General features: G+C 41.7%; 2 protein-coding genes and 1 long non-coding RNA gene across 4 annotated transcripts in view; 2 read left to right on the top strand and 1 right to left on the bottom strand.

Moving 5' to 3' along the window:
• Positions 1 to 2,251, top strand: part of LOC139386054 (mRNA decay activator protein ZFP36-like) — a 5,025-nt gene extending 2,774 nt beyond the window's left edge. Inside the window, exon 2 of one of the 2 annotated variants that reach the window (XM_071131466.1) lies at positions 1 to 2,251. This exon is cut by the window's left edge and continues 1,491 nt beyond it. The gene's annotated coding sequence lies outside the window, so the exon portion shown is untranslated. The other variant, XM_071131467.1, reaches the window with a different exon arrangement.
• Positions 2,252 to 37,197: 34,946 nt separating this feature from the next.
• LOC139386283 (mRNA decay activator protein ZFP36-like) lies at positions 37,198 to 39,765 on the bottom strand. The gene is made up of 2 exons (XM_071131778.1): positions 39,651 to 39,765; positions 37,198 to 39,387 (listed from the first exon to the last, which is right to left on the bottom strand). The coding sequence occupies exons 1-2, from the start codon at positions 39,681 to 39,683 to the stop codon at positions 38,326 to 38,328; spliced, it is 1,095 nt and encodes a 364-aa protein (XP_070987879.1). The 5' UTR covers positions 39,684 to 39,765; the 3' UTR covers positions 37,198 to 38,325.
• Positions 39,766 to 46,434: 6,669 nt separating this feature from the next.
• On the top strand, positions 46,435 to 61,152 carry LOC139386280 (uncharacterized). Its single transcript, XR_011629028.1, has 4 exons — positions 46,435 to 46,570; positions 59,018 to 59,099; positions 59,270 to 59,322; positions 60,058 to 61,152. It is a non-coding gene; the product is annotated as an uncharacterized lncRNA (long non-coding RNA).
• The last annotated feature ends 10,937 nt before the right edge of the window (positions 61,153 to 72,089 follow it).

Raw genomic sequence — 72,089 nt, 5'->3', positions numbered from 1 at the left:
CTAGAAGATTTCCCCCTATGAATGTTGGGTGACTAATGTTGTGATATTTTGTATACTGGCAATGGTCTTTATTATACACTGTTCTTCTGACTGGGCTTAAATGTACCTTTTCCAAAAACCCAGTTTAGTTTTTTTAAATGACTTCAGTGCCTATAAACTTTTTATTTTGTTTGGAAACTGCAATTTTCATTGTTTGTTGCAGGGGGACCTTTTTTCTGTTTTTAGATGAAAGCTTATATCGGTTTCCTAACTTTACTTGGCAAGGTGGCTTGTGAGAATTAATAATTGTTTTCTCACTTGCTTCTGCGATCTCTGTAAATATGTTTTGAAGTTGTATGTAGATGTTCTGAAGACTCACCCAAGGGTACAGTGTGTATCCCCTGTGTGGTGGACTCTGCATGTAATCCCTGACTTTTAGCAGAAAAATAAATGGAAACGTGCTATGATTAAACTGGGTTGCTGTTGAAATCTGATTCTATTGAGTTGGACCTAAACTGCACCTGGTTCAGTAGATTCAATTGTAGTGTTGTTCTGAAAGTGCTTTGGAGATCAAATGGTAGCTGTTTTGGTAGTTGGTTCTGAGTGGATGTTCTTTTTGCATTCCGTTGTATTTAAATGCCCTTTTGACAAATGTTTCAAGCTTGTTTTAGTGTTTAATGGGTCTTTTAGTAAATTAAGTTTTAATTTATTTTTATGTATTTATAGAACTTTTGGGGTTTTGTGTTTTTTTTTTTTTTTACCTTTTTTTAAATTAAACATGTTTAGTCCCTTACAATGATTGTATTGTCACTGTCTTCAAGGTGTTTGGAGGAACTCTGTACGTAATGTTTGCGTCCGAAATGCAGTGCTGAATTTGTCATGCCATCGGGGGTTTGAGAATATTATCGACTGTATTCACAAAATGAACATGCCTCTTCAAATTGTGAAGTGGCACGTTTGAGTAACTCTTGGTTTGGTCGTGTGTCCTGTCGCGTTAACCTGGTTATAGCCCAAAAACTTTCTTTGGAACGGTTGTTTCAATATAAAGCTGCTCCACAAAACACTACCCACAGCTAAATCTGTAGGCTACTGTAACAGGGGACTACTCTTTTAGGTTGAATACGTTCTGTTATTCAGAAGTGTTTGTGTGCGCATAGGGTGGGGGATAGTCAAGCGGCTCAGATTTCATATGGAGATAAGATGACTTTTGTTTCGTCCCTGATCTTTACACCCCTCTGCTTACGCCCTGAAAAGCAATGAGGCTGAATTCCTTCAGATGACAGCTGACGCCTGGCTCAGACAACTGCTGTATCGTTTGCGTGGCTGCTATTTTAAAGATGACAAAAAGCTAATAGTAGAAAATAGTGACACCATCTCTATAGTGGAGTTGCTGTAGGAACAGTTTTGCTTCTGCTCCCATTTTCACAAAGAAGAGACTTTTAAATTATGTCAAATGAATTTCCAATATGTTTTCTCCCCCTTCATTTCCAAAGAGTCAACGCAACCAAAATAATCGGAGCATAATAAAAGGAACCCTGAACCCACATCAGTTAGCAGTTCAGTAATGAGAAACTTCTAGTTCATTTCCTTGTCAGTGCGACAATGGGATGACTGCCATTGGGGAAGGGGTGGCCGGGAATGGGTTTAAAAAAAATGTCTGACTGTTCTCTTGTGGGGATGAGGGGGATTCTCCCACATCGCGCCCAGTGAGTTCGTACAATGGCAGGGCCGTTCTCACACAGCCACGGATCATCTGGAGGACGGAGCAGATGGCTGCATTCATGGGGACCATGGGTCAAACATATGCTCCTGGATAGAAAGGAATATATTTTGGAGGGAGGGGAGTGTGTCCATGCCTCAGCACTATATCCCATAGAGGTGAGGGGAAGAGGTCTAAACACATGAACGACTACAGAACGTTTCCCATGAACTCCTTGTGGATGCTGCTGGTGTTTTTGTTGGGGAAAGTTATTTTCAGTTTATGCCTACTTTGTACCTTTTTTTGTGTTTTCATTGAGAAAAAGTGTCCTTTCGGAGCATGTTGACATGCTCCGAAAGTGCGCTAAAAACAAACGCTGTTATTTACTGATGTTTGATCAGAACAACGATTTCCACAAAGTTTATCTAAGGCTGTTCCCTCAGTTGTAACCCAACTCGTGTTTCTGTTCAAACTCATTTTTTGAGCTACATTCAAATACTGCATTGTTGGTTCTGGAGCTTGAAAGAAAGGCATTTCACTGTACTTGTGCAAGTGACATTAAAACTTGAAACAGATCCAATTCTTTTCAATTAAATTATTTTTTTGCACATAAAATAGCAGTAATGTTGTTTGCCACCAGAGGTCAGTAAATGCATGTTTAATCTAATCTGCACTGCTACAGATTCTGCTGTGCCTTAGGCCTTCAGGAGAAAATCAACTGCATCCAAGGGTCAGCATTTACCTGTCACCAATGCTAAGCATACACTTACTGTTGTGTATATAATTGAGATATGATAATTTGCATACTGCCGGTCATGGTTCAGTGAACTTTACATGTCCACAATAGTATGTTTCTGATTTCTGGGGGATATTTTGCATAATGGATAGTATTCCTGCTTGCTCTGTTTATGGCACATTACAAAATTATTTAAATATCTAAAAGGGAACTATTTTAGTAAAGCATGTTTAAAGAATATATAATTTTGAAATTACTCACAACCCAACAAACTTTTTTAGAACACTTTTGTAGGTGCTCTCGAGTCTCACACTTCCTCTTTATAACTGTACATACGTTCCACCAATGGAATTCACGAAAGGGTAAAACAGCGTTGTCATGACTGGTATTAAAGCAACACCCGGCCTCTGACCTTTAGCCATATATGTCTTTTTGCTACTTCCTGTCCTGTCACTTCCCATCACATGATTGGTCAGTATGGCGGTGGTCGACGGTCCTCTGAGCCCTGTCCAGTTGGCGTTCACAGGACCCCATCGCTTTGGTTTCACTTCCTCTTCCTGCTCCCACTGCAGGCTCACAAAACAGGAAGTGGCCTAGGTCATCGCCATAGCTCAGCCAAAGATGGTGGATAAATGAAGATTGTTTACTCAGGCTGTTTACCATTGCAAAAAAATGGTCCATTCCTGTCTACCAAAGGGATTGGCTTTCCCATAGACATGATAGCAGCTGGGTCTGGTCTACTTAGTTCATTGACTTCCAATGAAACAGAAAAAATGTGGGAGAGGGATGTCTCGCTTCCGTCTCTGGCTCAGCCAATCGCAATGGCCTGATTTTATAGACCATTAGGATAAACAGGCTTCGCAGCGAAATGCTGTTTTTGACCATCAGTCAACACACTGTAGTCATGGCTTGAGGTTAGAGTAATCTTTTTCTGAGTCGACTTTTGTGTTATTTCTTTATTTCCTTAATGCCTTGGCAGAGGATGGTGCTGCCCAACAAAATACCAGAGGCAGCTTCCAGGTTCATTTGTGTGCTGAATGTCAATAAGTTTGGCCCTTTTTCTGCACCTTGAAAATAATATAACATGGTAGGTACCAAAGTTTGGTCAGTGTTTCTCCTGGGACCCTAATTAGTGCTGAACCGGTAAACAAACTACACCTTAGACCACTGAAGGTGAGAGCTTTGACCTGAATGACCAGTGTAGATTATGTGTTGTGTTGTTGAAGTCCACTATATGTGTGAGAGCGACCATTTCAGAGAGGAAATGTTTGGGTTTTGGTCAATTGTACTGAGAAGGTATGCGTTGAATTTGGTAATCAGTGTTTGTTTATTTAAGTTTGACAAATTCACAGATGTTCATTTAAAAACCTATGCCAGTGCAGTAATGCAATTTATTACACGTCTTTGGAGAGAGTCAGATGGGGGTCCCCGCAGGGTTTTGAATTCAGACTCAATATCAAATAATTTCTGGGTATCAATTAAGTACCTTACTGTGATTGTTTTCAATGAAAGTGTTAGAAAATAACTTCTTAGCAAAGAGCAGTTTCTCAAGCAAGAATTTTGATAGGAATGTCTGGGAGAGGTCTGCATGGAGAGGGAAAACTGAAAACTAGCTGTTATTGACATAGCGGTTTGGAACTCTCTTTGTTATTGGTCTAATAATTAAGGTTAGGTATGTAACCACGGTTATGTGAGCTATATGGATCACTCTGATATATTGGTATCACTCTGCGACATCCGAGGTGAGGATTTAAAGATCTACTCCCGTTTACATGTCACGGCTGGGGTCCGCCCCTGTATACAGTGGGGCAAAAAAGTATTTAGTGAGCCACCAATTGTGCAAGTTCTCCCACTTAAAAAGATGAGAGAGGCCTGTAAATTTTCATCATAGGTACACTTCAACTATGACAGACAAAATGAAAAAAAAAAAATCCATAAAATCACATTGTAGGATTTTAATGAATTTATTTGCAAATGATGGTGGAAAATAAGTATTTGGTCAATAATAAAAGTTTATCTCAATACTTTGTTGGCAATGACAGAGGTCAAATGTTTTCTGTAAGTCTTCACAAGCTTTTCACACACTGTTGCTGATATTTTGGCCCATTCCTCCATGCAGATCTCCTCTAGAGCAGTGATGTTTTGGGGCTGTTGCTGGGCAACACGGACTTTCAACTCCCTCCAAAGATTTTCTATGGGGTTGAGATCTGGAGAGTGGCTAGGCCACTCCAGGTCCTTGAAATGCTTCTTACGAAGCCACTCCTTCGTTGCCCGGGCGGTGTGTTTGGGGTCATTGTCATGCTGAAAGACCCAGCCACGTTTCATCTTCAATGCCCTTGCTGATGGAAGGAGGTTTTCACTCAAAATCTTACGATACATGGCCCCATTCATTCTTTCCTTTACACGGATCAGTCATCCTGGTCTCTGCAGAAAAACAGCCCCAAAGCATGATGTTTCCACCCCCATGCTTCACAGTAGGTATGGTGTTCTTTGGATGCAACTCAGCATTCTTTGTCCTCCAAACACGACGAGTTGAGTTTTTACCACAAAGTTCTAGTTTGGTTTCATCTGACCATATGACATTCTCCCAATCTTCTTCTGGATCATCCAAATGCTCTCTAGCAAACTTCAGACGGGCCTGGACATGTACTGGCTTGTGCAGGGGGACACGTCTGGCACTGCAGGATTTGAGTCCCTGGCGGCGTAGTGTGTTACTGATGGTAGGCTTTGTTACTTTGGTCCCAGCTCTCTGCAGGTCATTCACTAGGTCCCCCCGTGTGGTTCTGGGATATTTGCTCACTGTTCTTGTGATCATTTTGACCCCACGGGGTGAGATCTTGCGTGGAGCCCCAGATCGAGGGAGATTATCAGTGGTCTTGTATGTCTCCCATTTCCTATTAATTGCTCCCACAGTTGATTTCTTCAAACCAAGCTGCTTACCTATTGCAGATTCAGTCTTCCCAGCCTGGTGCAGGTCTACAATTTTGTTTCTGGTGTCCTTTGACAGCTCTTTGGTCTACATACAATGTGATTTTCTGGATTTTTGTTTTAGATTCCGTCTCTCACAGTTGAAGTGTACCTATGATAAAAATGACAGACTTCTACATGCTTTGTAAGTAGGAAAACCTGCAAAATCCGCAGTGTATCAAATACTTGTTCTCCCCATTGTATATACTGTACTCGATATCATCTACTGCATCTGCATATTCTTCATCCCTTTACACTTGTGTGTATAAGGTAGCTGTTGTGAAATTGTTAGGCTAGATTACTCGTTGGTTATTACTGCATTGTCGGAACTAGAAGCATTTCGCTACGCTTGCATTAACATCTGCTAACCATGTGTATGTGACAAATAAAATTTGATTTGATTTGAGTGGGAACCCGGTGAGGGATAAATTACCCAGTACCTCTGCGAAGACCTGGACGATGCCCTGGGAGAGCTTATGTCGTGACCGGCTTGGAAGAATAGGAACCTGGTAAGGGATAAATTACCCAGTACCTCTGCAAAAAAACAGGGAAGCACCGTGTGGGAACAACAGGCGTTTCTTTTTTTCACCAACTGCAATATTACCTAGCAGTAAGAACAGCACCATATGATGGAGTAACTCCAATTTTATGTCTCAATGTAGTGGAAGACCCACACGATACTCTTCCACTCTGCAGGGGAAAGTGTAAGAAAAAACCTGCAGAGAACCAGCAATTCAAAACACACTTATAAAACAAGCCAGTTGGCAAGTTGTGTAAGGTAGTTTACGGTTTGTGTAAATTACAGTTTGTGGCAGCAAGAGCCACCATACTAATGGATGCCCACGGAGTCGTAGTGTAATGCTAACAAACCACAAGTACTACAAACCACGGGCAGAAGACACATATCAACCGACACCTATAGCACGGGGAGCAGCATGTTAAAACAATTCACAACACACACATAGAACAAGCCAGACGGCAAGTTGTGTAAGGTAAATTACAGTTTGTGGCAGCAAGAGCCACCATACTAATGGACGCACACGGAGTCGTAGCGTAATGTTAACAAAACACAAGTACGACAAACCACGGGCAGAAGATACAGATCAACCACGCATTGAGTGGCCATGTGGCCAGCTGCTCCAGGCTGCAAACAGCCAGTGAGTATATTTCCACGCAAGATATTACACTTACATGTGACTTACCAAGTTAACTTTAGAAGTTTGTACCTCAAACCATACGGACGTCCGGCGAGAAAATTAAAGAGAACGTGTGTCGCGGCCATGGGGTCTGTATATAGGGGCGAACCGCAGCCATGACACAGGTGTACATGGGAGTAAATCTGTAAATCTACACCTCGCCGCGGAGTTATACCAATATTGGAGTGATCGAATATAGTGAAACATAACTAATTTACTCTGGTGATTTCCCCCTGCATGCAAAAACTCCATCCCTTGATTTGACTATGCTGGGCCTTTAAAAACCTCTTTTGGCTGAGACGGGCTAAGATCCCTTTAATGGGATCGATTTGACAACAAGCCAGTGAAAGTGCAGGGCGCCAAATTCAAACAACAGAAATCTCATAGTTAAAATTCCTCAAACATAGAAGTGTTTTACACCATTTTAAAGATAAACTTGTTGTTAATCCCACCACAGTGTCTGACTTCAAAAATGCTTTTTGACGAAAGAACACCAAACGATTATGTTAGGTCTGCACCTAGTCACAGAAAAACACAGCCATTTTTCCAGCCAGAGAGGAGTCACAAAAAGCAGAAATAGAGATCAACTTAATCACTAACCTTTGATGATCTTCATCAGATGACACTCATAGGACATCATGTTACACAATACATGTATGTTTTGTTCGATAAAGTTCATATTTATATCCAAAAATCTCAGTTTACATTGGCTCGTTGATATGTTTTACCTCCAAAACATCCGGTAATTTTGCAGAGAGCCACATCAATTTACAGAAATACTCGTAATAAACATTGATAAAAGATACAACTATTATACATGGAACTTTAGATAAACCTCGCCTTAATGCAACCGCTGTGTCAAATTTCTAAAAAACTTTATGGAAAAAGCACACCATGCTATAATCTGAGTACAGTGCTCAGAGACCAAAACAACCATATAGATATCCGCCATGTTGTGCAGTCAACAGAAGTCAGAATAGCATTATAAAGATTCACTTACCTTCGATGATCTTCATCAGGATGCACTCCCAGGAACCCAGTTCCACAATACATGTTTGTTTTGTTCCATAAAGTCCATAATTTATATTCAAATACCTCCTTTTTGTTCACGCGTTTAGTACACAATCCAAATTCACGACGCGCGGGCAAGTCCATGCGAAAGTTTCGACAAAAAGTCATATTACAGTTCGTAGAAACATGTCAAACGAAGTATAGAATCAATCTTTAGGATGTTTTTAACATAAATCTTCAATAATGTTCCAACTGGAGAATTTCTTTGTCTAACTCTCACGTGAGCGCGCGTGACCATCTTGCGCCACTCTGCCAGACCCCTTACTCATTTAGCTCCCATTCCCCCCACCTTCACAGTAGAAACATCAAACAAGGTTCTAAAGACTGCTGACATCTAGTGGAAGCCTTAGGAAGTGTATATTCAATCGGCGATGAGTTGAAAAACTACAAACCTCAGATTTCCCACTTCCTGGTTGAATTCTTTCTCAGGTTTTTTCCCTGCCATATGAGTTCTGTTATACTCACAGATATCATTCAAACAGTTTTAGAAACTTCAGAGTGTTTTCTATCTTCTTTCTAAATTGCACAATTATATGCATATATTAGCAACTGGGCCTGAGTAGTAGGCAGTTTACTCTGGGAAACTTATTCATCCAAGCTACTCAATACTGCCCCCAGCCATAAGAAGTGAAAGACAAACTTCACTCTATATATATATATATATATATATATATTTCATTAGTCCCACTCTTGATGCAGTCCTAAAATGTTTTGCTGTCAAGTTTTCACGATATTGGACTTTCAAGAAGCAAAGTGTCAACAGCTACATCATCATGTTGTGTATTTATATTGTTATTACTATATTATTTACGGTTTATGTTTAAAATGGAGTGACTAACTCTCTTCTTTCATCAGAACTTTTGTTTCTCACTGTTTTTGGCAACCCAAAGGAAACCTGGTGAAGAACCGTGGACAAGGAGATGAAGTGGCCTGTTATGGAAAATCATTTTTAAAAAAGTCAAAAGATGGGCAGCAGTGGCGCTTTCTCGTGAAAGCCTTATGTTCTATGTAGGAACAAAGAGGATTAAGTAAGTACGCTTTCGGTCAATTGTTTTGTAACTCGTTCATCAACCATTTCTAGTCGTGTGAAAGCCCTCTACCACTTTAGGTGTCAGTTCTATGCAGTGAAAGTACAATAATGTGAATATTTTCTCAATGAAGGTGTGCATAAAAGTTTTGCAATATCCAGAGGCCTGACAAAATGTTATGTTGAATCTTTCATAGCAAATCCATACAGCTAAATGATTGCCAAGACTAATATTATTACAACGAGTGCTTTCACTTTAACCAAGTAGAAAGAAAACAACTACTTAATTTCCATGGAATATAATTTCCAAGAAAAATCTTGTCAGTATTCACAGTTATCCGGTTGACCTGTTCACTTATAAATATCAGCTAAATGATCTGGTGGGTATTGCTAGGGAAACGGGCCTGTTGAGAGAAAATGGAAAGCTTATTTTCCACAGAACTCTACGATATTCCGCTTGAATAGATAAGTGAGTGACGTTTCCTGGATGACTCAAACCTTTTTTTGCAAACATTTGCAGTTTGAGAACTTCATGGGAAGAAGGGGGGGGGTCATAGTGAATTGAGATGAACCATAGAATGTTTGTTTGAGTTAACTTGTCCATGTGGTGTTAGTCACTCATGTCACTCCCCAAATATTCTATACAGCCACTTTAGCCAGTGTTTGCAAGCGCATGGTAGAAAATGGGAGCAAACTCACAGCGAGTGAATAATATTGACTTATTTTGCAACCCAACTGAAGTTCATTCACACATTCATAGTACAGTGTACCCACTTTATACTTTGGAAACCACACATATTTAGCTATTCATGGTTTCCTCACATCAGAGGTACACGTACAGTAGCCTACATACAGGATATACACTGTGTACAAAACATTAGAAAAACCTTCCTAATATTGAGTTGCATCCACTTTTGTCCTCATAACAGATTCAATTCGGCGGGGCATGGACTGTACAAGGTGTCAAGTGTTCCACGGGGATACGCGTTGACTCCAATGCATCCCACAGTTGTGTCAAGTTGGCTGGATGTCCTTTGGGTGGTGGACCGTTCTTGATACACACGGGAAACTGTTGAACATGAAAACACAAACCGGTGTGCATGGCACCTGCTACCATACCCCGTTCAAAGTTGCTTATATCTTTGGTCTTGTACATTCACCCTCTGAATGGCATACGTCTCAATTGTGTCAAGGTTTAAAAATCCTTCTATAACTTGTCTCCTCCACTTCATCTACACTGATTGAAGTGGATTTAACAAGCGACATCAATAACGGATTATAGCTTTCACCTCGATTCACCTGGTCAGTCTATGTCAAGGAAAGAGTTGGTGTTCCTAATGTTTTGTACACTCAGTGTAGTGTTCTATTTTTTAATTATGTGTTTCGCCTAAGGGGGTAGAGGAGGGTATTTACTGTAAGATGCAGATTAGGTGAACCAGAACTCTCAGATCCATCCAACAGAACTGGACATGGTGTGTGAACCATTCATCTTGGCTAGCAAATTCATGATTTGAAATATCCTCATATTATGGGTAACTTTCCATCCATGACCTGTACCGTACTTTAAAACATTTCCTGAATTTACAGGAGTGACCTTGCCCACATAGTTTGCACAAAGAGATGCAGCTAGGCCTAGGGTAAGGTGTGTGTGTGTGTGTGTGCATGTGTGCGTGCGTGTGTGTGTGTGTGAGGAGATTACGAGAGCGCGGGCTCACAGGGCAGCTCTGTTCTGAATGGCCACCTTTGTGGTTCTCTCATGCCAGCTCCGTTTCCCACAGGCCTCTTAGAGTTTACATCTCTCTGGTGACAGTGGGGTTGGAGCGGGAGGAGTGGGGAAAGCTCAGCTTTTCTTTCTGTTTTTGTGGCTCTGACTCCTCTTACTGCATGTGCGGATTTGTCCCATTGCTGCAGGCACTCTGACAAGAGAATAAATTGCACAATTTTGTTCCCTAAATGCTTAGAAAAACATTGTGGGTTTTGCAACGCACCTTGTTGTCAGTTAGATTTACCCCGAGTCAGTTAGAACGCTCCCACACTGCTTTTTCCCAGTTGTGCAAGATATGTCTGTACACGATAACCTGGGTAAATGCAAGCTTTTTGTCAACATGCCCTTGTTTTAAGGGGTGAATTTCAGATTTGGGAGGATGGTACATTTTATGCCACACTGTAAAAATTAACAGAGGATAAACAGTTTTCTGAACCTTACCCTCTAGTGTAATTTGTTAGAGTTTACTATAGAGGTGGCCAATGTATTTTGTAAAGCAAGTGGATGATAGCACAAAGAATGAAGTTTGGGCACAGACGTCAGTTCAACATCTAGTTCTGATTTATATTTGGTTGAGTTGTCAACTAATGCAAAATCAACCAACCATTTCACACTGTCATTGGATTTAGGTTAAAGGTTAAAGGTTAAAAAAAAAATAATTCTCTTATGTTGATGACTTTAGCAAATCTAATCAGTTTTCTACGTTGATTCAGCGTCATCACAATGATTTGTTTTGGTTAAAATGACGTGGAAACAACGTTGATTCAACCAGGTTTTGCCCAGTTGTTTTTTTGGTTAAAATGTGGGTGTTTAAAAAACAAAACAAGGCCCACTCCATTGATAACAAAAGGTAGGGTGTGTCAAGCCTGAGAACGTTCGTGAAACCTTGAAGACATTGCCCTGCTATTAGATGTTTGCTTCAACTCTTTTTGTATTTTTCAGCCTAGTTTACGCACTGTAGCAAATCTTTTTATGAATCGACCAAACTCCTTTATGGGGTAATGTTTGTTACCTTGGAGAAATAAAGTGTCAGGGGTTGGATGTGTGGAATGGGGAGTGTGTTTTCAGATGTGTGTGTGTTGAAAAACACACTAAAAGACCCTACGTGGCTTTAATATTTCTGAATTAAGCCCTTATTTAGAGATGTCAGACTCTCCCAGGCCTTTAACTTTCTTGGGCTCCTGGACTTACAGTCCTTACATGGCAATCTAAATGACTTGGACGATCAGACATTTATGAACTAATAGATACCAAATGTATCTCCGTTTGGCAGCAACTCTTCATAGTCATGACAGTACGTGATGATGTATTGTGTCAAAACAATGGTATCTTAGAGACGTCTCCAGTACAGGGAAACCACCTAGTTCATTGCGAAGCTGGCCTGGGTTGTGTAAGCTAGTGATGTAAGTCTAGCTCTGCCTAGCAAAGGCAATAATGCTTGGCTGGGCAGATGTGTTGTTTGGACAGGAGTGTGTCACTGTGTAAACTGAAACATGTCAACTAGTCGTTTAGCACTGAGAGCTACTGCTGATCCAACTCCTTAGTAGCGAACTTGGTCATTATGTTTTGTGGGAATTGCAGGGGCACTATGAGTCAAGCCCGTGTCTGCTGCTGCCGGGGCAAACCTGACAGCAAATCATGATTTTAGCTAATTCACCTTTACAATCATAGACATACATCACAGGTTGTGACAGGACTTGTGCGGGCGCAATTGCATTGCAATGTGTTTATTTTTAATTTTTAATGGTTGTATGCAATGCTTGGTATCCAGACAACTGTACAAAATATTGAGCGTGATCATGGATATTGACGATATTCTTTCATTTTAGTTGACATCTTTCTCTTGGTTTATCCTCTTTGGAAAGAAATTAAGTATTGCCATGTATTATTGAACCAGAATGGAAAATTACAATGGATAATCTACATATTTATTTTAAGTATTGCCATTCACCATGTATTATTGAACCAGAATGGAAAATTACAATGGATAATCTACATATTTATTTTACCTTTATTTAACTAGGCAAGTCAGTTAAGAACAAATTCGATGACAGCCAGATGACAGACAGTGGGTTAACTGCCTGTTCAGGGGCAGAACGAAAGATTTGTACCTTGTCAGCTCGGGGGTTTGAACTTGCAACCTTCCGGTTACTAGTCCAATGCTCTAACCACTAGGCTACCCTGCCGCCCCATAGAGAAAACCGCCTTCAGACATGTGTTCATTGGCTCCCCATACCTTATATAGGACTGTCTGCCCCATGGGACAAACATCTTAACAAGATCTGTAGCGACTCTTGAGAAAGGGAACCATTAGTTCATTCAATTATTGCTGAGTGATATCTTTGTGTTATTGCAAATTTGCCGTGTGACCCAAAGTAGGCCAAGACTGTGAGTAATTATGTGTTCACTAAAGATAGATACATTTTATAAATATCACATAATCACAGTGTAAGAGGTACAAAACAGGAGGCTTGAATAACGAACTGGAAGCTTTACTTGATTGTTACACATTTTGAACCATAACCTACAATGCACAAAACAACCAATGATTATCTTTAATAGTTTACGATGTGTACAGTCTACGCTAACATTGGTTTTGTCCTGGTTATTTCTGTATTGAGAACCGAGATACCCAATTCAAAACAAATGTCTATTAAATCCCCCTAGCTCTCCAACCCGTGTGTGTGTGTGTGTGTGTGTCGGGAACATTATGTTTTTGGGCTACACTGTTTCCTGTAATCACTTCCTTGAAATGGTTCTCCTCATTTGTGAAAAGTGCGTGGCACAGATTTTTCTTTCACTTCTACAGAGTTACAAACCCTATTACGAGATAGGTAAACCATCCATTGAGGCAAGCCCATCCTCCACCCTCTCTTCCACTCCTTCCTCTGATTGTTTTCCTTATTCCTGCTGGTTCACAGGAACCTTGTCTCCACAGCAGACCAAAGCATGTCCGTTCCCCTGCTCCACCTTACAACTATCCTTCTGTCACCCACGGGGTGTGGAACACGTCATTCAGCTTCACACCCAACAAAACTACCATCCTGTCCCTCTGCCAGCTCTGCTAGACTGCACTTGATTCCCAGAATAGGTCTGAGACTGAGTATAAGGAAATACAAAAAAAACATGTATTGCCTTGTCACAGTGTTATCACTGAGTGTACAAAACATTAGGAACACATGCTCTTTCCATATTATAGACTGACCAGGTGAATCGAGTGAAAGCAATGATCCCTTATTGATGTCACTTGTTAATAAATCCACCTCAATCAGTGAATATGAAGGGGAGGAGACAGGTTAAATAAGGATGTTTAAGCCTTGAGACAATTGAGACATGGATTGTGTATGTGTGCCATTCAGAGGGTTAATGGGCAAGACAAAAGACAGAAGTGCCTTTGAATAGGGTATGGTAGCAGGTGCCAGGTGCACCGGTTTGTGTCAAGAACTGCAACCCAGCTGGTTTTTTTCACACTCAACAGTTTCACGTGTGTATCAAGAATGATCCATCACCCATATCCAGCCAACTTGACACAACTGTGGGAAGCACTGAAGTCAACATGGGCCAGCATCCCTGTGGAACGCTTTTGACACCTTGATGAGTCCATGCACTGACAAATTGAGGCTGTTCCGAGGGCAAAAGGGGGTGCAACTTAATATTAGGAAGGTAGTACACTCTGTGTATGTATATACAGTGGGGAGAACAAGTATTTGATAACCTGCAAAATCGAATTCCCCCGGGCAGATATCTAGGCCCCATACATTTTTCAATCTTTACTAAAGACATGGTTTTGAGTAAAGCCAGTATGTCTACGTATATGGATGACTCAACACTATACACATCAGCTACTACAGCTACTGAAATGACTCCAACACTTAACAAAGAGTTGCAGTTAGTTTCAGAATGGGTGGAAAGAAATAAGTTAGTCCTAAATATTTCAAAAACTAAAATCATTCACTAAACCTTAAACCTAAACTACATCTTGTAATGAATAATGTGGAAATTGAGCAAGTTGAGGTGACTAAACTGCTTGGAGTAACCCTGGATTGTAAATAGTCATGCTCCAAATATATTGATACAACAGTAGCAAAGATTGGGAGAAGTCTGTCCATAATAAATTGTTGCTCTGCCTTCTTAACGACACTATCAACAAGGCAGGTCCTACAGGCCATAGTTTTGTCACACCTGGACTACTGTTCAGTCATGTGGTCAGGTGCCACAAAGAGGGACTTAGGAATAATGCAATTGGCTCACAACAGGGCAGCATAGCTGGTTCTTGGATGTACACATAAAGCTAATATTAATTATATGCATGTCAATCTCTCCTGCCTCAAAGTGGAAGAAAGATTGACTTCATCACTACTTCTATGTGTGACATGTTGTCTGTTTGAACTACTGGCACACAGCTCAGACCCATGCATACCCCACAAGACATGCCACCAGAGGTCTCTTCACAGTCCCGAAGTCCAGAACAGACTATGGGAGGGGCACAGTACTACATAGAGCCATGGTGACTACATGGAACTCTATTCCAAATCAAGCAACTCATGCAAGAAGTAAAATTAAGTTAAAAAAGTTAAAAATCAATAAAAATACACCTTATGGAACAGCAAGCACAGGGACAGACACATGCATGCACACACACGATGCCATGTTTGTTGAGGATACTGTATGTGGTAGTAGAGTAGTGCCTGAGAAAACACTTAATGTCTTGTGAAATCTGTTGTGAATGTCTTGTAATGTTTTTAAAATTGTATCACTGCCTTAATTTTGCTGGACCCCAGGAAGAGTAGCTGCTGCCTTGGCAGCAGCTAATGGGAATCCATAATATATACAAATACAAGATGGCAAAAATATTTTCATCAATTCTCTTCACAAACTAGCATTTTTGGCCATGTCAGTCTTCTCCCTTGTAATACCAGATGTTTCTAATATCTGTTGTCTTATGTGTTGCCCTGTCATGGCCTCCAGTATTGCCATAGAAAATGAAACTATTTCACAAAAACAGCTCAATCGTTTTCTCAGGTGCTCAGTTTGGTTGTAGCTAGAACAGTTCAGCCTGCATTAGCAGAGTAACCAAATGTCTAAATAAAGAAATTAGTAGACGAGTAGATCATTACCGTGGAGCACACAACGGGTAGTGGCATTTCAACTTGTCATGTCTGGGAGAGGTTGGCTTACTGCCAGAACCAATGTTAACCCTAAAAGTGTATCTTGAATGTATCAAGACTGTTAAGGGAAATAAAACATTTGGCAACCCTCACTGTCTCCATTTTAAACTTGTTTCACTTTCCTACTGCTAATGTGGAAGATTTGATCTGTCTGCGTGAATGGCTGCAGGGCAATGAGCATTCCAAAATGTGTTACAGTTGTCTTTCTGTTATTTTTATGCACCAGGTTGAATCATTGAAATTGTTTCTTTGCACCACACAGCTTTTGTCTGGATGACAGGCAATAAAAACAATTATTGCATGAAACCCAAGATTTAATGCCTTGAACCGAGAAGCTCAGGACCAAAAAGAGCTTACTCAAAAAAAAAAAAAAAGTTTAATAACATTATAAAAATAAATATTTTCTAGAACATATCATAGCTATCATAATTGCAGACAAATAAAGCTTTATGGCGTAGCTGAAACAATTATATTATATTACAAGTTAAAAAGACAGCTCAGTTCCTGCTGTCGGCTTCATGTGAAGTATTTGGTAAGGAATGAACATTTTTCTCCTTACACTGCCCTTGAGTAAAACTGTAAAACTATCATCCCAAAAAATAATCAGTATCATTCACCTATAATCTGAGACTCTCTTCACATGTTTTTCCTTCAAATCAACATTCCAGTAACTTCTTACGATTCTCTATAAGGATTAGCCATCTTTTCACATAGGCCAGCACCACTTGTATGTGGTAAGTAAAAGAGCCCATACCTGATTACTACACTATGATGAGAATAAGCTATACCCCCACAGATATCCTAGTTCAACATTTACGACAAAAGACACTGCTACTTCAGAAACAGGACGTCAGCACAAGTATCAGTTCCCCTTTTATGGTCGTCACTAATTCCCAGCCGTCTGCCTCTGTCGTCATCAATGTTTGTTGATAATTCACCAGAGTAGGTTAATCATGTCTGAGATTGTCAACAAACACTCACTAGCTCTGAGTGCTGCATTTCTTGGACCCTAGACCAGTCTGATCAGCAGTTCTACCAATGGGGTAATCAGTAGACCTTAAGAGTAGAAAGTATTTCAGAGACTGTGAATGGTCCTAATAGGCCTTTCAGTGGACTCTATCATAAAGCCCAATTGAGACAGAAAAGTGGGGGGTTGCATTGTGAGGGCACAGGTGTCCCATTCCCCAGAAGGATAAGAGTTGGTGGGGGTTTGGACTCACCTTTTGAAGTGGCCTCTGCTTTTCTGAGACTAGGCTAGCCAAATAATGAGGCCTCGAAAATAGCAATTTAGTCTCAGCCACTTTCAAAACACACAAGGGCAGTTATTCTTCAACAGAACAGTAATACTGTTTCACCGGGTCCTTGACAAGCTGTTTGATCAACCAGAGAAATGTCACTTGATACAGTCTTCAAGTCCAGAGAGATGATAAGAAATGGTGGATGGAGAGAATGTTTACTGGAAACAGATGTCTTCCGTTAAGTTTTGAATCGTTGTGGCGTTCCCGGGTTTGTTTCCATTGTTCTTCCACCATTTCATGCTAGCTTCCTTTTTCCATGATGGATTGTTTTCACTGAGAGAGGGAGTCATTTTGCTGTCCTCGGCAGTCGAGTTACCACAGTATGCCTGGGGAGGTCTGCTAGTAATATACCATTCAAACCACGCTATACATACCTCCTTACAGAATTCACACACCTGTTCAAATACCCAGCGTGGACAGCCTGTCCACAAAGGGGAATTGTCCGCTACCACGTATTTGCAATGTCATGTGCCGTATTTCCAAACTCTCGCCAGTGCTTATTTTAGACCTAAAAAAACACAGAATTGTAATTACCTAATTGAAGTATGACCATCTGTGCTATGCTAAGACAGTTTACCTCTTGTGTGCAAAATTATTGCATTGTCAGCTAGACTCATAAAGAAAATGCATGACCATCACCGCTGCTTTGGGATCTCAATGTAATGCTATATTTTCCTTCTTTTTCTGGGCTATATGTATTTTGGGGGGGGAATTGACATGAACAAGAAGGAGTGGTTGCCAGTTTCGTTCAAATACAGATATACCTAAATGTATTGCAATTCATTTTAGTCACATTCACATGACAATAGCAACCTCCTAAAGCTGTAATGAAAACTTCAGAAGCGCATTACTAATGAGTCCATCCCATCTGATTGTCGTGCTTCATCAGCGGTCCATTCCCACCCACAGGATTCCCATGCTCCGTTATAGGCTAAACCTATTTGTTGTTGTTACGAATGAATATCATTGTGCAACCAACACCTGCAAACATGCATGGCTTTGCCAAGGCATTTCTCAACTGTGTGGAATTAAATTCCATCAGGACACCATTGTGTACATGTTATTTAAGTGGTTGCTTATTGTGTGAGTGGAAAGAACTCTGGGACAATACTTGAAGAGTTCCTGGTGCAAGATTTCTGAGGTCAAGTTGAAAATGGAGCCAGAAATGTGATTTTATTGTGTTTATATGCACCTTGTAATGACCACCAAGGGCTAGGGTTTCACAAAGAAACATCAAACAGGAACTTTGGTCTGAACTTCTGCAGCCTATCAACACATGGGTTGTGAAAGATGTCTTTTTTTAGAAAACAAGGAGATGTGAAACAGGCTGACAGGGTATTTCTTTTGCAGAAGAGAGTGACGCAAAGTATGCCGTGTGCAGATCATCAGCCAATAGCAGGGTTCAAAAGGAGATGGCCTCACTATGTGAGAGTATTGCTTTGGTGTGGGTGTCTGTTTCCCTTTTTTGAGTCCATTTATACACCTTTCATCACTTCGTTGTACATGCTCAATGGTATGTCGCAGTGGTGAATTATTAAAATATATTTGTACTCCTGTAAGATATCTATTTTTATGTACAAGATGGGTTGCCCATCACTTGATTCCAGTTGACTCAGGGCATCCTCCAAAGAGCACCATTTATTCCCACCCTAGAAAGCTAAAGTAGTTTTTATTGAAAGGCATGCTGGAGACTGAGGACAAAAATGGCAAACTTCTAAACTGGTTTAGAGTCATCTCATTGAATGCAGCTGGAAGGCAGAGAATGAGCTGCTTTAGTTTTGCTTGTACAAAAATGAGTAGAGAGGAGGGAAATAGCTGTACACTGACGTCAGCGCCCATGAGTGGAAGTGCTCTCCTTTTATAGCCACATTCTCTTTCTCTGGTGCATTCCTTAGAAGAGCACTGCGTCCCAGCACCCTGGAGAGGGCCGTGACGCACACACAGGGAGAAATAGAGAAGTTTGCACATGCCGGCCATGAGGAAAGGGAAGAAGAATTCCCCCTCCCAAAGCTTTTACTTTCAATCGACAGGCTCAGTGATCTCAAAGCTCCGTATGTTTGAGGAAATGTAAGAACAATTTTACTTTAGAATGGACTGAGGTCACACTGAGACTTGGCAATGAAGTTTGATGAGATGGAGAAATGTGCCTTTACAGACACCTTTGGACTACTACTGAATCTGCTCTGCATTGTCAAAACATGATGGACTACAATTACACTGTGAAGAAGATTGCTATTATTTAGTAGAAAGCACAGAATGATACATGTACTTTTACTTCTGATTAAACATTTTCTTCCCTTCCCCCCTTGGAACAGAATGGCACCAAATTACATGGCATCAAAATCTTGAAAATCTGATTTCCCCCTAGCTGATCACTGTCTGCAGCCAGATCTGATCGTAGTGTAATGAAACAGGCAGAGAGAGTGAGCTCATCTGTGGTGGTCGGCAAACTTTCTGGCTCATAGCCCTGCATGGCATCAACTGTGCACAAAAGCATGCTGAAATTGCAATGTCAATATCCACATTTATTCACACATTGTTATTTGTGGTCGTAAACAATTTGTTGAGTTAATTTATAAGGTGGTTACATTTATTTTACAGTACAAGGGGAGGGCCATGTGAAAATATGTGTAATGTTGGGGAGGGGGGTGCATTTAAAAAAAAAATATGACACATTGAGTTGGACCAGCCCCCCCCAAAAAGAAACATGTTGATTTGTCCCTTACTATAGCCTATATCCCATGGCCTGACTTCCCACAACACCAAATTAATAAAGTCAACACACCACAAAGTCTTCAATGCAACTTCTCTCAGATCAACTTGATTAATAAAGCCAAACACATTTAACATTTAAAGCCTATTTCCTAACTCTCTGATTCTTTAGCCAATTTGCCACATTGTTTAGTTATTTGTTTAGCTTAGACGCTCAGCTCAAAGATGTGCCAACTGCCTACACACACATCTGCTAAAAGACACGTTCATATACAGTACATTTTGATTTGACTTGAGTGAAGTTTTATAGCTAGCCCTGAATGATTATAATAGCACAGGGAGTGCACCGTTCAACCTTGAATGTGCCTGACTCAAAACACAAAACTGTAGCAGTGCTTAAATGTGACTGTTGCGATAACTTCTCCATCGCTCATATTGCTGTGCACACATGCTCCACATTAGATAGGTAGGAATTCTCCCTCTGTGTTGTTCTTGGGTCTTGATAGGATTTGACACTGACTTGCACTGGCAGAATAGAAACCAGACTTGTTTCCATGACGCTGAACATGCCTGTTTCAAGAGGCTTTTGCAATTCATCTTGTGTCGCCTCAGTAACTTGTGCAAATAAACCACTTCTACCTTTGAACTGCTGCTCTAACAATCACCTCTCAGCAAATGTTGATAGAGAGTGGTTCAAATCGACTGCTTTCTAACAGTTCATATTATGGTGCTGCTAAATGAACTTTCCTACTGTGACTCATGTTTGTCCAAAAACAGTTTGCCTGTTCGTGTTTGTTACCGTAGGCAGAAGGATGTGTTTTGGAGACATGTACTTTTGAATGGAAATAACTACCTTGGTTAAAACACTGCTTTTAGTCATACATGTTTTTCGACAGCCTGTCTGCCCAACAAAACAATGTCCTGACTAGAATATTTATTATTCAAATTATACTTTTGTAAGGCTTCAGTGTTTCATAATAGTAGACTGTCTACTAGGTCTACTATCTCCTCTTTGCTTGGGAGGGTGGGTCTTGACGGTCCACAATGTAGCTCATGGAGTAATGGATTTTGTTTATATTTTATCTCTTACTAGTGGTTAAACATTGATGTTGGGAGAGGTTTGGTCTCTGATTATGGATCTGCTTGTTTGCACTAAGACAACCTTGCCAGGGTAAGTCAGTTAAGAACAAATTCTTATTTACAATGACGGCCTACCCCGGTCAAAACCTAACTCGGACGACGCTGGGCCAATTGTGCGCCGCCCTATGGGACGCTCAATCATGGCCAGATGTTGATACAGTCTGGAATCGATTCAGGGCCTGGAGTGACGAAACTAGCACTGAGTTACAATGTCTTAGACCGCTGTGCCACATCCTCACTATGTCAAGAGGCTTAGTGAACCTTATGTATAAAATATTACTTTTCCAATCCCATCACGTTCTTCCTCTGTCCCCATTATGAGGTCTTTAAAGAACAGTTATTCATTTGGGTTTAGGCCATAAGGCCAGTGCCCCCAAGTGAGTTATTGCAGACCCCTAGAGGTTTCTAAAGGCATTGCAAGAAGGAATGGGGATTAGGATCAGTTTGCCATCCTAATAAATGATTATACTGTCAGTCCACAATAGATAGCCATAGAGCTCGCCAGCTTGTAGTCCTTTAAGAATGGAAATGAGTTTCCTCTGGTTCGTTCGGCCATTCATATGGGGTAAATTAATAAGGAAACAAACACACATCTCTCTGGTAAGAAGAAGGGTGGGGGTGTATGCCTTATGATTAACGACTCATGGTGTAATAACAACAACATACAGGAACTCAAGTCCTTTTGTTCACCTGACATAGAATTCCTTACGATCAAATGCCGAAAACATTATCTTTCAAGAGAATTCTATTCGATTATAGTCACAACTGTGTATATCCCCCCCAAGCTGATACTTCATCGGCCCTGAAAGAACTTCACTGGACTCTATGTAAACTGGAAACCATACATCCTGAGGCTGCATTTAGTGTAGCTGGGGATTTTAACAAAGCAAACCTGAGAACAAGACTTCCTAAATTCTATCAGCATATTGAATGTGTGACACGGGCTGGTAGCATTCTGGATCATTGCTAGTCTAACTTCCCTGATGCATGCAAGGCCCTACCCCGCCCTGCATTCGGCAAATCTGACCATGACTCCATTTTGTTGCTCCCAGCCTATAGACAGAAACTAAAATGTGAAACGCACGTGTTCAGGTCTGTCCAACGCTGGTCTGACCAATCGGATTCCACGCTTCTAGATTGCTTCGATCACGTGGATATGTTCCGGATAGCCTCAGACAACAACATTGACATATATACGTTGACTCGTTGAGCAAGTTTATTAGCAAGTGCATCGGAGATGTCATACCCACTGTGACTATTAAACCTTTCCTAACCAGAAACCTTGGATTGATGGCAGCATTCGTGCAAAACTGAAAGCGTGAACCCCCACTTTTAATCATGGCAAGGTGATTGGAAACATACAAACAGTGCAGCTATTCCCTCCGCAAGGCAATCAAACAAGCAAAGCATCAGTATACAGACAAAGTCGCAATTCAACGGCTAAAACAAGAAACGTATGTGGCAGGGTATACAGTCAATCATGGATTACAAAAAGAAAACCAACCCCGTCACGGACATCAACGTCTTGCTCCCAGACAAACTAAACATTTACTTTGCTCGCTTTAAGGAGAATACAGTGCCACTGACACGGGCTGTGGGCTCTTCTTCTCCGTCGCCAATGTGAGTAAAACATTTAAACATGTTAACCCTCTCAAGGCTGCCGGCCCAGACGGCATCAGTAGCCGCTTCCTCAGAGCATGCGCAGACCAGCAGGCTGGTGGGTTATCGGACATGTTCAATCAATCCCTATCCCAGTCTGTTGTCCCCACATGCTTCAAGATGGCCACCATTGTTCCTGTTCCAAAGAAAGCTATGGTAACTGAACTAAATGATTACCACCCCTTAGTACTCACTTCTGTCATCATGAAGTGTTTTGAGAGACTAGTCAAGGATCATATCACGGCCTCCCGGGTGGCGCAGTGGTTAAGGGCGCTGTACTGCAGCGCCAGCTGTGCCATCAGAGTCCCTGGGTACGCGCCCAGGCTCTGTCGTAACCGGCCGCGACCGGGAGGTCCGTGGGGCGACGCACAATTGGCCTAGCGTCGTCCGGGTTAAGGAGGGCTTGGTCGGTAGGGATGTCCTTGTCTCATCGCGCACCAGCGACTCCTGTGGCGGGCCGGGCGCATTGCGCTCTAACCAAGGTTTCCAGGTGCACGGTGTATCCTCCGACACATTGGTGCGGCTGGCTTCCGGGTTGGAGGCGCGCTGTGTTAAGAAGCAGTGCGGAGGACGCATGACTTTCAACCTTCGTCTCTCCCGAGCCCGTACGGGAGTTGTAGCGATGAGACAAGATAGTAGCTACTACAACAATTGGATACCACGAAATTGGGGAGAAAAAGGGGTAAAAAAAAAAAAAAAAAAAAAGGATCATATCACCTGATACCCTAGACCCACTCCGATTTGCTTAATAGGTCCACTGACGATGCATTCGCCATCACACTGCACACTGCCATATCCCATCTGGACAACCTTTGTAAGAATGTTGTTCATTGAATACAGCTCAACATTTAACACCATAGTACCCTCCAAACTCGTCATCAAGCTCGAGACCCCCGGTGGTGAAGGTAGGAAACAACATCTCCACCCCGCTGAACCTCAACACTGGGGCCCCACAAGGGTGCGTTCTCAGCCCTCTCCTGTACTCCCTGTTCACCCATGACTGCGTGGCCATGCACACTTCCTACTCAATCATCAAGTTTGCAGATGACACTACACTACAACGACGAGACGGCCTACAGGGAGGAGGTGAGAGCCTTCGGAGTGTGGTGTCAGGAAAACAACCTCTCACTCAATGTCATCAAAACAAAGGAGATGATCGTGGACTTCCGGAAACAGCAGAGGGAGCACCCCCCCATCCACATCGTCGGGACAGTAGTGGAGAAGGTATAAAGTTTTAAGTTCCTCGGCTTACACGTCACGGACAAACTGAAATGGTCCACCCACACAGACAGCGTGGTGAAGAACCTCAGGAGGCTGAAGAAATTTGGCTGGTCACCTAAAACACTCACAAACTTTTCCAGATCCACAATCGAGAGCATCCTGTCGGACTGTATCACCGCCTGGTACGGCAACTGCACCACCCTAAACCTGAACCTAAACCTAAACTGCCAACTTATAGACTCAAATCTCTGGCCACTGTAATAAATTGTAATAAATTGACTTAATAAAGGTATCACTAGTCACTTTAAATAATGCCACTTTAATAATGTTTACATATGCTACATTACTCATCTTATACTGTTCTATACCATCGACTGCATCTTGCTTAAGCCGCACGGCCATAGCTCATCCATATATTTATATGTAAATATTCTTATTCATCCCTTACATTTGTGTGTATAAGGTAGTTCTTGTTACATTATTTGTTAGATATTACTGCATTGTCAGAACATTCGCTACACTCGCATTAACATCTGCTAACCATGTGTATGTGACCAATAAAGTTTTGGGATTAACAAAAAATAAGGTCTAAGGTTAACACAGGCTTAGGAGATCTTATACGTTTTGTTCTGTGAGATAATATCAGTCAGTTAACATGACCTTTGTAAATTATGAAGCCTTCATGTGCTTGTTTTTATTTACATAAATGCTTCAAAATTCACAAAAAGTGATGTTCGTTGATAAAGATTCTCATAGAGCAAAACATATAAGATCTCCTAATAAGTCCTAAAAAACAGAAATGAGTTACCTCTGGTTCGTTCAGCCATTCATATGGGGTAAAACACCTGATTTTTTAGCATTTATCCAAAAACTCTAGAAAACCCATTAATTTCCCCATAGGAGAAAGTTCCTACAAAAATACGCCATTACTATTGCTCGCTATAATATTTATTTACCAGTGATACTGGATTTAAATCAGTTGTAGGGTATCTCTGTTGAGTCTTGGAATCAGATCAGAGTAGAGCGTAATACTTGGGATTGATTTGTGACTCACCATGTGACAATTTATAGAAACTGGGTCCATTACACAAGGTGCACAATTCTAAATTGAGTTTGTCATAGACTGTAAATATATCCTCCTTGGCAGGAATCTACACGTAGTATATAAACTAGCATAATACTCAGAGTAACAACATTTCAAAATGTCAACTAAAGATAAGGATTTCACCAACCATTACAAAAGATAAAATGCAAAAATAGAATAAAGAAACACACTATATGTGGAATTACACTGTTGCGGTCCAAACTGCAATGGATGGTCCACCAGCTGTCTATGTTTGCAGTGTGAGGCGAGGCCAAACCAAGAGAAAACAGACTTCCCATTTGTGCTCTGTGTTGGTTATTTGCTTTTACTGAACACCTCTGTTGTTATGGCAACACATCCTGTGTCTGTACTGACGTAAAAGAGAAACTAAATGGACTGTGAATTTAACTCTTTGTTGATGTGACTGATGACCTGCAATCGTAGTTTCCCTATAGTAGGTATTTTTGTGTAACGGCATGGTCTTCCTAGGGGTGCTGTGAGGGGTCCTCTGGTCCTACATTCTAAGTTCTTGCGTGAAATGCAGAGAAAATATTAAGGCAAAATCATCTGATTGACAAAAAACATTCTGCTCTTCAGATCAAACTTTAACTTCCTCCTTGTTGACTGACACCTCTACTACCCATCTTGGTCCGAAGAGGGCAAGGCAACAAATAAATTGATGGCGTGAATTTGTCATATCCTTGGCCTCACTTGTAGCTGTCACAATTGGGCTTACTGTGGTTTGAACAATGCAGTCTATCTCATGTGTCAACCACTGAGTGGCTGGTCTCTTTCCTTCATCTAAAAGTGAAAAACACACTAGCAGCACCATGCAAGATTACATTATCTAAACAAATAATAGCTTGTGCTCCCACTTTATAGTATATGGGCAATGTAAGTCTACATAGGCAATTTGTTTTGCAACTATTGATCTGTCTTTCGGTGACCTGTTCAAAGGTTGTGTTTTCCCTACATATGGATTAGGACTATGTACGTACATGCACAGATAACTGATCTCAGGACAGGTTTATCTGGAGGCATTAGCATTTAGCACTGTCTCTTCACTGCTGATTGCATTGACAGTGAGACGATTGCATATCCAATCCATTGGCTTAGCCTGAAATGTACTAGCAGGCTATTCCCAGAAACCTCTCATTTAGAGTAAATGGTAAACTGAAAAGAATATGAGCCGTAGCAGCATATAGGGTTACTGTAACAAGTGCGCTAAGAGTCGGGAAGCAAGTTCAGGGAGTGAGTGTTAATTTTAAAAAGCAAAAATGAACACAAAACACAACAACATGAATACAGAGTCAATAACACCTGAGGAAAAAACCAAGGTGAGTGAAAGATATAGGGAAGATAATCAAGGAGGTGATTGAGTGCAGGTGAGTGTCATGAGGCGCAGGTGCACGAGACGATAGTGACAGGTGTGCGGGATAATCAGCAGCCTGATTACCTTGGTTGGAGAGGGAGTATATGTGACAGTTACAAAGATACTGGTAATTTACATAAAGTTACCGGAATATTCAGTCATTTTTGTAATTAAGGCAATCCATCGTAACTTTGGTTATCCATATGTAGTATTTATTTCTTATATCTGTGTCATCATATTGTCCATGAGTTTCTAGTAGATAGGCCGTATGGTTCTAGAAAAAATAGACAAATTAATTAAAAAATCATCTGATTAACAATGGCTTTATTTTCAATTAACTCTGCAACTCTTCACAACTGCCACCACTTTGATGCCTAGGCATTGACTACAACTACAGTTGATGTCAGAAGTTTACATACACCTTGGCCAAATACATTTAAACTCAGTTTTTCACAATTCCTGACAAATAATCCTAGTAAAAATTCCCTGTCTTAGGTCAGTTAGGATCACCACTTTATTTTAAGAATAATAGTAGAGAGAATGATTTATTTCATCTATTTCTTTCATCACATTCCCAGTGGGTCAGAAGTTTACATACACTCAATTAGTATTTGGTAGCATTACCTTTAAATTGTTTAACTTGGGTCAAACAATTTGGGTAGCCTTCCACAAGCTTCCCATAATAAGTTGGGTGAATTTTGGCCCATTCCTCCTGACAGAGCTGGTGTAACTGAATCAACTTTGTAGGCCTCCTTGCTCACACACGCTTTTTCAGTTCTGCCCACAAATTTTCTATAGGATTGAGGTCAGGGCTTTGTGATGGCCACTCAAATACCTTGATTTTGTTGTTCTTAAGCCATTTTGCCACAACTTTGGAAGTATGCTTGGGGTCATTGTCCATTTGGAAGACCCATTTGCGACCAAGCTGTCTCGAGATGTTGCTTCAATTTATCCACATAATTTTCCTCCTCATGACGCCATCTATTTTGTGAAGTGCACCAGTCCCTCCTGCAGCAAAGCACCCGCACAACATGATGCTGCCACCCACGTGCTTCACGGTTGGGATGGTGTTCTTCAGCTTGCAAGCCTCCCCCTTTTCCTCCAAACATACATGGTCATTATGGCCAAACAGTTCTATTTTTGTTTCATCAGACCAGAGGACATTTCTCCAAAAAGTATGATCTTTGTCCCCATGTGCAGTTGCAAACCATAGTCTAGCTTTTTTATGGCGGTTTTGGAGTAGTGGCTTCTTCCTTGCAGAGCGACCTTTCAGGTTATGTCGATATAGGACTCGTTTTATTGTGGATATAGATACTTTTGTACCGGTTTCCTCCAGCATCTTCACAAGGTCCTTTGCTGTTGTTCTGGGATTGATTAGCACTTTTCGCACCAAAGTACGTTCATCTCTAGGAGACAGAACGCGTCTCCTTCCTGAGCGGTTTGACGGCTGCATGGTCCCGTGGTGTTTATACTTGCGTACTATTGTTTGTACATATGAATGTGGTAACTTAAGGCATTCGTAAATTGCTCCCAGGGACGAAACAGACTTGTGGAGGTCGACAATTTTTTTTCTGTGGTCTTAGCTGATTTTCTTTAGATTTTCCCATGATGTCAAGCAAAGAGGCACTGAGTTTGAAGGTAGGCCTTGAAATACATCTACAGGTACACCTCCAATTGACTCAAATGATGTCAATTAGCCTATCAGAAGCTTCTAAAGCCGTGACATCATTTTCTGGAATTTTCCAAGCTGTTTAAAGGCACAGTCAACTTAGTGTATGGAAACTTCTGACCCAATGGAATTGTGATACAGTGAATTATAAGTGAAATAATCTGTTAACAATTGTTGGAAAAATTACTTGTGTCATGCACAAAGTAGATGTCCTAACCGACTTGCCAAATCTATAGTTTGTTAACAAGAAATTTGTGGAGTGGTTGAAAAATTAGTTTAATGTCTCCAACCTAAATGTATATAAACTTCCAAACTCTACATATTGACATGGTAAAATAAATATGTTAAAAAATATATATACAGTACCAGTCAATAGTTTGGACATCTACTCATTCAAGGGTTTTTATTTATTTGTACTGTTTTCTACATTGTTGAATAATAGTGAAGACATCAACACTATGAAATAACACGTGGAATCATGTAGTAACCAAAAAAGTGTTGAACAAATCAAAATATATTTTATGTTTGAGATTCAAAGTAGCCACCCTTTGCCTTAATGTCAGCTTTGCACACTCTTGGCATTCTCTCAACCAGCTTCGTGAGGTAGTCACCTGGAATGCATTTCAATTACCAGGTGTGCCTTGTTAAAAGGTAAGTTGTGTTGTGACAAGGTATAGGGGGTATACAGAAGATAGCCATATTTGGTAAAAGATCAAGTCTATATTATGGCAAGAACAGCTCTGATGATGCCGAAAAACATGGCTGATGTTTTACATTCTCCCAACCAATTGTGCTATTTTGTTATTTATTTTTTATTTTTAGCATCTTATTTTTTTAAAAACGTATTGTTTACATAATGTTGCTGCTACCGTCTATTCTGACAGAAAATAACTTCTGGAAATGAGAACGGCGATTACTCACCATGGACTGGAAGAAACGTTTTTCATTAACGAGTCTGACGAGATGGACATCCTACTTTCACTGGAACAGGCCCAGTGTAGCTATTCCCTCTGCAAGGCTATCAAACACGCTAAGCGTCAGTATAGAGACAAAGTAGAGTCGCAATTCAATGGCTCAAACACGAGACGTATGTGACAGGGTATACAGTCAATCATGGATTACAAAAAGAAAACCAGCCTTGTCGCGGACACTGACAACTTGCCCCCAGACAAACTAAAACACTTCTTTGCTCGCTTTGAGGACAATACAGTCCCTCTGACACGTTCTGCTACCAAAACCTGCAGGCTCTCCTTCTCCGCAGCCACCATTGTTCGTGTTCCCAAGAAAGCTAAGGTAACTGAGCTAAACAACTATCCCCCCTTAGCACTCACTTCGTCTTCATGAAGTGCTTTTAGAGACTAATAAAGGATCATATCACCTCCACCTTACCTGACACCCTAGACGCACTCCAATTTGCTAACAGGTCCACAGACGACGCAACCGCAGTCACACTGTCCTAACCCATCTGGAAAAGAGGAATACCTATGTAAGAATGCTGTTCATCGATTACAGCTCAGCATTTAACACCGTAGTACCCTCCAAACTCGTCATTAAGCTTGAGACCCTGGGTCTCAACCCCTCCCTGTGCAGCTGGGTCCTGGACTTTCTGACGGGCCGCCCCTAGGTGGTGAGGGTAGGAAACAACATCTCCATCCCACTCCACTGATCCTCAACACTTGGGGCCCCACAAGGGTGCATTCTCAGCCCTCTCCTGTACTCCCTGTTCAGCCATGACTGCATGGCCATGCACACCTCCAACTCAGTCATCAAGTTTGCAGACAAAACTACAGTGGTAGGCTTGATTACCAACAACGACGAGACGGCCTACAGGGAGGAGGTGAGGGCCCTCGGAGTGTGGTGTCAGGAAAATAACCTCACACTCAATGTCAACAAAACAAAGGAGATGATTGTTGACTTCAGGAAACAGCAGAGGGAGCACCCCCCTATCCACATTGACGGGACAGTAGTGGAGACGGTGGAAAGTTATACATCCCGTCGGGCTGTATCACCTCCTGGTACGGCAACTGCTCCACCCACAACCGTAAGGCTCTCCAGAGGGTAGTGAGGTCTGCTCAATACATCACCGGGGGCAAACTACCTGCCCTCCAGGACACCTAAACCACCCGATGTCACAGGAAGGCCAAAAAGATCATAAAGGACAACAACCACCTGAGCCACTGCCTGTTCACCCCACTACCATCCAGAAGGCGAGGTCAGTACAGGTGCATCAAAGCTAGGACCAAGAGACTGAAAAACAACTTCTATCTCAAGTCTATAGACCACTATCAACCAAGAGAGTTCTCATTTACATTATTTCATACAGTGCCTTGCGAAAGTATTCGGCCCCCTTGAACTTTGCGACCTTTTGCCAAATTTCAGGCTTCAAACATAAAGATATAAAACTGTATTTTTTTTGAAGAATCAACAACAAGTGGGACACAATCATGAAGTGGAACGACATTTATTGGATATTTCAAACTTTTTTAACAAATCAAAAACTGAAAAATTGGGCGTGCAAAATAATTCAGCCCCTTTACTTTCAGTGCAGCAAACTCTCTCCAGAAGTTCAGTGAGGATCTCTGAATGATCCAATGTTGACCTAAATGACTAATGATGATAAATACAATCCACCTGTGTGTAATCAAGTCTCCGTATAAATGCACCTGCACTGTGATAGTCTCAGAGGTCCGTTAAAAGCGCAGAGAGCATCATGAAAAACAAGGAACACACCAGGCAGGTCCGAGATACTGTTGTGAAGAAGTTTAAAGCATGATTTGGATACAAAAAGATTTCCCAAGCTTTAAACATCCCAAGGAGCACTGTGCAAGCGATAATATTGAAATGGAAGGAGTATCAGACCACTGCAAATCTACCAAGACCTGGCCGTCCCTCTAAACTTTCAGCTCATACAAGGAGAAGACTGATCAGAGATGCAGCCAAGAGGCCCATGATCACTCTGGATGAACTGCAGAGATCTACAGCTGAGGTGGGAGACTCTGTCCATAGGACAACAATCAAGTCGTATATTGCACAAATCTGGCCTTTATGGAAGAGTGGCAAGAAGAAAGCCATTTCTTAAAGATATCCATAAAAAGTGTTGTTTAAAGTTTGCCACAAGCCACCTGGGAGACACACCAAACATGTGGAAGAAGGTGCTCTGGTCAGATGAAACCAAAATTGAACTTTTTGGCAACAATGCAAAACGTTATGTTTGGCGTAAAAGCAACACAGCTGAACACACCATCCCCACTGTCAAACATGGTGGTGGCAGCATCATGGTTTGGGCCTGCTTTTCTTCAGCAGGGACAGGGAAGATGGTTAAAATTGATGGGAAGATGGATGGAGCCAAATACAGGACCATTCTGGAAGAAAACCTGATGGAGTCTGCAAAAGACCTGAGACTGGGACGGAGATTTGTCTTCCAACAAGACAATGATCCAAAACATAAAGCAAAATCTACAATGGAATGGTTCAAAAATAAACATATCCAGGTGTTAGAATGGCCAAGTCAAAGTCCAGACCTGAATCCAATCGAGAATCTGTGGAAAGAACTGAAAACTGCTGTTCACAAATGCTCTCCATCCAACCTCACTGAGCTCGAGCTGTTTTGCAAGGAGGAATGGGAAAAATGTTCAGTCTCTCGATGTGCAAAACTGATAGAGACATACCCCAAGCGACTTACAGCTGTAATCGCAGCAAAAGGTGGCGCTACAAAGTATTAACTTAAGGGGGCTGAATAATTTTGCACGCCCAATTTTTCAGTTTTTGATTTGTTAAAAAAGTTTTAAATATCCAATAAATGTCGTTCCACTTCAGGATTGTGTCCCACTTGTTGTTGATTCTTCACAAAAAAATACAGTTTTATATCTTTATGTTTGAAGCCTGAAATGTGGCAAAAGGTCGCAAAGTTCAAGGGGGCCGAATACTTTCGCAAGGCACTGTAGCTGTCTATTTGCCACCACTGAACACTGCTGGCAATAAGACCGCTCTCAACCAGCTCTATAAGGCCATAAGCAAAGAAGAAAATGCTCACCCAGAAGTGGCGCTCCTAGTGGCCGGGGACTTTAATGCAGACAAACTTTAATCAGTTTTACCACATTTTTACCAGCATGTCACATGTGCTACCAGAGGAAAAAAAAATCTTAGACCACCTTTACTCCACACACAGAGATGCATACAAATCTCTCCCCCGCCCTCCATTTGGAAAATCTGACCATAATTATATCCTCCTGATGCCTGCTTACAAGCGAAAACTAAAGCAGGAAGTACCAGGGACTCGCACAATATGGAAGTAGTCAGATGACGCGGATGCTACACTAGAGTACTGTTTTGCTAGCACAGACTGGATTATGTTCAGGGATTCATCCAATGGTATTGAGGAGTACACCACCGCAGTCATCGGCTTCATCAGTAAGTGCATCAACGTCGTCGTCCCCACGGTGTCACGACCTGACCGTAGAGAGCTTTTTTATGTCTCTATTTGGTTTGGTCAGGGTGTGATTTGGGGTGGGCATTCTATGTTTTGTTTTCTATGATTTTGTGATTCTATGGTTTGGCCGGGTATGGTTTTCAATGAGGGACAGCTGTCTATCGTGGTCTCTGATTGGGAACCATACTTAGGTCACTCTTTTTTCCTCCTTTCATTGTGGGTAGTTAACTTTGTTTGTGGCACTTAGCCCTGTTGAGCTTCACGGTCGTTATCTTGTTTTGTTGTTTTATTGGCGACATTTATCTTAAATAAAAAGAAATGTACGCCCACCACGCTGCACCCTGGTCTTCTTCCAGCAACTGCCGTGACAGAACTAGCCACCACAAAAGGACCAAGCAGCGTGGCCAGGAGTATGAGACCACCTGGGAAGAGGTAGAGAGTGGTTGGTCGACCCAGGGAGAGTGCCAGAGCCCGCCTGGGATTCAATTGAGCAGTGCGAGGAGAATGGAGTTGGCGGAGAATGGAGAATGGAGTTGGCGACATGTACACGGCTAGCGAGGAAGCCCGAGAGGCAACCCCAAAAAACTTTTTGGGCGGGCACACGGGGAGTTTGGCTGAGTCAGGTTGGAGACCTGAGCCAACTCCCCGTGCTTACCATGGCGAGCGTCGTACTGGTCAGGCACCATGTTATGCGGTGGAGCGCATGGTGTCTCCAGTGCGCGTTCACAGCCCGGTGCGCTACATCCCAGAAGAGGGCACAACAAAACCTTTTCCCCCTCCAGGAGACTGAAATGATTTAACATGGGTCCCCAGATCCTCAAAAGGTTCTTCATTTGCACCATTGAGAGCATCCTGACTGTTTGCATCACCGCCTGGTATGGCAATTGCTCGGTATCTGACTGTAAGGCACTGCAGAGGGTAGTGCGAATGGCCCAGTACATCACTGAGGCCAAGCTTCCTGCCTTCCAGGACCTATACAATAGACGGTGTCAGAGGAAAGCCCATAAAATTGTCAAAGATTCCAGTCACCCAAGTTAGACTGTTTTCTCTGCTACCGCATGGCAAGCGGTAACGGAGCACCAAGTCTTCTACCCCCAAGCCATAACACTGTTGAACAACCAATAAAATCGCCACCGGACAATTTATGTTACCTCAACTAACCTGTACCCCATGCACACTGACTCGGTACCGGTGACCCCTCTATATAGGCTCATTATTGGTGTCCCTGAACAAAGGGGGGATCAAAATCAAAAGTAACAGCCAGTATCTGGTGTGGCTACCAACTGCATTAAGGACTGCAGTTTAACTCCTCCTCATGGACTGCACCATATTTGCCAGTTCTTGCTGTGAGATGTTACCCAACTCTTCCACTAAGGCACTTGCAAGTTCCCGGACATTTCTGGGGGGTATGGCCCTAGCCCTCACCCTCCGATTCAACAGTTCCCAGACGTGCTCAATGGGATTGAGATCCTGGCTCTTCGCTGGCCATGGCAGAACACTGATATTCCCCGTCTTGCAGGAAATCATGCACAGAACGAGCAGTATGGCTGATGGCATTGTCATGCTGGAGGGTCATGTCAGGATGAGCCTGCAGGAAGGGTACCACATGAGGGAGGAGGATGTCTTCCCTGTAACGCACAGCTTTGAGATTATCTACAATGACAACAAGCTTAGTCCAATGATGCTGTGACACACCGCCCCAGACCATGACGGACCCATCACCTCCAGATCCCGCTCCAGAGTACAGGCCTCGGTGTAATGCACATTCCTTGGACGATAAACGCAAATCCGACCATCACCCCTGGTGAGACAAAACCGCGACTCGTCAGTGAAGAGCTCTTTTTGCCAGTCCTGTCTGGTCCAGCGATGGTGGGTTTGTGCCCATAGGCGACGTTGTTGCCGGTAATGTCTGGTGACACCTCCTTACAATAGCCCTACAAGCCCTCAGTCCAGCCTCTCTCAGCCAATTGTGGACAGTCTTAGCACTGATGGAGGGATTGTGAATTCCTGATGTAACTCGGGCAGTTGTTGTTGCCATCCTATACCTGTCCAGCAGGTGTGATGTTCGGATGTACCGATCCTGTGCAGGTGTTGTTACACATGGTCTGCCACTGCGAGGACAATCAGCTGTCCGTCCTTTCTCCCTGTCGTACTGTCTTAGGCGTCTCACAGTTTGGACATTGCAATTTATTGCCCTGGCCACATCTGCAGTCCTCATGCCTCCTTGTAGCATGCCTAAGGCACGTTCACTCAGATGAGCAGGGAACCTGGGCATCTTTCTTTTGGTGTTTTTCAGTGTAAGTAGAAAGGCCTCTTTAGCATCCTAAGTGTTCATAACTGTGACCTTAATTGCCTAACGTCTTTAAGCTGTTAGTGTCTTAACAACAGTTCTACAGGTGCATGTTCATAAATTGTTTTTGGTTCATTGAACAAGCATGGAAAACAGTGTTTAAACCCTTTACAATGAAGATCTGTGCAGTTTTTTGAATTTTTATTAATTATCTTTGAAAGACAGGGTCCTGAAAAAGGTTTCTTTTTTGCTGAGATTACATATTACCTCAATTAGCCCGACTAACCGGTGCCCCCGCACATTGACTGTGTACCGGTACCACCTGTATACAGCCTCGCTACTGTTATTTTCACTGTCATTTTACTGTTCTTTTTATTTTGTATTTCTCTAATTATCTATGTTTTACCAAAAACTTATTTTTTACTTAAAAATTGCACTATTGGTTAGGGCTTGTAAGTTAGCATTTCACTGTATGGTCTACACCTGTTGTATTCAGCACACATGAAAAATTAACTTTGATTTGATTTGAAATATGCAAAGAGACATGACAGTCCATCATTACTTTAAGACATGAACTTTCAGTCTAAAAAAATATCAAGCGCTATGATGAAACTGGCTCTCATGAGGACTGCCACAGGAAAGGAAGACACGGATTTACCTCTGCTGCAGAGGACAAGTTCATTAGAGTTACCGGACTCAGAAATTGCAGCCCAAAATAAATGCTTCACACAGTTCAAATAACAGACACATCTCAACATCAACTGTTCAAAGGAGACTGCGTAAATCAGCCCTTCATGTTCGAATTGCTGCAAAGAAACCACTACTAAAGGACACCAATAAGAAGAAGAGACTTGCTCGTGTTTCTTAGCCCAAGCAATGGACATAAGACCGACGGAAATCTGTCATTTTGGTCTGATGAGTCCAAATTTGAGATTTTTGGTTCCCAACGCCGTGTCTTTGTGAGATGCGGAGTAGGTTGACAGATGATCTCTGCATGTGTGGTTCCTACTGTGAATAATGGAGGAGGATGTGTGGTGGTGTTGGGGTGCTTTGCTGGTGACACTGCCAGTAATATATTTAGAATTCAAGGCACACTTAACCAGCATGGCTACCACAGCATTCATCAGAGATACGACAACCTATCTGGATTGTGCTTAGTGGGACTATCATTTGTTTTTCAACAGGACAATGACCCAACACACCTCCAGGCTGTGTAAGAGCTATTTGACCAAGAAGGAGGGTGATGGAGTGCTGCATCACATGATCTGGCCTCCACAATCACCCAACCTCAACCCAATTGAGATGGTTTGGGATGAGTTGGACTGCAGAGTGACAGAAAAGCAGCCAACAAGTGCTCAGCATATGTGGGAACTCCTTCAAGACTGTTGGAAAAGCATTCCTGTCACGCCCTGGCCTTAGTTATCTTTGGTTTCTTTATTATTTTGGTTAGGCCAGGGTGTGACATTGTGTTTCGTCTTGTCTAGGGGTTTTATTAGATTAATGGGGTTGTGTTCAGTTTAGTTGTCTAGGTAAGTCTATGGTTGCCTAGAGTGGTTCTCAATCAGAGGCAGGTGTTTATCGTTGTCTCTGATTGGGAACCATATTTAGGCAGCCATATTCTTTGGGTATTTTGTGGGTGATTGTTTCCTGTCTTTGTGTTTACTGCACCAGATAGCGCTGTTGTATTTTGATAGATTACATAAAATCCTTGAAAGATAACAAAATTCTGGTTTACTGGTAGACATCTAAAGTTTCCATTAATATACCCTCCCTTTATAACCCTAGTTATGTGTTCAGGGTTGTTGTTTGACCCCTACTTTATTCTTGGAGAAGGAATTTCTGATGATCCCATCAGAAATGTGCAGCGTATAGACTTTTGAAGACCTTACTGGGTTGAGTAAGAGTAGGCTATTGACGCAGGGAGGTTGATTTAACACTATAAACCTCACATTTCAAATACAAGATATAAGGAAGTGCTTGCATTGCTCTTTGTGTTAATCCTGTGCCCATATTAAAAACTCCTCAATAAAACCCTGTCAGCTATCCTTATATGAAGGGACACATCGCAAAAGGAGATTTTTTTTTCATCCAGAGTTCATTTTTAATAGAAGGCCTATCTGAAGCAATCTAGTCATATCTGACATCATAAACATTGATACAAATAAAAATAGCAAGTATTGGTTTACACTCAAGTGTATGCAGAGCAGAAGGAAAGACTGTTAACCATGACAACCTTGCCAGTGAGTAAACACAAGGGTGAGCACCCTTGAGGAAATGGTGTCCTAGGAGAGGAATGTCATATATGACAGGCACTTGACCACACAGCTAGGTTACAGCTCAGCTCCCTATCAACACATTAGCTCCAGCATTTGCGCATGGCTAGTTATGAAACTGAGCTCTATACATGCAGGATAAGTTGTTGTTTTGGGTCAAATGCCTTCAGTGACTGACACAGTATTTTGGCCAAATACTGGACCGATCACCCATTTGTGTTGACATAACAGCCGTCTCCAGAAAGATAAAGACTGGTTGCTCACAGGTTACAGTGAGGAATTGAGAGCTTCTTCTTTTTCTATTTTTGTATTGTTAAGCCATGTATTCTGCCCTCATATAGCTGTCTGTTTGTGTTGTCATCAAGTAGTAAGAAAGGTTTTTCCTTATTGAATCAAACTTGAGACAAACTGTAAAACTGTCAAAAAAAAACAAACAATTAAATGCAAGAAATTACATTTATTTATCATGTTCATTTATTTCTCTTGTTTAGGCGATCAAAAATAAATTCATATTTTTTTCTCAATAATTCACACATCGTTTTTACAGACCCTGACAAGTTCTTGATAAATAAGTACAAAATACATTGGTATTACCACAATAAATATCATAATAAATATATTAGTTAAGTCTTTACAATTACAAAAAGCAAAGAAATGCAAATAAGTCAACATATCGTCTATGGAAATACTGTGATGTTACAGTCCCTGATGAAATAGAAGTCACCTACTGCAGTTGAGTAAAGACCCAACCAGGGTTGTCAAAACATTATGGAACAAAACAGGTCTCTCAATAAATGGCAAAGGCTACACAAATACCCCCTCCTAGATCTGTGACATACACAGACGGCGTACTAGCACCTTCTCACTTTTGTCACAGATGTGTTAAAATATGACGAGTCCAAAAATAACAAGTCCAAAAATAATATGAAAAACTGTTCTTACACAAAGAATTTGGCAAAAGTAAAAAAAAAATAATTAAAAAAAAGAAGTGTAAAGCTTTGGTTAAATGCTACATAGAGAGACTAGTCTCCCAATACCTAGTTTAAAGTGCATATCACAGTGAGAGAATGTATTGTCGTCATTTTCCAAGTCACATTGATGGTTTGAATAGTTTTTGGTATGCACATGAATACCAACAGTATAAACAGACCTGACAAACAGTTCTGTCAGCTTACTAAATGGAGGGGAGTCTTTTGTTTCAAATTATCATATATTTAAAGGACTAATTGAAGTAAGGCTACTAGGTCCTTCTCCTATTGATTGAGACAGGTAAAGCTACTTAAAACGTTTGTTACTATCATAACCATCAAGGTCATTTTTAAAGAAAGCAATTAATGGAAGACAAGATGAAAAGATAAATGAAAATATACATAATTATAAAAAATATACAGATTTTGATAGAAGTTTGAGTACCAAATAAATGTCACTGAGCAAGTAATTTACTAATATAAATAAACAGTATAAAGTGTTGATGCGCATCATATTGATAGGATTTCTGATTTGTGTAAGCAGAACCTTCACAATTGATCAAGGTTCGGGTGTTGGATTGTCTCTATGTGGTTTGGGTTTCTTAGTCAGAGAGTGACAGACGCGCAAAGACGGTGAGGCGCTTGTTGCCAGCCCCATCAAATGTGGGGGACTCTGAACCGCTGGTGCTGCCTGTGCTGGTGTAACTATCCCGATCTGAGAGGGAATCTTCAGAAGAGAAGCGGTGGAGGTTTTGCTGGGTGATGTAGACGTTGTTGCGGTCCTCCATAGCGTACGATTTGTTCAGAGTGTCTGGGAAGTTATTTCCGTGGCCACAAACGCAGCGTGAGGGCTTCTGTGGCTCAACTATCATAGGGATGTTGTGGATGTCACCAACACTGGGTCGGCTCTGACAAAACTGAAATGTGTTGCGTTGGGTGTCATTGAACACTGGGGAGAGAATGTCCGCAGGGGGTGGTGACACCGAGGGCGCACGGGTGAAGCCAAGGGGGTCGTGGAGCGCAGGGGGAGGAGAGCTGCGTGATCCCATGAAACCTGCGAAACTGACGCTCTGACGGAGCTGACGTGGGCTCTGATCAGCAAGTGCTTGGTTGTGGAACTTTTGGGTTAAGGGGGTGAGCTTCTCTTCATGAATGAAGTGACAGCGGGCTCCATATGGGCAGTAGCCAAAGTTGTAAAAGGTGCGGCAGGCCTCCGTTTTGTATTTTGGGTGCCTGTACAAACCACGCAGCTCAGGCTCTCCATGGGCAAACTGACACTTGCTCCCATATTTACAGCTGCCGTTCTCCTGGAAACTACGGCACAGTTCGGTCTTGTAACGGTTGGAAGGGAGAGGTGTCGGGTTGTTCAGTGGGGGAAATCCAGGCGGTGGAGGCACTTCATCCAGGGTCTTCATTTTACCGAAGGAGAGTACACTGGATTCGGTCAGACTCATGGAGCGGTCAGGTCTGAAGGAAACCTGTGGTTGACTTGGAGCAATCTTGCTCCAAATGTCAAGTGGCCAGGGGGTATCATCGTTCAATTGCTCAGAGCTTAGACTATGGCTCTTTGGTGAGAAGAACGAAGTTGAACGGTTGAGACGAGGTACCATCGGTTGAATTTGTTTCTGGGTGAATGGTTCATCTAAACCCAGATTGATCAGATTCTGTGGAGAGAAATATAACAGTCAATAAATCACGTTATATCATATAATAGCCTACTCACGATGCAGAATTGTAGCATATGCTCTGCTCCTCAGAAGCTTAATCGTTAAATATGTTTTGTGAATATTTCAACATGTAATCAAAGTTGAAAGTAGCCAACAACTAATAAAATAGTCTAATTGTGTTTTTGTTACGCACCAAATGCATAACCATAGCTTATACTACCGATCTGAACATACATATAACCCCAGTGAATAAAACTTACCCTCGTGATAATATCGTCGATCATATCTGACATGCTTCTATGTATTCTTGTCCGTTGAAAAGTTTTAGTTCGCCTGTCACTTTCAGCTGCAAGACACGGGCGATTGTGCTGCGCTGTTACTGAAGGACTAGCCCTTTTTATAGTTTATTTCTGGCGGCAGGCGGGGTTTCCTGTGCTATCTTCCCGGACACCACTCCCGTAAAGTTTCATACACAGCAACCAGGGTTTGTCGTAAAGCCATGTTTTTGTATTTTTAAATAGCTGTGAAATGTTTCAGTTTCCCCAACATTCAAACATGAACGCATCATATAGACTAGGGCTACATAATACGCCCATAAGTAGTGACCCACTTGTTCATTATTTTCCTAAGTTCATTCGATTTTAAGTTACGATGACGACTAGTTTTGGGATAGTAGGCTATGATTAACTACTTAGTTCCTGGTCACATTCCCCCCAAGGCTGTTACCAGAATCACCCCATACTTTTTCCTCATTGGTTTATATGCGTGAGACCTGCTCTCTGTTTTTAATTCTGTCTTTAATAATATATTTTCCAGTCTTTACTTTCATTTCCCAACAGTTATAGGCTAGCCATCGAAGGAGGGAGAGATAGTTATTTATATACCCTTAGGCAATAGGAATATATATATGCCAATGTGCATTATTTAAAGTCAATGTTTTCAATCGCACCTTCAGACAATTACGCTCACATTTTGGCACAAAACAGACATGGTCAATTCCATGTAGCCTAGATTTAGTTGGAGACTGGATGGTGGTCATGTAGACTATAGATCTAACAAGGTGGCCTAAAATGTATCTGTGTTTCCATCTGTATGTCCATTTTCATGACAATGTCATGACAGGTGATATGAATCCATTTAGGCAATGACTTTAGTAAGATCTTACTGTAACAAATAACATTATCCAGTAATCAGTCTAGACTTGAAACACAGGGTTTATCAGGATACGGTTTAGTTTCTATTTGTGATATCATGTAGGGTTTGCTAAGTCATGTGTGTGGTACCATGACAAGGCTCAATTAGGCTATGTAAGTATTTTTTTTCCCATCTGTGTTACTGGTAGCCCAATGGTAAACAGACAATGTGATTACTAATCCCTCGATAGCAGGAAACTCTTGGATAATGACTATGTTTCTGTTTCTGCTATTTAACCATCAATGAAACCATGGGTCTATCCCTTGCCTGACATAGCACTGTTCACACGAGTGAGAAACGCATCTGAATTTGTGTGGCTAAATAAGTCATTTTGGCATTAACTCAGCGGCTAACTACCATTGGCTAACACCAATAAAGTAGGCGCAACAATGGCCCGATTTTAAAGTGTGGAATAACCCACTCTGCCTTGATTAGTAGACTACATTCTGAGAGCATTTTGCTACACTTGCTCATGTAAATAGTGTCAAGTTGAAGAAGTTCAGAGGGTTTAAAAACATATCCAGTCAAAATATATCCAGGGACAGTGTCCCATGGATCAACTGGCTCATGTTGAGTTGATCTACAGTTCTTAGAGGTGACTGTATCTCTATTTGTCATGTGGGTTTGTTGTCACACAGTTCATAAGTCTAACAAGGAAGTGCGATAGAAAGTCACATATTTACTTTGAAATGCTTACACTTGGATGTGCGTTGAGCTCTTTCAATTGAGTCATTTGATTGCCAAACTACCTAATGGCAGAAGGAACACTGTTTCAACTATTCAATGTTTGAGGAAACTGCTCATTTCACTTGGACCCTATCACTCCCTCAAAATGCTTATACATTGACTTCAGCACCGTTGTTGCTGAATAGTGTTTTTGTATAATCTGGTTGTGTCCTAAACTCTATAGCCTATAGTTAACTCAGTATTAAGGTTGTATTATGGAGACGATGTGAGGGGAAATGGGTGCAGAGTCTGGCCTAACATGATGTTTAGTAACTGCTGTGTACATATTCCTGTAAGCCAACTCTTCCTTGGCTATATAGCCAAAGGGGTGGATGTGGAACTGAAACACAAACTTGAGGCAGAAACACTCTATGTCCCACCCTCTCAATACATATTATGTCAGTTTCCCACCTTAGTGGTCACAGTGTACCTTTCCTTTACATTAATGTCACCTTAGTGGTCACAGTGTACCTTTCCTTTACATTAATGTCACCTTAGTGGTCACAGTGTACCTTTCCTTTACATTAATGTCACCTTAGTGGTCACAGTGTACCTTTCCTTTACATTAATGTCACCTTAGTGGTCACAGTGTACCTTTCCTTTACATTAATGTCACCTTAGTGGTCACAGTGTACCTTTCCTTTACATTAATGTCACCTTAGTGGTCACAGTGTACCTTTCCTTTACATTAATGTCACCTTAGTGGTCACAGTGTACCTTTCCTTTACATTATATCCCAACAGCAGTGGGACGTGTCCATCAGGACCTTGAAAAGCTCAAGTTTCATTAATTGCTGGCAGCATAACTCCCGGCCACAGAAGCAGGTAGGGCAGGCATGCCTACTCATGTCCAGTTAAAAATAACCCCAAGCTTCCACTACCTTGTCAAATTTGGCTGGAAATTATATTTAAAAAATGGTTCATGAGAAATTGAAAATGTTTTCTTCCTTGCCTTCTCTTTCCCTTTTTTTCTATTTTGTTTCCCAATCCACTTCTTTAGTTTCTCAAACTGTGAAGTGGTGTGCATCTTTTCTCCAAGTTTATTTTCTTCCCGGTCCCAAGACTATGGGAAGTTGCTCCTGGTGAGTTGGGGAGGGGCCCGGCATACTTGCTCATACACACATGCTCACACAAATATACATGCTAGCTAAGCCCCAAGGGACATTCTATAGTGCGCAACAATGTGCGATACGCCAAGCTTTCCATTGGGGCTTTCCAGTCTTAGCAAAGGTACAGTTTATACACTATAGACATCCCAATAGGCATGTTTAGGCAGGAACCCCCTTATGAACACTCATGGTGACATGTGCACGGGGTGGGGAGGCTGTGGTATGAATTAGGGAAATTATTACAAAAACGTATGCAAAACAAAATCTGACATAATTGAAATGTATACATTTTATAAAGCACCTTTTATAGCTTGTATTAGCAGCCCAACAACAAATAGATGAGTAAAAGCAAAACTATAAATGTAACTCCATGTAAATGCATACAGAAATCACATTTTGTGCATTGTGGATTGTTACTGAAAATCACGTATGCCATGTCCTTTGTCCCAATTTCCACAAATCATTAACCCACACAATCATTCACCGATACCACTTATGCTAAGTGACCTGGGAGTGACTCAAATGGCCCAGTTATCAAATGTCTCAGCTAAACTCACTGTTTTTATGCTGCAGTTATCTTATTGTTGACAAAATTGTCAGCTCATAGTGAGCTGCTCTTAATGTAACTCCTCTCAATGCTGCTCAAGAATAAGTGAAGGGTTGTGTCCAGACACATCTGTGTTCAGCACTGTCAATAGACTCAACACCTAAATCCAATTTTTTTTTTTATTGTATAGTAGTCAGTATTTACAGTGCCTTCAGAAAGTATTCGCACCCCTTGACTTTTTCTACATTTTGTTGTGTTGCAGCCTGAATTTAAAATGTATTACATTGAGATTTTGTGTCACTAGCCTACACACAAAACCTCATAATGTCAAAGTGGAATTATGTTTTTAGAAATATTTACAAATTCATTAAAAATGAAAAGCTGAAATGTCTTGAGTCAACAAAATTTGAATATGTAATATTCATAGTCTTTGTTATGGCAAGCCTACATAAGTTCAGGAGTAAAAATGTGCTTAACAAGTCACATAATAAATTGCATGGACTCACTCTGTGTACAACAATAGTGTTTAACATGATTTTTGAATGACTACCTCATCTCTGTACCCCACACATAAAATTACCTATAAGGTCCCTCAGTCAAGCAGTGAATTTCAAACACAGATTCAACCTCAAAGACCAGGGATGTTTTCCAATGCCTGGCAAAGTAGGGTAGATAGTTGGTAGTTGGTAGATGGCAAAAAAAAAGCAGACCTTGAATATCCCTTTGAGCATCGTGAAGTTATTAATTACACTTTAGATGGTGTATCAATACACCCCATCACTACAAATACACAGGTGTCCTTCCTAATTCAGTTGTTGGAGAGGAAAGAAACCATGAGGCCAATGGTGGACAATAAAACAGTTAAGAGTTCAATGGCTGTGATAGGTGAAAACTGAGGATGGATCATACTAACCTACTAACATACTAACTAACCTAAATGACATTGAAAATAATGAAGCCTGTACAGAATACAAATATTCCATAACATGCATCCTGTTTGCAATAAAGCAACATCCAACACAACACATCACTGAGTACCACTCTTTATAATTTCAAGCATGGCGGTGACTGCATCAAAAATAAATGGAATAGAGCTAAGCACAGGCTAAACCTGGTTCAAGAAAACCCGGTTCAGTCTGCTTTCCAATTAACACTGGCAGACATATTCACCTTTCAGCAGGACAATAACCTAAAACACAAGGCCAAATATATTCTGTAGTCGCTTACCAAGAGGACATTGAATGTTCCTGAGTGGCCTAGTTATAGTTTTGACTTAAATCGGCTTGAAAACCTATGGCAAGACTTGAAAATGGCTTTCTAGCAATGATCAACAACCAACTGGACAGAGTTTTTAAATCATTTAAAAAAGAATAACAGGTGTGAAAAGCTCTTAGAGACTTACCCAGAAATGCTTACTGCTGGAATCGCTGCCAAAGGTGATTGTAAGCATGTATTGACTCAGTGTGAATACTGAATATGAATTAGATATTTATGAATTTAGTTTTCAATAAATTTGCTAAAATATATAAATACATGTTTTCACCGTCATTAATGGGGTAGTGTGTGTAGATGGGTGTGAGAAAATAAATCAATTTGATCCATTTGAATTCAGCCTGTAACACAAAATGTGGAATAAGTCAAGGGGTAGGAATACGTTCTGAAGACACTACACATAACAGAATCCCTCCACCCTCACCCCTCCCATTACCCCAAATTACATACTTAAGTTTTACCTGAATGATTGTGGACCATAACTTCCACTCAAATGGAAATGTACTCCTTACTTGTTGTGTGTATGTACTGACCTTAATGTGTAACTGACAGATACACACACTACATGTTAATATTTTTAAGTGTGCAGTACAGTACCAGTCAAAAGTTTGGACACACCTACTCATTCCAGGGTTTTTCTTATGTTCTGCTATTTTCTACATTGTAGAATAATAGTGAAGACATAAAACTATGAAATAACACATATAGCAACCAAAAAAGTGTTAAATGAAAATATGTTATATATTTGAGATTCTTCAAAATAGCCAACAGCTTTGCACACTCTTGGCATTCTCTCAGCCAGCTTCATGAGGCATTCACCTGGAATGCATTTCAATTAACCGGTGTGCCTTGTTTAAAGTTCATTTGTGGAATTTCTTTCCTTCTTAATGGGTTCGAGCGAATCAGTTGTCTTGTGATAAGGTATGGGTGGTATACAGAAGATAGCCCTATTTGGTAAAATACCAAGTCCATATTATGGCAAGAACAGCTCGAATAAGCAAAGTGAAACGACAGGCCATCATTACTTTAAGACATGAAGATTAGTCAATACTAAAGGGTACCAATAATAAGAAGAGACTTGCTTGGTCCAAGAAACAGGAGCAATGGACATTAGACCGGTGGAAATCTGTCCTTTAGTCTGATGAGTGCAATTTGAGATTTTTGGTTCCAACCGCCGTGTCTTTGTGAGATGCAGAGTAGGTGAACGGATGTTCTCCGCATGTGTGATTCCTACCGTGAAGCATGGAGGAGGAGGTGTGATGGGGTGGGTATGCTTTGCTGGTGACACTGTCAGTGATTTATTTAGAATTCAAGGCACACATAACCAGCATAGCTACCACAGAATTCTGCAGCGATACTCCATCCCATCTGCTTTGTGTTTAGTGGGACTATCATTTGTTTTTCAGGAGGACAATGACCCAACACACCTCCAGGCTGTGTAAGGGCTATTTGACCAAGAAGCAGAGTGATGGTGTGGTGCATCAGATGACCTGGCCTCCACAATCATCCGACCTCGCCTCCACAATCATCTGACCTCAACCCAATTGAGATGGTTTGGGATGAGTCGGACCGCAGAGTGACGGAAAAGCAGCCATCAAGTGCTCTGCATATGTGGGAACTCCTTCAAGATTGTTGGAAAAGCATTCCAGGTGAAGCTGGTTGAGAGAATGCCAAGAGTTTGCAAAGCTGTCATCAAGGCAAAGGATGTCTACTTTAAAAAATACATTTGTTTTGTTGGTTACTACATGATTCCATATGTGTTATTTAATAGTTTTGATGTCTTCACTATTATTCTACCATGTAGAAAATAGTCCAAATGAAGAAAAATCCTTGACTGGTACTGTATCTCTCGCTTAAACTGACAGAGTTGTAGAGGGATATATATGTTTTTTGCTAATTAGATTTCCGAGGGGGTGCAGACATCGACCTTTGCTAATGGAAGCTTCTGACTGGTACTGTATGTATATTGTAAAGTCATTTGTCTGTTATGTCTTTTTCGTTATATGTCGGACCCCAGTAAGACTAGCTGTTGCTAATGGGGATCCTATTAAATCGAATCCAAATCCAAAGTATTCCCTTTTTATTACCCTCCAAGCTCTCCATGGTTGTTTCCCCCCATTTTTCATACTCTTGTCTGCTTGGTTTCAGTTTCATCAGGGCACTTGAATATGAGTCAGTTGCACCACATACTCTTCTCATTGGGGATGACCTTACAGGAGGAGGACAGAGGGCATCGACTGACTCGGCTGCTGCAGTTGGTCACGAGCCCATATTTACAGACCTTTTTACAAGGGAAAGTACCTTCCTTTCCTGCTCGCATTACATTACTAACAGTGAGTCTCCCCCCTTAGAAACACAGTGGCTCTTATTTTGTCAAGAGGTGTTTCCGTGTTCTATTCCTTTGTTTGAAATCAGTGTGTCTTTGTGAAATAGGTGTATATGAGGTCTTGTGCTGTATAGTAGGCCTATGTTCTGTACCGTAGCTACGTATTGCTCTGCATTGACTATAATGTTTGAATGATAACCGTTTTCCTCTATTGCCTTTGTATGTTTTCACTTAGCCTATTGGATTTGTTCTGACAAACTCACTGGGTAACTTGTCCGTGAGGTTAATCTCCCTGAGTTCAAAAGTTCAGTTTGAAATGCTTTTTAAAAGATTTGCTTTTGGGGGAAAAAAAAACAGAAAATGGGTAATACTTTGGTACATGACGTTTTCCAGGTATGACTGTTTCCTAGAACTACCTCAGCGAGTCAAAGCAGTAGCTTACTCTAGCGGTCCTCAGAGGGATTGCATTTGTGCCACTCTGTTTTCGCTATGGAGGTGCAGTTTTTACACTTCCCTTCGAAAACACATTTTGGCAGTGTGAAATATTCCCTGAGGAACAAACATGGCCTTATATATGGAATACCACCCCTCGTCTTTCACATACTGGCTCTGTGAGTTGATGCTACCTCCCTTCTATTTACGCAACCCCTCTTGAACACAGCACTGTCTACCGCACCTGGAAAACATGAATGGATGTCAATACACATAGGCTACTGTGCCCTGTCTCCCTGTTATAGAAAAAATGGGCTATCAATGAATATCAAAACCGAGACACATAACCCACTTGCTTTGAGCCAGTTAATATGTGGATGCTTGTTTGTCAATCCAAGCATAAAACCGTATTCCTTAACTTTTCTATGCACCTGTCACTGAATATAGTGGCCCAGCGTGCAGTGACAACACCCCGCAGTGACAACACCCCGCAGTGCCAATGATGCTGTCCTTTATTGTCCATCGCGGTCAAACGTCTGACGCACCATTTTCACACTGAGCAGAGGTCGGAAATGGGATCATTAGCCTGTCGGGGAAAGAATGCTGTGGAATATTGTCCCAGGAATTGTACCACAATTCAGGTTCACTCAAGGTTCAAGATTGCGTGAAAAACTAGATAGTCTTTGAAGAATCCAGCATGTTGAATTACAGATATTTGAAGCTTGGCATGTCAGTGTGGCACTTCCCTTCTCAATACAGTCTATACAAATATCACTGCTTTACAGGTGTGACGTGATCACACGACATGTAGCCACATTTTGACCACACGTGTGACATCGCACATGGAAGGCAGTGTCATTCTATGATAATATTCACAAAGTGGATGGTGACATCATCTCAGATTTGACCATTTGTGGGAGGGATAATTAGATAAATAAAAATACAAGAAAGGCCTTTATGATTCCAATAATAAGTTCAGCACTGTCTTGTGAAGTGGCTATTTTGATCATTATTTCAATTCTTGTCTCGTTATAGGTGTAACTAAAGGCAGTGCTAGTCTGTTCTTTTTAATAACTTGGATGATCCTAGGTCCTAATGGCCAGGCGCCGTGGGAATGATTGAGCCATCCCCTCACAGGCAAGTGTGGTATGGCAGTCAAAGCTGAGTGCAGAATCTGCCAGTCCTGAGATAGGTCGGAAGTCCCACTCACTCTGCAGCAGCACAGCTCTCATAGTCTCTCTCTGTCCCTCTCTCTCTCATGCTCTCGCTCTCTCAGTATAAAGTAGGGAACATTATTGTCAGTGAACCATGTAGCTGTGTCCAGAGTGGGGACGCCTTGTGACAAAGGGGTCAGACACTGCCAGGAGACAGTTCCTATGGTGCAATGTTTTTTTTCTCATCCGTGTGAAATAGTTATGTTCTGCAAAGTTGTGTATTTTTAAGTGTATCTATTCATAACATGCAATAGGCTTTCAAACCTAACCTCTGTGAGAGCTCTTTGGGCTATGGCCAAGCACACACACTCCCTTTTCTGAGTTCTTCCATGTTTCACTCATAGCTGTATTCATGGTCAGGTGCCGTACTGCTGGATGATAACTTTGTGGATGTGGACCCACTTAGTGTTCGGTAAGACTATAGCTGTGTTGACGTAAATTGAGTCTAAAGTATGCTTATTGGTCATAGTATGGATATAGTTGGTATGCTATAAGTTCCCGGATGTTGACACTATTTCCGTACTTTTAGGGCACAAAATGCAATTCTTCTGAAAATGGGAGTGGCTTCACATCGTTTTCAGATTTGAAGAAAATTATGGGAAATATGTAGCCAAAGTCCAACGAAAGCTTCATCCAATTCATTGCTTTAACTAATTGGGAAAACTGTTAAGAAAATGTTGAGCAATGTAATAAAGTAATGACTTTTCAAATAGGCAACCTTTACATGTTAAGTTGGCTGACAATTTGTTAGCTATGCTATTCTTACGCACCACAGAGCATATCATTACAGCAGTATGCAACGTTATCGTTATGTTAGCTAGCTACCTAAAGTTAGTTGGCTAATAATACATCAAACTTGTCAATATATTAACTATATGCTATATAACTAACTACCCAATGTTTATTTACTTGATTATTCCCATAATTTTTTAGCTTAGCTAAGTGGTGTAGTTGTTGTGCGTTCTCAATTAACATTATGGTACTTTTGTAAATTCACTCTGGCTATACTTCAATTTCAGAGATGGCCGGTGTCAGTAAACGTTGGCAAAAAGCGTAATTAAATTGTTGCCAGCAGCACTGTTAGTCACCAATGGTCAGTTAGGTGTTTTCTCATTTGTATCTGGAAGTTGCTAGCAAGCTAGCCAACATTAGCCAGTTAGCTTGGGTTCAGTGTGCGCTCTGAACGCTCCAAGAGCGAAATGCTCTGAATTTACAAACAGACAATCTGACAATGCTTTGAATTTACAAATGCCCAGAGCGCACTCTGAGCGCCCTCTGGCACTCCAGATTGAATTTCAGAACACATCCCAAGTCGGAAAACGTCTAGCTAGTCATTTGTTATGCTAACTTGCTAGCAAGAGGTTGCATAGCAACAGCATCAATTTCCGGTAGACAGGCGAAGAGCTAGGACGCTTTACAGTATACTTAAACGAACTAACAGTATACAGTATAGTATGTAGTATATACTCATTAAGTATGTAGTATACAGTATGTTAGTATGGGTATTTGACCACAGCTTATGACTCAGCCTTACACCCCTTTCTGAGGTGTTTTATGCAAAAAAATAGTAATTCCTATGTCATCCTTGGTCACACCTATGAAAATAGTACATTTCCTCAAGATTAGGTTTCAAACGTCATGACCTATTTTGTTCAGTTTCAGTAATATCAATGGAGTTTCAGTGTTGGATTGGTTTTCATGTGGTTCTTTGACAGGCTTGAAGTTATGAATACTCTGTGTATTAGCACATATAGCATATACTAATCCCTATGGCCGTGCTTATTTGAACTCCCCTCTGTAATTTAGCTCCATGTCAACACCCCTTCCAGTCGCTGTATTTTTCCCCCTCTTTCTAATTCTCTCTCTCATTGTCTCTCTCTTTTCAAACCTTCTGCGAGTCTCTCCCTGGTTCTTCAGTAATATGAGAATCTGAAGTTGTAATATGCTTTCTCACTTTTCTTTCTTCCCAATCCTCTTTGCCCTCTTTATCATATTTCTACATTTTTTTCCCCTCTCAAGGAAGTGGGGCCAGCGCTGCCTAGCAGGAGGTTAAGGGGTGGGAGAGACGGGAAGCAGAAGCAGAAGAAGGAAAATGAAACCAAACGTCCTGAATGCTCTCACAGTGGTTCCGCAACACCAGATTTTTTGTTCTTTCTCTGGTCTAGTGGAGAAAAAGGAAAGCAGATGAGTGCTATTGAGAATCCAAGGGAGGCAGCTTCCCCTAAATGTTTCATAACACCAGCAGTGCATGTAAATCCTGTATAGGGAAACACAAGCAAGTGAACTCAATTGAGATGGGAAATAAAATAAGGGAGAACGGAGTGTGTTCCAAAACCTTTGATCTGTCAATTAACCGCCATTGCTATGGGAGGATAGCATTATTTTATGAGAGGTAAAGAAACATTTTGTCATACTGGAAGGGGAGAAAAGTAAAGAAAAGGGCAAGAGATAGTTAGAAGGAGAGGGGGATAGAGATGGATGGAGGAAGGGAGTGGGCGTGTCTGCCATGCGTCACACCAGGCCTGATGTGCAGGCGCTATCTCAGCACCATCTCGCCTGTCAACATTCCCCATTCCACAGGCCCTACTTCACTCACTCGCTCACTCACTCACTCACTCACTCACTCACTCACTCACTCACTCACTCACAATCAAGAGTCTGCTCTTTTAAAATAAAGAAGTATTTCCATGTATGGTAGGGGAGGCAAAATGTGCAGGGTAAAGTTTGATGTGTGAGGAGAGCGTTTCTGGGATTTGTGCTGCTGGTTCTTCTCTGTATATCATGTTGAATAATGTCCGACACTCTGGTGACTGCCATTCATCAGCCATGTCTGATGGGAAAAATGTGGAAATGTCATAAATGATCATACTAGCATTAATCAGAACAGCAGTAGTAAATACCAATGGTTGTGTGGACACGTTGAGCTGTGTTTTCCCATAACATAACTTCCCCATACTTTTATGGAAAGGTCATGTATGCAGTAGTCACGTTTAAAGCGGGGAATATTTTAGATATTCAAATTGAAGCACAGTGGATTTGAAAACGCCACACGTCATTGGTGTAGCCCTTTCACCAATCAGATCTGAAGCTTCTTTGTCAGCTGGCGTCTCCCTATGAATGTTCTCTCACATTAAAGTAGGCCAAAGGTACAGTGCAACACCTTTCCGATATCTTGTATGTCTCCTAGGTCCTAGGTGCGTATGTGTGTTCCCCTATTAAAAGTCTGTGTAGTTCCTCTGTCTCCTGAAGGAAGCTTCTCCCTGCTGCGGTGCTCTCACGTATGCTCTGTATTTGCCACCATGGCACTATTGACACTCACAGCAGAAAGAAGTGAAAGGCTAAGCAATAACAGAAAATGTGTGCACATAGACACAAATACTTACACACGTCCACACACACGCACATACACAGTCCCTCAGGCTTTTAAAGGGAACCTTGTGAAGTGGGTAAAAACATTGAAGAGGTGTGAAGGAGGTTACTGTTTGTTGTGTAGATGTCATAAACGCTGGATCATGTTCATGTTTTGCTTGTCAAGGCCTATATTCTGTATATACCAGTGGAGGCACCTCAGAGGAGGAAGGGGAGGACCATTCTCCTTAGTGAATTTCAGAAAAAAAAAGTTATATTATTTTGATAAAACAATATAATTGACTAAAACACACTGTTTTGCAATGAAGGTCATGTACTGTAGCCTCAACAGCAATCTCTGGGGTAGCTCCATGGTGTAGCCGGAGGACAGCTAGTTTCCGTCCTTCTCTGGGTACGTTGACTTCAATACAAAACCTAGGAGGCTCAGGGTTCTCACCCCCTTCCATAGACACACAGTAATAACTTCCAGAGGGCATCCTCCAACCTATCAGAGGTCTTGCAGTATAAACTGACATGTTGTCATTCCAATCAAAGGATCAGACAAAGAATCTACTACTGAAAGCATAAGCTACTGCTAGCTAGCACTGGAGTGCAACAACTATGGTGAGTAGTTGACTCAAAGTGAGAGAAGGACAATAGTTGAACAGTTTTGAAGAAATTAATTCATAAGACAATGAAGTAATGATTACACCCTATACCAGCTAGATGCAGGCAAGAGTGTGCAAGGTGCTATTAAATGTGTCACTGTTTGGATTACTCAAATTTTTCTCTCAACCTGTTGTAACAACCTCATGATAGGTATAGGGAACATTTGAGTATCATGTAGGAGCCTTAACCTATTGATGTTACATTGAGCTGGGTGAATGGAATATGAATGACAGTCATCCAATACGCTGTAATGGAAATAAGGCCATGCTCATTAAAAAACATTGTCCTTCCTCATCTTAAACGGCACTGACCGCCACTGTTATGTACTGATAGAGAAACTAAAACCTGACAGTAACTTATTAAAACTGAAACATTTACATTCAGCTGACATTGTCCCTCAATTGCAATACCCCGATTTAAGAGCAGGTTAATTTAGAACCTAACCCGATCCAATTCCATGCATGAACATTTCCCTTCATCGAAACCTGGTTCCAGTCCACTCCTCTTATCCATCTACCAGTGACTCCTACTCCCCATGCCCATGGACGTGACTGTTTATCCATGATTGTGAAGTGCAAATACTGCTCATATATTGCTCTGTGAAATGCACTCTGCCCTCAAAGGGCATAGCTGTGGGTTTATGTCAAATAAAATGATATAATATTGTACTTGTCACATGCACCAAATCTTTTCAGTCTCTCGAGGGGGAATGGACGTTTGTGTGCCCTTTACGACTGTCTTTGTGTGCTTGATCACGTTGAGGGAAAGGTTGTTATCCTGGTATCACACTGCCAGGTCTCTGACCTCCTCCTTATAGGCTGTCTCATCATTGTTGGTGATCATGCCTACCACTGTTATGCCGTCTGCAAACTTAATGATGGTGATGGAGTTGTGCTTGACCATGCAGTCATGGGTTAACAGGGAGTAATGAGGGGACTGAGCACGCACCCCTGAGGGGCCCCCGTGTTAAGGATCAGCATGGGGGGAGCGGCCCGTCAGGAAGTCCAGGATACAGTTGCAGAGGGAAGTGTTTAGTCCCATTGAGTTTTGAGGGCACTATGGTGTTGAACGCTGAGCTGTAGTCAATAAGTAGAATTCCCACCTTTTGTCCAGGTGGGAAAGGGCAGTGTGGAGTGCAATAGAGATTGCATCATCGTTGGATCTATTGGGGCGGTATGCAAATTGGAGTGGGTCTAGGGTTTCTGGGATAATAGTGTTGATGTGAGTCATGACCAGCCTTTCACAGCACTTCATGGCTACCGACGTGAGTGCTACGTGTTGGTAGTAATTTAGGCAGGTTACCTTTGTGTTCCTGGGCATAGGGACTATGGTGGTCTGCTTGAAACATGTTGGTATTACAGACAGATGAAGACACTTGCCAGTTGGTCAGCGCATACTCGGAGTACACATCCTGGTTATTCCGCTGGCCCTGCGGCCTTGTGAATGTTGACCTGTTTAAAGGTCTTATTCACATCGGCTATGGAGAGGGTGATCACACAGTCGTCTAGAACAGGTGGTGCTCTGATGCACGCTTCAGTGTTGCTTGCCTCAAAGCGTGCATAGAAGTCATGTAGCTCGTCTGGTAGGCTCGTCTCACTGGGCAGTACGCAGCTGTGCTTCCCGTTGTAGTCCGTGTAGTAGGTTTGAATCTTAGTCCTGTATTGAAGCTTTGCCTGTTTGATGGTTCATCGGAGGGCATTGCAGGATTTCTTATAAGCATCCGGGTTAGAGTCCCGCTCCTTGAATGCGGCTGCTCCACCCTTTAGCTCTGTGCAGATGTTGCCTGTAATCCACGGCTTCTGGTTGGGGCATGCACATACAGTCACTGTGAGGAGTGTCAGGCCTGGTGTATGTTCAGATTCAGGGGCCTACACATCAAAGCAGGTCACTGGTGTTTTTTTATCACTACATCCAACCTCTCACTGAATGTGCCTCTTTTTTTAAAGGGGAGGCTTAATCTGAGCAATAATCCACACATCAAACATCCCGGGCCACGTGCGTGAGACCTTAGACCCTGGGATTATTTCTGACGAAATTTGTCTTAAGAAGGCAAACCTCCACAGTCAGCCCGATTGTTTTGGCCGTGCTTGGGTTTGACGTGGTTATGTGAGAGTGAAATGTCCTGAATCAGAACCAACACTCCGGCCTCCTGTATCCCGAACCTTGCCAAGCCATCCGAATGGACGGCTAGAGAGGGACGGAAAAGGGACATATGATCACCTCCATCTAGGACAAGGGTGGATTCATGGACACTTGAGTCAGTTCTACCTTATCAGAGAAGTTAATGTCATGGCACACAAGGAAGAAATACATCTGACCGCTCGGGAGGATTTAGTTTTGAGCTCCTCTTAAAGTTTGTGAGGATTTAAAAGGGGAGTTATCAGGGTCAGTAAAGGTAATAAGCAAGAAGCCAAAGAGTATCAGAGTAATGCTGTGACACAGGCCAATCTCTGTTGTTTTGGATGGCAAACAACAGTACTAGAATTTAGGAGCTCTGATTTCTATTTTTTTTTAATACATTTTTATTATTATTTTTTTTAAGCCTGTCACATCTGTGAATGTGGAATGTGTTTTGTAGGTTGATTGAAAAACAAGAGAACTTAATAAAACTTTAAATTGAAAAAAAGAAAGGGGAATGGAAAATGTCTGTTTGGCCCTTTTGATGTGGTGTTTTCTGAATTTTCACAAAATCTAAAACTTTCTTTGTCTTGATATGTAGGTCATATCTTTCTAAGGTGAGCTTCAAAATGCCCAGGTTGAAATGTGTGGGTCGTGGACTTTTTCAACTTTCCCTTAACACCATATAGCATTGTACCATCTGACATACAAAGGAATTGCTTTTTCAAGTGACAACTTAATAAAGTGTATTTATTTTTATTAGATGAGCAATGTGTCATCTTTTGATCAAAACCTTACTTGACATTCGATTTAAGAATGATTATCTAACCATGTGTGTGAAGTTTTATGTCTTTGTATCAGTTGTTGAAACAGGAGTATGAAAACATCTAGAAGGGATATTGAGGTGTGTCGTCCATTGCGCAAGAACCATCATTTAGCCATCACTCTTATCCAGAGCGACTTACAGTTAGGGCTTTTCATCTTAAGATAGCTAGGTGGGACAACCACTCTTCACAGTCATAGTAAGTACATTTTTCCTTAAAGTAGCTATCAGCAAAGTCAAAGTCAGTAAAGGGAAAAGGTAAAGTGTGAGTGTTAGTTCACGAAAGGCTATTTTTTTTTTGGGGGGGGGGGGGGGGGGGGGGGGGGGGGGGGGGTGCTGGGGAATTAAGATACTCTTCGAAGAGGTAGGGTTTCACATGTTTTTGGAAGATGCGCAGGGACTGTCTTAGCTTCAGGGGGAAATTGGTTCCACCATTGGGGTGGGCCAAGAGACCAGAGGTGGCAGAACGGAGTTCTCGGGTTGGGGTGTAGGGTTTGAGCATAGCCTGAAGGTAGGGATTGGCAATTCCTCTTGCTGCCCCGTAGGCAAGTTGTGGATGCGAGTTTCGGCTGGAAGCCAGTGGAGTGTGCTGAGGGATGGGGTGACATGGAAGAACTTGGGAACGTTGGGCACCAGGCGGGATGCAGCATTCTGAATAAGCTGAAGGGGCTTGATGGCACAAGCAGGGAGGCCAGACAACAGCAAATTGCAGTAGTCCAGACTGGAGATGACAAGTGCTTGGATTAGGACCTGTGTTGCTTCCTGTGTGAAGTAGGGTCGAGTCACTGTTTTGATGTTTTCAGAGAATGACAGGGTGTTGTCCAGGGTCATGCCAAGGTTCTTTGCACACTGGGAAGGTTGACAACCATGATGGCGAGGTCTTAGAGCTGACTGGCCTTCCCCGGGAGGAAGAGCAGCTCTGTCTTGTCGAGGTTGAGCTTGAGGTGGTGGGCCGACATCCAAGCAGAGATATTTGCCACACATGCATAGAGATGAGTGTCGCGACCTGGGTGTCAGAAGTGGGAAAGGAGAAAAGTATTTGAGTGTCATCCGCATAACAATGATAGGAGAGACCATGTAAGGATATGATGGAGGAAAGATATTTTATGATGTCACATAGCAGGTGCAACCTGTTTCTGTTGGTAGCAGGCAGGAAGTCAGACAGTGTGCAGATAGAGAGAGAGAGAGAGAAAAAGGATGTTTCTTGTTGTTTGGCAATTTTGTACATTTTAATGAGCTGTAAGAAAAGTGAAAAGATCTGATAATTCAAATCATGATGCATTGAAATTGGTATGTGTGCCGAGTTGGCTAATTTAGGTTAGAAATGTTTTCTGACACATCTTCTCGGCTTTATACTGGTCTGGTACAAACTCATTAAGAATTATTGAGAGAAAGGTTATAGGCCTACTAAACAATCTTAGCAATGAAATGTCACTAGAAACAGTTGTAGACTGAAGACTTGGGCCAACTAGGGAAGTGACTCATGGCATACTTTGAGGTCAACCAAAAATCATTTGTTGGGCAATGGACAATTAGCTTTGGAAATAAATGCATTGCATTTTGTCCCCTTATCAGGTTTCCTGTGTTTTGGCGGGCAGAGGAGATGGCAGACAGATAGAGGCTTCTCCTTTCCTCACTTCTTGTCTCTCAGTGGGGTCCGTTTGGGGTCTTAGTCACCGGGGTGTGAATCAGAGGCCGTGTTTGCATCGAACACAGTGACTCACCCTGCTGCTTTAAATCACAGGAATGCCCGCAATGCTGCAAGATGGCTGCCTCTGGGCTGGTGTCATACGGACTCCAGCTGAAAGAGAGGTTTGACTCCCTCACTGCCAGAGAATTCCCCCCTCTGCCCTTCTCCTTATCCCACTTCAGTCATACCGATTTGGTACACCATTTTAAATAGGTTGATTTAATGTCTTCAGAACAACATAGCTTTGACTGATGCTTGTGTTTAACCCAGAGTTCCTTGCATAGTTTTGAGGTTGATAATAACCTGCATACGAACAAATGTTTAGCTTTTTTCACTTAATCATTCACTCACTCACTCACTCACTTCAGGCTTTTTTTTGACAACCTATTGACCTTTTAATGTTATGACAGTAAAACCCTATTTGTAAGCCTATATCTGTTGGCTCAGAGTGCAAAGTACCCCAAATGTTGTAGAAATGTACACAGTAGTGTTAGTGTTACGTACAGTATTAGCAATAGTGTAATAAGGGCTTTTATTTCTTAAGAAAAATAATGACAAGGTCACACATACAAGACTAATTAAATTGATGTGTATGTTAGGTATAGTTATGTTCCTTCACTCGTCAGTCAAATGCATAACAATATTGTATCACTTTTTGTTAAGATCATCAAGCCATTCATACTGAGAGCGCTTTTATGAGAGGTTCAAGTCCCTCTTAAATTGAGGAAGGGGTCTGGGGAATGTTCCGATTTTTCTTGGAGTATCCTTTTCTGTATGAAATGCAGTCCAGGCTTTCCCACATGTTTTAAGTTTCCGTCCTTGGTTTTTCTTCTCTGCCCGTCATCTGGAAGGTCTTCTCATTTGTTAGTGAAATATAGCTGAGAGGTGTTAGTCACAGGGCGAGCTAGAGCAACTGGAGATGCTAGGAGACGTCGCGAAGAGGGCCCTGTCAAACAATCGGCAGATGCTGGGAGAGGAGGCGGATCAAGACCCTAGGCATGGGCCTACCGCATGGAGGGGTATGGTAGTGGGCTAAAGGCTTGGGCTTTGGCCTACTGGAGGTGTATGATAGTGAGCAAAAGGCTTAGGACTAGGCCTATGGAGGGTGTGGTGGTGGGCCAAACATTTTGGCTTGTGCTGATGTGTGGTAGTAATGGAGGTAACAATTTAGTCTTACTTTTCTGCAATTTATGCCATTAGTGATTAGAGGTACGGAAATGAAATACAAGTGTTTATTATTCAATTCTTAGCCGATTTTAACAAAGGGGCAATCATGAAGTTTAGTCAAACCTAAGGTATGTCCGTTCAAATAAATAACCTGCTGTACAAATTGTGTGGTTACCAACTTTGCGTACGTTACTTGTATGTTAAATGTGTATTTATACATTCGTCTTAAACATTTGCCGTATTTGAAAGCGGCCACACAGAGTAGAAGGTTCCTGGTTTCTATTGTATTTGTAAATTCAGCATATTGTCTGTTTGAGTTGTCTTGGTGATACGGTGAGAAGGGTGTACACTTGTTGTTACTAGAGACCAAGTCATAACACGCTTCATTACCAGTTCCTCAATCAGCAAAACCTCAAAGCAAACAAAACACCTGTCAACGCCTAATGACCAATGAGATGAAACTGTAACGTGATGCTCGCCATAAAGTATGGAATGCTTCTCATACATTATGACATTTTCCATTAGGATCTATAAAAGGTGGACCGGAAAATTGAAATGATAGAGAACATTTAATGCTGACGCAAGTTTTTGGATTTACTTTGGCAAAATACATTTGCTTTCAGAAGCCATGTGCCAACATATTGACACCACCCACATCCCTTTTAATCAGTATTGTTTTTTATAATATAAGAATGTGCATAATTACGCGTTTACACTATTTAGCCAAAGTACATACTCTGGGGGTATGGATTTCGATTCCGTCCATCTACCACGGCACTGAAACTCTGTCAAAAACCCTGAAAGTTTCCCATTCCCCAGAGACCATATCACAGTTCATTCCTCCGGCTGAAACCTCAGGCCATATGTTGAAAATGTCACCAGGGAGGTACCGTTCAAACCATGCTATTCTGCGCCCCACCCACGCTATCCGCAGCACTTATCATGAAGAACTATGAAGAGCCTAGAACTAAAGAAAAACGTCTGTCTTCCTAGATCAGTGAGGAGGAAGGTGAGAGCTGCATTCCTGCCCTGTGGAGGTGAGGTCCATGGGAGGAAAGATCTACTGCTCGATTTGGTGGGTTTTCTTTTCAATCCAAGCTGCCCAGAGCATAAGCCAGCCAGTGTGGCTAAGAGTACATCCCCAGGTTTCTAAGAACTCTGACAACAATTCCAAGGAAGAGAGATTAACACACTTGCTTGTAAGAACACAAACTAATTAACCAGAAATCTTTTTGTGATTCTTAGGTTCCCAAAGCCTACAAATGACTGGCAGTTGAACGTATGATGAAATCAAGGGGGTGGGTGATCTCTTTTCAACCTGACAATGTTTCTTCACAAGTTCTACACTTTGTTGTCACTGGATGTACATTAGAAGCTTTATTGGCAAAAACATCCAGAAACATACTACTGCTAATGTTGACTCAGTCTACCAGTGTTTTGGCATTGATGGGTGTGACTGTAATGTTTGATTTGAACAGGTAAATGTGAAACTCTTTACATCTCTTCCATTAATTACGTAATTCTAGAGAACTTTTCAGCCTGTAGAGAGGCTTGCTTTTTATTTTGTGTCCATATTGTCTATTTTGTAAAATGCTTGATTTTTTTTCTAATAGGTCATGTGACACCATAATATATTTCTATATATTTATATTTTCATTTTTAGTTAAGCCTGGATGGAAGAACCCAAAGCTTGCATGTGTTTGTGACAAATCTTAATATCGCCGCTATATCTACTTTTTGTTACTATCTACTGAATCACTGCTGTAAATCAGGTTGTCCGACATTCCTTGGCTTTGTCGTAACCATATTGCTTATTCTGCCTTTCAACAGTGCTTCTTTGTCAAATGTGCAATGTTGTTTTTTTCTGCCTTTAACACAAACACCTAGGGAATTTGAGACATAAGGAAGTTATTTTGAAGGAATAACACACACAACGCGTGCAATCATCTAAGCATTTATTTTCTTGTTTGATTGTCTGTGATGTTGTCTCGAACATTAAGACAATCCATTTGTCTTCTTTTGTTCCCTCACAGATGAATCCATCTGAAGTCCCGAACGCTGTGCCAAAACCACAGTGAAACAGAGTCACATGAGGTGGAATGAACATTGAGGCTTCGTCACAGGCCACAATGACTCAGACTTAGAAGACCCACTTACTTCCACACTCACCAATTTACCCACCCGCTAGCTCTGAGACAAACACTCATTCTTCTCCATACTCACAGCTATTTCTGCACATTCTGAGAACTTGGTTTACCGCTTCTCAAAAGTGCCACGTGTTGTACAGCAGAAGAAAGTGAATCTTGTTTTTGATGAGGATACAGGTTTATCCCGTTCCCACACGTGAAGAGTGAGAACAACATGAATGTGGTATTGGAACAGAGCCAATATTGGGCCTTTTTAAGCTCTTAAAGGGAAAAAATAGGCCTTGTGGTCAACCCGAACCGCAAATATTTGCCTGGTGTGGTTTACTGTAGTCATCACAATTCTTTGGTGGCAAATGTAGTAGTTTTTCCCAATAGCTTTGTAAAATTTGAGAGATAAACTTTCATAATAAAAAACAGAAAACTGGACAAATCTGAGGAAATCTAACAGCATCCCAGACCGTTAATTGGCAATACAACTTGGCTCTGCTACATGGTAGCTTAAGCAATGCTACACTTTTAGAAAAAAAAAAGTTATTTGGCTGTCCCCATAGGAGAACCATTTTTGGTTCCTATGTGGAAAGGGTTCTACATAGAACCCAAAAAGGTTACACCAGGAAACAAAAAGTGTTCTTCAAAGGGTTTTCCTATGGCAACAGCCAAAGAACCCTTTTAAGTTCTACCATAGCAAAAAAAATGTAAGAGTGCACCACAAATCATGTTGCCACAAAGCTGATTGGTGGAACAAGGGTCAGTGTGACACAGTTTTACTGTAGTCATCACAATTATTTTGTGACAAATTAAGCCTTGTTTTTTCCATTTGCTATTAACAGTAAGACACACCTCTTCATCCTCAAAATTGATAGAGAACATTTTCATAACACAATGAAATAGGACACACTTGAGAAGTAATTGGTTATACAACACAGGGCACCTGATTGGTAGATTTATCTGTAGCGTCATAAATAATAAAAAAATAAAAAAAACTCATACGATATCATCTGATTGGTGGAATAATGGCCAGTGTGAGTCCCTGGTTTACAGCCTTACCCCTAGGCGTGCGTTGTGCCAAGAGGCGGGACTGACTTATGGAGCTGTCTTTGATTGGGCAAGTCTCTGAGCTGGTGAAACGGGTTATACTGTCCCACAGCAAGGGCAGAACCCATCACAGAGTTATATTTGGAAGTCGGGGTGGGGCACAGGTAGGGACGAGGCCTCACATGACACAAAATCCACAGGACAACAATGTCAAAACAACCTGTCAAAATGCCTCAGTGAGTACTCCACCAAAACAATGATGAAACCATGCAGGTTTACTACATTATTCCAATGGAAAAGTTCACAAGTTTACAGAGAATATTTTCTTCATGTCATGTGTCACAATCGCATTCCTTGTCATGCTATTGCAAATAGTGAACTCTATGACTGAGTTAAAATTGCTGTAAGGACCTATACTCCACTGAACCACTTAGTAAATGGTGGGGGTGCAGCAGAGGTTTCATACAGGTCATAACACACAGACACAGACAAACACGCACAAGCACAAACCGCTGACCTTCACGCTGGTAATGTTTTCTCTCAGTGAAGAAAAATCCATGAAAAAATGGTCAGCATTACTGGAAAGAATTACTGTACGAATACTCCAGTGACTTGAAATTTGAAGCCAACCTGTTCACATAGATTCTTGTCTCAAGGCCCCTTACATAAGGCAACAAATGATTGCATGGAAATGTTGAATAGTAAGGTCAGGTGAAATAATTACTAAACTTCTGTCTTTTTTTGTGGGTGACTGTGGTTTGTTCCATGTTCTGTCTTTGTCTGTTGTCTGTTCAGACAACCCACACCCTATTTTAAATAGCCCCACCCAGTTACCGATATTTAGAAAACTGGAAAGACAAGCTTAGCTTACCGTAGATCTTGCATTCCTAGACAGAAAAACAGTGTATATAAATAATGCTAAAATATTATACAAAACATCAACAACCTCTTTCCACGACAGACTGACTAGGTGAATCCAGGTGAAAGCTATGATCCCTTATTGATGTCACATGTTTAATCCACTTCAACCAGTTTAAATGAAGGGGAGGGGACAGTTTAAAGAATGATTTTTAAGCCTTGAGGTAATTGAGACATGGATTGTGTGTGTGCCATTCATAGGGTGAAGGGACAAGACAAAAGATTGAAGTGCCTTTGAACGGGGTATGATAGTAGGTGACAGGCGCCCCGGTTTGTGTCAAGAACTGCAACCCTGCTGGGTTTTTCACGCTCAACAGTTTCCCGTGTGTATCAAGAATGGTCCACTACCCAAAGGACATCCAGCCAACTTGACACAACTGTGGGAAGCATTGGAGTCAACATGAGCCAGCATCTCTGTGGAACGCTTTCGACACCTTGTAGAGTCCATGCCCTGATGAATAGAGGCTGCTCTGAGAGAAAAAGGGGGTGCAACTAAATATTAGGAAGGTGTTCTTAATGTTTGGTGAACTCAGTGTCCGTCAGCCACAATACAAATGGGGACATACTAAACATCTGAGTGTGCACTAGCTGGTGCTTGGTTACAATGTTGACCGCCATTAGAACGTTTTAATTCACCTTCTCTGCAGGCCGCATGTCTTAACTACGTATCCGTCTCTCTCACTCTCCCTCTCACCCGTACACACACATACAACCCCTCACATACTCATAGACGGACGTTCATACTTCGTAGCTTTAAAGTTTGAGCTTGTTGCCTCATGTAGCCTGCTGTGTGCAGTGTTTGTGTGTAACACATGTAGGTGAGGGAAGAGCAGAGGCGGGCAGCTCTGCAGGTTGTTCAAGGAGTGGTTTGTGGTGTACGTCTCCCACAGCTGTGAGCTAGGAGGGTGTTGTTCACCATTCACTAGCCGAACCTCCTCACAACCCTTATTTGCCATCCTTTGGGGACAAACACAGCATTTTTTTCTGACTCTGTTTACCAGGCCTTCGGGCCAAGTGTTTGCAGAGTGAGTTTGTGTTTCTGCCTGTGAGTAATAACAGCCCCTGGATTTCTAAATGTGGCCATTATCACAGCTGGCTGAAAGGGGAGAGCTGTGGGCAGAGGGAGTTGGATGGGGGTGGGGGATTATTATTATTTTTTTTAACTAGTAAGTTTGGGTCAGAGCCCTGGATGTTGTGTTAGTTCATGCTAAATACATATTACACAATCAATAGTAGAGTAGATCTATAGTAGAAAGAGGAATAACACGGGAACAGGTTCTGAATGAAGTACCTGTTGTAATCACACAATAGAATCACAGGGGAAACCGTGTTAGTAAGGATGAGATACAGATTAGCAAAGGGCAGACAAAGGGGAAATAAAATGACTTAACTCGGTTAAAGATCAACTTCTCCTTATCGACGGTCATTTTTAGCTCATGGGTCAAATCAGTGAAGGAGGTTGACATACTTTAACCTTGACCATGAAACAATCATAGGACCTGAGTCATGTTTTTCCACAGGCTGAGGGAAAGAGACTCCCTGGAAGAAAGTTCTGTCTCAAAAAGGCTACATGGTTCTTGAAGCGTTTCCAACGGACTAATTATTTGTAGAATGACGTAATTCAGAACGCTCACCTGATTTGGCAAGGTGCAGTTGGCAAGGTGCAGTAAGTTTATGTTAACCATAAACATGGGACAAGTGACAGCTCATCAAAATACAATATCTTACTCCTCTGTAGTTCTAGGCCAGTCGTTGTGTAGCCAAGCTTATCTGCCATGTTTATTTATTTGATTTAACTAGGCATATGTAAATATAAAGTCACGACTACTTCTACCATTAGGTCTGTGTCTTTGTGGCTTAGCTCGCCTCGTATACTAGACGCACATACTATTGCCCTCTACCAGTTCACTGTCTGCGTTTTGAAGTCCAAAGAAACTACAGTGATTCATGTTTTGTAGCTGCCCTCATTCGAAGGGACGTAGGACTCCATTTCTCACTTTATTGTACCTTTTAGGTCAGTACACTCTGGCGGCTGTACTGTAAAGGCTCTCTGACGTCAGTGTCTGTGCTTGGCCTGAATACTGTTAGGCAAACACCCTTTGGACTGTGTCGAGGAGGAACTGCACACTTCCTCTGTATTCTTGCGTTGCGGTTAGCCTGTGGTACCCTGTATTGTATTGTACTATAACGGCACTAAAACGTTTTTATGGCACAATGGAATAATTCAATGTTGATCGGTTTCGTCTTTTATATCAACTTAGACGCAGAGACCCTGTCAAAATTGGAAGTTCTCATTCATAACTGAGATGAATGTACCTGCTTTAACTTCAACTGAAGGTTGATTAAAGAACTGAGCAAGACCAATAGTGGCTACATAGTATCTAGACATGGCCACTATTTACACTGCACTGGTCAAAGTTGGCCTGGGCCCGGGTGGAAACTGCACACCCTCATAGCGGTGCCTTTGTTTTTCTTCTTGGTTTTTCTTCTTACCTTCACGTCACGGCGTCTCCATTCTCGCCTCTTGGTGTGAAGTGCACGCTACCAGTCCAACCACAACATCCTGTCCATGCAGACTGTTAACTTCTCAGGGAGCTGTGCAGAGGGGCGGCTTCTGATTTTAGACGTGTTAATAAGACGTGTGGGAGTGCTAGCTGCACGCACAAACACGCTCTAATGAGTACAGAAAGGTCCTTGCGTGCAGCATGGGTTTGTCTCTATTTTGATGGTGATACCAGTATGTGCAGTGGCCTGAGGTTAGTAAGTGAAGGTGGTCCTTTTTTTTGTGTGACATAATGGCTGGCTTTGACTAGTCAGCAAGCACCATTTGGGTCAGTACGACATGGTTCAAGTCATCTTTGCACTAGTTGAGACAATCTGTCTGATCACTTCTGAGAACATGACTGTATCAGGTGCAGTGTGATGGTTATATAGTGTGCTAAGTAGGGCAGGTTGTGAAAGCATGTACACATGCATTGTTCATGCCTGTGGGACTGCACCAACCACAGTGTGACAGACAGCGGGTCTTAGAAACTGGAAAGTCAACCTGCTTTCCTGCTCAGCATGTTCACACAAAAGAAAAGTATAACCATCTCACCCTTACACCTATTCTTCTAGATTGATCTATAGGCTATACAACAAGCAAATAAATTTCCCATTGAATACGTGTCTTTATTGCCAAAGCTTTATAAAGGTACCAAACTCACTATCTATTGGACAACAGTTTTGTACTTAACTTTTAACTAGTGACCCATTCCATTCAATACTATTTCTAGTTTAATGTTCAACTAAAGTAAAAAAAATACAATGAATCAAAAAGTAACACAAGAAATGTACATAACAACAACGAGGCTATGTAGAAGAGGTAATGGTACCGAGTCAATGTGCGGGGGTACAGGTTAGGGCAGGCGGGGAGGGGGGGGAATGTAAATAGATACACTTCCCTATCACTGCAATTACAGCATATATATACAGTGCCTTGCGAAAGTATTCGGCCCCCTTGAACTTTGCGACCTTTTGCCACATTTCAGGCTTCAAACATAAAGATATAAAACTGTATTTTTTTGTGAAGAATCAACAACAAGTGGGACACAATCATGAAGTGGAACGACATTTATTGGATATTTCAAACTTTTTTAACAAATCAAAAACTGAAAGATTGGGCGTGCAAAATTATTCAGCCCCCTTAAGTTAATACTTTGTAGCGCCACCTTTTGCTGCGATTACAGCTGTAAGTCGCTTGGGGTATGTCTCTATCAGTTTTGCACATCGAGAGACTGAAATCTTTTCCCATTCCTCCTTGCAAAACAGCTCGAGCTCAGTGAGGTTGGATGGAGAGCATTTGTGAACAGCAGTTTTCAGTTCTTTCCACAGCTTCTCGATTGGATTCAGGTCTGGACTTTGACTTGGCCATTCTAACACCTGGATATGTTTATTTTTGAACCATTCCATTGTAGATTTTGCTTTATGTTTTGGATCATTGTCTTGTTGGAAGACAAATCTCCGTCCCAGTCTCAGGTCTTTTGCAGACTCCATCAGGTTTTCTTCCAGAATGGTCCTGTATTTGGCTCCATCCATCTTCCCATAAATTTTAACCATCTTCCCTGTCCCTGCTGAAGAAAAGCAGGCCCAAACCATGATGCTGCCACCACCATGTTTGACAGTGGGGATGGTGTGTTCAGCTGTGTTGCTTTTACGCCAAACATAACGTTTTGCATTTGTTGCCAAAAAGTTCAATTTTGGTTTCATCTGACCAGAGCACCTTCTTCCACATGTTTGGTGTGTCTCCCAGGTGGCTTGTGGCAAACTTTAAACAACACTTTTTATGGATATCTTTAAGAAATGGCTTTCCTCTTGCCACTCTTCCATAAAGGCCAGATTTGTGCAATATACGACTTGATTGTTGTCCTATGGACAGAGTCTCCCACCTCAGCTGTAGATCTCTGCAGTTCATCCAGAGTGATCATGGGCCTCTTGGCTGCATCTCTGATCAGTCTTCTCCTTGTATGAGCTGAAAGTTTAGAGGGACGGCCAGGTCTTGGTAGATTTGCAGTGGTCTGATACTCCTTCCATTTCAATATTATCGCTTGCACAGTGCTCCTTGGGATGTTTAAAGCTTGGGAAATCTTTTTGTATCCAAATCCGGCTTTAAACTTCTTCACAACAGTATCTCGGACCTGCCTGGTGTGTTCCTTGTTCTTCATGATGCTCTCTGCACTTTTAACGGACCTCTGAGACTATCACAGTGCAGGTGCATTTATACAGAGATTTGATTACACACAGGTGGATTGTATTTATCATCATTAGTCATTTAGGTCAACATTGGATCATTCAGAGATCCTCACTGAACTTCTGGAGAGAGTTTGCTGCACTGAAAGTAAAGGGGCTGAATAATTTTGCACTCCCAATTTTTCAGTTTTTGATTTGTTAAAAAAGTTTGAAATATCCAATAAATGTCGTTCCACTTCATGATTGTGTCCCACTTGTTGTTGATTCTTCACAAAAAAAATACAGTTTTATATCTTTATGTTTGAAGCCTGAAATGTGGCAAAAGGTCGCAAAGTTCAAGGGGGCCGAATACTTTCGCAAGGCACTGTACATACAGTTGAAGTCAGGAAGTTTACATACACTTAGGTTGGAGTCATTAAAACTAGTTTTCCAACCACTCCACAAATTTCTTGTTAACAAACTATTGTTTTGGCAAGTCGGTTAGGACATCTACTTTGTTTACAGACAGAGTTTTTCAGATTATTTTGCAGATTATTTCACTTATAATTCACTGTATCACAATTCCAGTGGGTCAGAAGTTTACATACACTAAGTTGACTGTGCCTTTAAACAGCTTGGAAAATTCCCCAAAATTATGTTATGGCTTTAGAAGCTTCTGATAGGCTAATTGACATAATTTGTCTCACGTTCTGACCTTAGTTATTTTGTTATGCCTTTGTTTTAGTTTGGTCAAGGCGTGAGTTGGGTGGGTTGTCTATGTTCCTTTTTCTATGTGGTGTTTTTGTGTTTGGCCTGGTATGGTTCTCAATCAGAGGCAGGTGTCGTTAGTTGTCTCTGATTGAGAATCAAACTTATGTAGCCTTTTCCCACCTGTGATTCGTGGGTGATTATTTTCCATTTCAGTGTTTGCACCATTCGGGACTGTTTCGGTTTTCATTTTGTTTCTCTTGTACTTTTTGTATTCTGTATCCATTCTCAATAAATTATGGATACATACCACGCTGCATTTTGGTCCTCCAATCCTTCCTACTACTTCTCCTCAGAAGAGGAGGAGGAAAGCTGTTACAGAATCACCCACCAACCAAGGACCAAGAAGCGTGGTAATGGGGAGCGGCAGAAATCTCAAGACTCCTGGACATGGGAGGAGATTTTGAACGGAGAAGGACCCTGGGCACAGGCTGGGGAATATCGCCACCCCTAGGCAGAGCTGGAGGCAGCGAAAGCTGAGCGGTGGTGGTATGAGGAGGCAGCACAGCAGCGCGGCTAGGACGAGAGGCAGCCCCAAAAATATATTGGGAGGGGACACATGGGGAGTGTGGCTAAGTCAGGTAGGATACCTGAGCCAACTCCCCCTGCTTACCGTGGAGAGAGGTGGACCGGGCAGGTACCGTGTTATGCCGTGAGGCGCATGGTGTCCCCGGTGCGCAGGCATAGCCTGGTGCGTTACATCGCAGCGCCTCGTATCGGCTGGGCTAGAGTGGCATCGAGCCAGGTGCCATGAAGCCGGCTCAGCGCATCTGGTTTCCAGTGCATCTCCTCGGGCCGGGTTACATGGCACCAGCCCTACGCATGGTGTCCCCGGTTCGCCGCTGTGTGAAAACCTTGTGAAGACTTACAGAAAACGTTTGACCTCTGTCATTGCCAACAAAGGGTATATAACAAAGTATTGAGATAAACTTTTGTTATTGACCAAATACTTATTTTCCACCATGATTTGCAAATAAATTCATTAAAAATCCTACAATGTGATTTTCTGGATTTTATTTCCTAATTTTGTCTGTCATAGTTGAAGTGTACCTATGATGAAAATTACAGGCCTCTTTCATCTTTTTAAGTGGGAGAACTTGCACATTTGGTGGCTGACCAAATACTTTTTGCCCCATTGTGTGTATATATATATATATATATATATGATTGCTATTTTAGTGTGTCACCTTTTCTAGTACATACAAAATACAAGAAAGAAGTTGTGTATGTGAAGTTGTGTAAGTTGTGTATTGGCTCATCTGGATTGGTTCCCTATCTTTTTCCATAGCAACAGTTCTCATGGCCCCGGCAACTAGCTGCACACGCCTCAGAGAGACACCCAGCATCTGTAGTCTGAGGGAGGGAAAAATGTTATTGTTAGGCAGTCAGGGTCAAGAAGCAGCTCCCTCAGTTCCAGCATTTCATGCAATAGAAGATGTTACAAATGTTCAGTCAGTGAATAGTGGATGGCCAGTGGTAATGGATGTGTTCCAGATTGAGACTGTGTGAGGGGTGGTGTGGGTTGGTGGTGTAGGGTGACTTACTCACTGTCACCGCTTATGGAGACGGCGGCTAAATGAAGGAATGGGTCAAATCAAACTTTATTAGTCACATGCGCCGAATACAACCTTACAGTGAAATGCTTACCTATGAGCCCCTAACCAGTAACGCAGTTTCAAGAAACACGGATGAGAATAAGAAATAAAAGTAACAAGTAATTAAGAGCAGCAGTAAAATAACAATAGCGAGACTATATACAGGAGGGTACCAGCACATAGTCAATGTGCGGGGGCACCGGTTAGTTGGTTGTGATCGTATGCGTAGGCGGAGTCCTTTAGTCCAGTTGTGGTTAGATACTGCAGGGGCTTTTTTTGGTGTCGGGGGTGGAGGGTCATGTTGACCTAATCTCTGAGGAATGTCCTTCCTTCAAGGTCCAATTGTGCAAACTCAAGGACATTGGGGGGGAGAGGGGACTATTGGCTCGACTGACTGACATTCACTCAAATATCAGATTGTTTAAGTCAAAGATGAATGCTTCAACAGATATCTGCAAGCTGTATTCATTCTGTCAATGGTTTCTGCAACCAAACAATCAAATTGTATATCTTTGTCTCAGAGGTCGAATAGCACATTGTGTATCATAAACGACATATGTGTTAATAAGATGTAACTGGTTCCGCCAGTCTAGTTAGGAGGGTTTGAGCAAATCAGATTATAACAACCTTACAATACATGTTTTTATTTACAGTTAACTTTAACAAAAAGTTCAACAGTATGTACAGGTTGTTTGACAGCTCAAAAATACTCCCAAAGCTGAGTTATCAAGAGAGCTTCGCAACACATGTTGCATAAGCAGTTCTCTTGAACAATGAATATGAGGCATAGGTTTAATGGGCCTACCTGAACTTGACACCTAATAGGCCTAAACAGGTAGTTTTTTTCAAAGGAAAAATTGTTTCTAGAAATCTCTCCTCCTTCAGGCTTCTTCTTCTTCTTTGGACTTATTTGGCATTTGGCAGCCAACTTTAACCTCTTGAAGCTAGGGGGCACTATTTTTATGTTTGGAAAAATAACGTTCCCAAAGTAAACGGCCTATTTCTCAGGACTAGATGCTAGAATATGCATATAATTTACAGATTAGGATAGAAAACAATCTAAAGTTTCCAAAACTGTAAAAATATTGTCTGTGGGTTTAACAGAACTGATATTGCAGGCGAAAGCCTGAGGATAATCCAATCAGGAAGAGCCTCTTATTTTGAAACCTCTGTGTTCCTATGCGTGCCTGTCCTCCATTTAAAGGGATATCAACCAGATTCCTTTTTCTGTGGCTTCCCTAAGGTGTCAACAGTCTTTAGACATAGTTTCAGGCTTTAATTTTGAAAAATTAGCGTGAAGGATCACATTGCGTAAGCGGAGAGGTGGGGGCTCTCAGAGTGAGATGGTGCGGAATTGAGTGAAGCGGCCATTGTTCCTCCCGCTGTTATGGAAAAAGCTACACACTCGGTTAATATATTACCGAATTTAAATTTGAAAAACTACCTGAGGAATGATTATAAAAAACGTTTGACATGTTTCTGTGGACATTATAAAGACTATTTGGAATTTCTGTCTGCGTTGTCGTGACCGCTCTTTCCTGTGGATTTCTGAACATATCGCGACAAACAAACGTCGGTATTTTGGGTATAAAATAATCTTTATGGAACAAAAGGAACATTTGCTTTGTAACTGGGAGTCTCATGAGTGAAAATATCCGAAGATCATCAAAGGTAAACAGTTAATTTGATTGCTTTTCTGATTTTTGTGACCAAGCTTCCTGATACTAAGTGTACATAATGCTATGCTAGGCTATCGATAAACTTACACAAATGCTTGGATTGCTTTCGCTGTAAAGCATAATTTCAAAATCTGAGACAACAGGGTGATTAACAAAAGGCTAAGCTGTGTTTCAAAATATTGCACTTGTGAATCCATGAATATGAATATTTTCTAGTAATATTATTTGACTGTTGCGCTATGCTGTTCAGCGGTTGCAGTCGAAAATGATCCCACTACAGGGATTGGTAGCGTCATTAAGGTGCATTACTACTAGCCACTGGACTGGCGTGTGGACCTCAGTTAATCTTTCAATCACCCACGTGGGTATAGGCTCCTAAAAACCAATGAGGAGATGGGAGAGGCAGGACTTGCAGCGTGTCAAGTGTCACAAATTGTGATATTTAGGGCCTGGCTACGTAGAGGCTCCTTGACGTGTGTGAGCAGTGTGGGTGCAATGATTGAATAACATGTATGTATAACTTTATTTTGCAATGCGCATGCGACACGATCGGTGTGATCATCATGTCAGTAAGCATTTCACGGTAGTATCCGGTGCATGTGACAAATAAGATTTGATTTGGAAATACAAGTCAATATGTATTTTCTAAATTACTTAATTAGTTTACCCTTACAGAAAAGTTTCAGCCAAATTTTAAAAAATCACAAATATGGGAGAGACCGGGCCTAAACAAGGGTCAGTTGTAAGAGGTTAAATAACTCATTACAGAAACAACTTCCAAATCTCTCATGTGTCAACATGCCAATGATTTTTAATAACTCCATCAATTATTTAAGGTTTTATTGACCTCTCTTTTTAAATTATTGACCAAAGAAACACCATGTATCTAAACATATCATTTTTATCTGTAGGATGTGGTCCTTTGATTGGTATAGTTTATAACAATTGTTGTCAGGCTCCCGAGTGGTGCAGCAGTCTAAGGCACTGCCTCTCAGTGCTAGAGGCGTCACTACAGACATCCTTGTTCGAATCCAAGATGTTTCGCAACCAGCCGTGATTGGGAGTCCCATAGGGCGGCTCTCAATTAACCCACCGTCATTCGTATCACGTTTCAGGTAAGCCCAGATGCAGACAGTGTTCGAGGAAATTAAAGTTTAATTCTAAAACAGGGGCAGGCAAACGAAACAGATCAGGGTGTGACAGTACCCCCCTCTCC

Source organism: Oncorhynchus clarkii, chromosome 27 (genome assembly GCF_045791955.1).
Source record: "Oncorhynchus clarkii lewisi isolate Uvic-CL-2024 chromosome 27, UVic_Ocla_1.0, whole genome shotgun sequence".
In the NCBI taxonomy this organism is placed as follows: Eukaryota; Metazoa; Chordata; class Actinopteri; order Salmoniformes; family Salmonidae; genus Oncorhynchus; species Oncorhynchus clarkii.
Note: the sequence above shows the minus strand (reverse complement) of the source record. Positions and strands in the feature narration are given on the sequence as shown.

What these genes read in the sequence shown, in the direction of transcription:
- LOC139386283 (XM_071131778.1), bottom strand. Translation starts at nt 39,683, where the DNA reads ATGTCAGATATGATCGACGATATTATCACGAGG. An exon ending in TCGACGATATTATCACGAGG is followed by an intron (nt 39,388 to 39,650) that starts GTAAGTTTTATT and finishes TTCTCTCCACAG; the next exon opens with AATCTGATCAATCTGGGTTT.